General features: G+C 50.9%; 4 protein-coding genes, 1 long non-coding RNA gene and 1 other non-coding gene across 6 annotated transcripts; 4 read left to right on the top strand and 2 right to left on the bottom strand.

Annotated features, from left to right (window-relative positions):
- Window positions 1-2,596: 2,596 nt before the first annotated feature.
- rybpb (RING1 and YY1 binding protein b) lies at window positions 2,597-13,078 on the top strand. The gene is made up of 5 exons (XM_057030552.1): window positions 2,597-2,755; window positions 3,401-3,526; window positions 10,650-10,955; window positions 11,037-11,135; window positions 11,440-13,078. Exons 1-5 carry the CDS (start codon window positions 2,730-2,732, stop codon window positions 11,687-11,689), a joined length of 807 nt encoding a protein of 268 aa, XP_056886532.1. The 5' UTR covers window positions 2,597-2,729; the 3' UTR covers window positions 11,690-13,078.
- A 10,950-nt stretch (window positions 13,079-24,028) lies between these two features.
- prok2 (prokineticin 2) lies at window positions 24,029-29,206 on the top strand. The gene is made up of 3 exons (XM_057031225.1): window positions 24,029-28,453; window positions 28,816-28,941; window positions 29,012-29,206. The coding sequence occupies exons 1-3, from the start codon at window positions 28,382-28,384 to the stop codon at window positions 29,135-29,137; spliced, it is 324 nt and encodes a 107-aa protein (XP_056887205.1). The 5' UTR covers window positions 24,029-28,381; the 3' UTR covers window positions 29,138-29,206.
- A 654-nt stretch (window positions 29,207-29,860) lies between these two features.
- Window positions 29,861-33,283, bottom strand: gpr27 (G protein-coupled receptor 27). The gene has a single exon (XM_057028874.1). It carries the CDS (start codon window positions 31,565-31,567, stop codon window positions 30,452-30,454), a length of 1,116 nt encoding a protein of 371 aa, XP_056884854.1. The 5' UTR covers window positions 31,568-33,283; the 3' UTR covers window positions 29,861-30,451.
- On the top strand, window positions 33,212-33,284 carry trnaf-gaa (transfer RNA phenylalanine (anticodon GAA)). Its single transcript has one exon. It is a non-coding gene; the product is annotated as a tRNA-Phe (tRNA).
- A 220-nt stretch (window positions 33,285-33,504) lies between these two features.
- On the top strand, window positions 33,505-36,724 carry LOC130523559 (eukaryotic translation initiation factor 4E type 3-like). The gene is made up of 7 exons (XM_057028875.1): window positions 33,505-33,949; window positions 34,580-34,652; window positions 34,924-35,018; window positions 35,112-35,172; window positions 35,261-35,327; window positions 35,400-35,555; window positions 35,737-36,724. The coding sequence occupies exons 1-7, from the start codon at window positions 33,771-33,773 to the stop codon at window positions 35,781-35,783; spliced, it is 678 nt and encodes a 225-aa protein (XP_056884855.1). The 5' UTR covers window positions 33,505-33,770; the 3' UTR covers window positions 35,784-36,724.
- Window positions 36,725-37,112: 388 nt separating this feature from the next.
- LOC130523560 (uncharacterized) lies at window positions 37,113-39,897 on the bottom strand. Its single transcript, XR_008949911.1, has 2 exons — window positions 38,509-39,897; window positions 37,113-37,745 (listed from the first exon to the last, which is right to left on the bottom strand). It is a non-coding gene; the product is annotated as an uncharacterized LOC130523560 (long non-coding RNA).
- Between the last annotated feature and the right edge of the window lie 21,051 nt (window positions 39,898-60,948).

Raw genomic sequence — 60,948 nt, 5'->3', positions numbered from 1 at the left:
GTGGAGCACGGTCCCCGTTTGACCCGGGCGATTGTTTTTTAGACGTGGAAAATTGGCTTCGGCGTCCGTGGTGATGCACGGCAAAGCAGAAATATTGAGTCAGGAGCAGGGCGGCTCGAGCCAGGCTCAAATCATCCACCAAAACATCACTTCTGGGGCTTTGAAATAATCCCAAATGGCCTGAGGTGGCTTGGATTTAATCCCATACATCCACCTCATCAGTGTATCTGATTTATAACCTTTACATTCTCCTCCTGCCAAAAGGGGCGTATTGATTAGGAAGTTACAGTGGGGAAGGTGATTTATCATAAGCCTCTTTTCTCTTCCCCTCTGCACTGTGGCCTGATGAAAAACCGGATGTGTGCCACCCTGTCTGCAGCCAGTTCCTCACGCCAGCCGGCGTCTCTGCTTCTGTTTCGCTAGGAATGAATAAACCGAGTAAATTAGATGTTGAGAAACGGATGTTGAAATGACAGAGCTTCTGGTGAAATTGCAGAGGAGTTTTGAGCTTCGGGTCAAAGGTTTGCTCCCTGAGATAGAGGGGAGGTGGAGCCGTCTTGAAGTAATGAAATTAAACGAGGACAGGCTCACATTTCCCGTCTGCTAAAACCTGTTTTTTTTTTTTTTTGGTCATTTAAGCTGCTTGTCTCCAGTGTAGCTCAGCAAATTTTTTGTAAATGATTTTCATCATTTCGTCATGCACACAGGAAACCACAGTTTACACTGACGTTAACTCTAATTGGCTTCCTGTGAAACCCTGAATTACCACCAGCAACTCTGACTTTCGGTGCACAGATGTGCCCGCATGCACCTTTTCACGTTTCTCTATTTTCTTTCAAAAAAGATTCTCCAAAATAACGCGCACCGGTCACATTATGGTCGTACTGGGAGAGGCAACTTTAAGATCCATAACAGACAAGTACCAACGGCAGGTTGGTGACTGGATGACTCTCTGCTCCTCCAGTCATCCGCCTACCCTCTGCACCGGTCGGGTGCACATGGGCTTCACCAGAACTGCCATCAGAGGGTTGAAAATCACCAGATTTTTCCACAAATGCATGTAAGATTCCAGCTTAAAGCCCGACGCACCAGGCGGGCAACAGTCAGTACAACCTTGATATTTGGGCGTCGAGCTGCCGCGTGCTCTGGAACGGCCACTCACGCCGAAGGTTCTAGAAGGTTCTGGGATGCCATTTTAAAAATCTGAGACGACCTGTTTTCATTTGAAATGACTTGAGAGTTTCACCCACTGATTTGTTTCATCAAGCTCCGTGTCACGCTGTTCAAACGCGGCTGCTAACCCGACATAAATAATGAATGAGCGCAAACTGTTTGTCTTGTGAAATCGTCTGCGAGAAATGTAAGCGCCTTGCTCAAGGGTGTTGTTGATGGGGGGGGGTTCTGCTCCTCCAGTGCGCCTGTCTCACCTTTAGGCCAGCTGTTCTCATAACTGTTTATTCAGCCTCATTTTATCAATGAAATAAGCAGTCTGCACACATACTGCAGCCCTTCTAAAAGGGAACATATGTAGCTGCGAGGACTCGTCCTACCTGTGAATACAAATGAGCTCCTCTCGCTTCACTCAGAGCATGTTCTGCATGACTTGCAAGTTAAAACCGCACAAAAAAGGCCGTTTTCCCAGGGACTCATTATGGAACCAGCGAGGCAGAGCTTAATGTTGTTTTGACTGAACCGTAGTTATCAGTAGGCCACCGTGATGAAGCTCAATTAGAGCAGCATGCTATGAGCTAAGCAGAAGTAATCACTGGGCGGCGAGCGGAGCTATGTGGAGGCACAGATATTCATGCTGAACAAAAAAAAGGAGGGATTCACAATAGGACCGGGAGCTGCAGAGGGCAGCTAATAAGCCTACGTGATTCATCCGTGGTCTCCCCCACCAGAAACCTTGTTGTGGGCAGACTGGAGGTGTTCTTTTCTCTTGTGCACTCCATGGCAGGAAGGGACCTTAAGCAAGTGCAGGAGTTCATTTCTTCTGTTTCTTTAAACTGTCTGGGGTGGAGGAGGGCCTTGTGTGCACCAAGGTGTCCTGCACCTGATCTTAGGAAATGGGAAGTCCGGTTCCAGTGCAAATAATCAGGCCATCAGTCAACAGCGGTCTCGGAAAGGCAAATTTAAACCAGAAAGACACTGTCCGAATATTGGCAAATTACGAAACCAAAGTGTCAGGTTAAAAAGTGGAAATCCAATTAAGACGACGGGGGGGGAGTTGTTGACTGCATAATTGGACTAATAATATCGTGGCATGGTTCCAGTAAACACCATTCGTTTCCGTCCTGCCACGATTCGCTTTTACAGGTCATTTCTATCTTTCGTTCTTCCTCTCGCGAAAGTTTCTGAAAGTTGGCTTTTAGTCACCGCGACGCCTCTCCGTGCACCCCGCGCGCGCTGACACCGCGCCGGGGGTGCACGGGCGCGTGCCTCCGCGGCCGGGGGGACGTCCGGGCCGCCGCCGCTCGCGCTGCGCTCCGGCCCTAATTAAAACAGCGTCTCCGAACCCAGCCAGACTTTTAAACCGAGCCGCGCTCTGATTGGCTGCGCCGGCGTCACGTGGTCCAGCGCAGTCGGTCGCCGTGCCGTGCCTCGAGCCAGCGCTGAGTGGAGCCTGTCTGCCAACAGCTTCAGCAGCGGCTCTATCCACAGCCCACTATACTCACTGACAATTAAAGGAGGCCCGTTTTTCTTCTCCTTTCCGAGGATTACTCTTCAGCATGGGCGACAAGAAGAGCCCTACCAGGTAAAGCGAGCGATTTTGAGGTGTTTTCCGCGTTCGGGGCTCGAGATTTGGATGCGTCTTCCCCCCACGGAGGGATCGTTTCTCCCCTTTTCACTTGGTATGCCAGAGCTAGCTAGAATAGTGCAGTCACTATGGCGGCTTCTCGCTCCCTATAACCCAGTCACTTAACCAGACAAAGGGATTTTTTTTTCCGGAGGATACGCCTGGCATTCCCAGAAAAGCTCCTCCGCCCGGCTGAAGCCTTTTGGGAAGTCGTTGTCGAAATGTACATTGTTCGATATCGGTTTTGTTAGCCGACATGCTAAAGCTTTCGATGCCGAAATTTTTAGCAGCGCTCGCCTGCTCGCTAGCCGCGCGTTAGCAGGCGTCGCGATCGGGCGATGTGGAGCTCCGCCACCGTGAGGATTTATTGATCAAGGCGCTCTCCTCGCCGGGATTCGAACCCGATATTAATGACAACACCACCACCGTTCGCCTTCTAGCGAAACTAAGTCGCTTATCTTATTGCGCGGCGTGCTCGCTCGGTGACAGCCGTCTTTTATTCTCAAATTTGCGCAATACGATGGTGGCATTTGAAAACAAACTTGACCTTAACATTGTTTTTTTTTTGGTGTTTTTTTTTTTTTTGTGTCTCCAATTTCTAAGGCCAAAAAGACACGCCAAGCAGACCGCGGATGAAGGCTACTGGGACTGTAGCGTGTGCACCTTCAGGAACACCGCCGAGGCTTTCAAATGCAGCATCTGCGATGTGAGGAAGGGCACATCCACAAGGTAATGTGGCTCCTCTCTCTCCCTCCCGTCTCGGCGGCTCGTTCTTCCCCCCCCCCCCCCCCCCCCCCCCCCCCCTTGCTCGCCCGGCTGCAGCGGCGTTGCATCGCAATTTATGGGAATGACAACTTTGATCGGCAGCCTATTTGTCTGCAAACTGCGAGGAGACTTGTTGATGGACGGAGCCGCGGACGTCGGGCATCTCTCCAGTTTCTCATTTTCTGCCACCAACATTGGGTGGCTTCCTTTTTTTCTGATGCATTCATCTAGGTGGGCTGGAGCCTCCATTCGCTGGAAGCGGGGGGGTGGGGAAGATGGACCAGAATTGGGGATGTTGTTTTTTTTTGTACAGTGCATCAGTGGTGAAAGGGGCTGTGGTGGAACCAGTCGCCGTGCACTCCGCCTACCTGTAGCATCCCAGAGCTTCTGTCTCCATCTTAAAAGCGTGACATTTTATCCGCGGGGTCGGATTTTAACCTGGCGTGCGCGTCGCAGCGGTTTTCCCCCTCAGATGAACCCAAAACCTTTAGATGGTCTCTTATGGGAAACGCCACCATGCAACTTACTGATAGCGCTGAGGGATTCCCTCGCTGGTGCGGTCGCACCTCCTCTGAGGAATCATCTTGATGAGAAGTTCAGTGTGTCACTGTTGTTTACATGTGTCATCAGTTGCGTAATGAGACGGAGATGAATCATCTGTGGGTTCGCCCACGCGTTCCCCGGCACCCGACCGAGTCTTCGGGCGCGCTCTCGCCACCCCCGGAGAGTCGCGCGCAGGTTCGCTCTGGAATCCCGACCGTCGGGCTCTGCTCTTAATCGTCTGGTCTCCCCTCCCCCACCAGCGCCGCTGGAGACCACCGCTGATGATGCGAGCGCTGCAGGAAGCCGAGAGGAGCGTGTCGCAGCCGTCCTGCCACGTGTTCTGGCAACGGCCCAGTTGCCTTTTCTTTGGTTGACGGCGGCCCGCGACATCAGAGGAGTGATTACGACGCGTTCCTGCTGGATCTGAATAGTTAACCTTTGATTAATGCAGTTGTGTAGCTGTTGCCTGCCCCTTATTCTAATGAGCACCAATTAGCGGCCTTTTCTTCTCCGTTTGATGTGTTGTAGCCGAGCTTTGTCTGAAGCAAGAGTGAATCGCGCTTCGGGCTGTTTGTGTCGCCGCTTTTATTCCGAGGCTCTTCTGTTTGTGGGGGGGGGCGTTAATTAGAGCTCCCTCCTTGCTCAACTTTGAAATTAGAGCCTGGATTGGCGATCTGTGCGCGGCGAGATCGATATTGATCACAGACAATAGTTCATTGATGTAATTAGTGCACGTAGAGGACCCGCTGTGCCGGCTCGATATAGCCGCGCTTCGTAACCAGCGGCGACCAGCTGGCGTTTCCACAGGTGTCGGTAAAGAGCGCAGCCGTGACGGTCACGCGCGTGCTTGCTAACGGGCCGACTGCCCGCGCAGGGCGCCGGCATCAGTGTGCAGAGAGGGGCCCAGTCTTCCCGTGCCACCGCGCTCTAACGAACCTGTTGACCCGGTCCGGCTCCGTGACGCAACCCGACACCCGGGCGGGCTAAATCTAGCCTCTGTCCCCCGTAACTTTTAAACAAGAGAGCTCTCAGCGTTAGCACCTGACCTCAGAACTAATCTACAAGTCCAAGTAGCCGCGCCGGGCGGCGGAACGTCTCACTCTGGCCTCTCTGGTAAGTGGAGAAGGGCCGGCCCGAGCGTTCCCTGATATGGGATTTGCATGCTGGCGTCTGAACACGATCGCTGTGCGAACGCCTCGCTCTGCTGCCGTACGTCTGCTGGCGTTGCAGCAGTGTTTGGTATGCACCTGTGTCAGCCGCGGGGCCCCGGGAGGAACCATTAAAAGCCTTCTGAGGTTGATTGATGGTGGGATCACAGGAAGTCTGGCTGGGAAAAAAAAAAACAACCCAAGAAATTGGTGTCTGACGATGCAGAGTCCTAACGGGATGAAATAAACTGGCATAGCTTATTTATCTGGAACAAGCCAAACTCAGCTTAGACGTGCAGGGAGAGGACACAGCGGACGTCAAAATGCATGTTGTACGTGCACGCTCGTATCCCGGAATGTGATGGAAGCTTTTATCTTTGAATTGCCTGGTTGTTCCTCCCACTGCTCAGCAGCAGATTACCACAGTTATGTGTAGATTACAGCAGGCACCGCGCGGAGTTTATGGTCTTAGTTAAGCATTTACGTGCACAGAAGAAAGCGCGGCCGAGAATGAAGCCAGGTGTGCACGTGATGCAGGTTAGCGTTGGTGTGACGGTAAAAAGCGGCGGGAACGGGCCGTTTCTGATGTGGATTCCAGGGAACGGGAGGAAGCCCCGACTCTTTCTGTCAGGAATTGCAAAAGCGTCGGCCTATTTACAGATGGTGATGTCATTTCCAGAAGAAACGTCTTTCTGCCTTTACTTCGTTTAAAATGAGCACATATGGAATAGATATCAAAAACACTGGGATCAGCTTTAACCAGTGTAGAGCTGGAGAAGCGCCCCGCTCTGGTTAAATAAATGTTTACCGTTGGTGACCAAATCAAACTGGTTCGGTTCCCCTTCCCCGTTACTGTACTGGGCCGTCTGGAGGCATTCTAAACCATGAATTCCTCCACTGTCACATTAAGTCCATTTGTCTGAGGTAATGGAATTACATAAGGACATGCTTGTGCTCAGTTTTCTGTCTTCTGCCCCCCCCCAGCAGCCCCCCACTCGGGGCAAATGCTTCTGCTTATCCAGCATTATCAGCATCTGCACTAAAACCCCGAGCACGAACACTAAGCTTTACATGTTAATTGCCGGATTTAAAAGTTCTTAATTGCTTCATGGGATTTGCCAGAGTGTGAATGATTAAGCGCCGCGGCCAGTTTGGCGATCTGACAGGGCGCCGCGCCGCTGCGAGCCTGGGAAAGGGCGAGGCGGGGCGGGGCGGGGCGGACGGACGTGACGGCGAGGAGAAGAATAAACACGCCGGCATACGAGGACACGCAGGGGTGGAGAGAGAGTGCAGAGTCACGGCTAACGGCAGCGCGAGGAAGGAGAGGAAAAGGGCAGCGGAGGACGAGAGGAGCCACGGCGGCGTAGGGACGGAGGACTGTGGCGTGGGGGGGGGGGCGTGAGCGGCTCTGAGGGGGAGGGGGGGCGTGAGCGGCTCTGAGGGGGATGTGCTCACTCAACCAAGGGTCTCCTGGGGCTGAAACAGAGCGAGACGCATCATTATCAAGTGAAGGGGGCGGTGGAGCGGACAGGCTCTTCTGTTTCCACCAGCACCACCGTTTAGGCACCGCGGCAGAGGAGCCCAAACTCCTCCGTCCGGGCTCCTCACCGAGGCTTCGACGCTGTCGGGCGACTCGCGGAGCAGCTGCAGGCGGAGGGCGGAGCGGGGGGGGAGGGGGGAAGAACCCGACTGGCGTTTTGTGTTCGGTCGATTTAGAAATGCACGCCGGTGTTTCCCGGCGTTGCGTAACTGGGGGATCAAAGGTGCGGGCGAATCAAAGCTTCCTGACATAAAAGAGACGCGTGTCGCGGCTATAAGATGAGAGGGGAGTGGGGAAGGTGGCGGCGGTTATCGGGGGTTGGGTGGTGTGTGCGCGGAGTCGCTTCCGGTCACTTTTCCAGACCTTTTGGTTGCTCCAGCGTCGAGGCTTTAACGGGTTTCCCATGAAGTGAAACTCGCCCCCTTTCCGCCCGCGTTGCCTTCACCATCTGGCTGCTTTCGCAGGAAAAAACACCTTTCTGGAGATCTTCTCAGGATCTTTTAGTCCAGGATTGTCTGTCCTGTTAACTGTTGCGCGTAGAGGGAGGACGTGCACGTTATTGATGCACAGATGTGGCACGAGTGGTCCACAGGTGTCCACGTGTCCTGGAGGTCCAGACTGAGGCTTGTGAAGGGATGAATGCCTAAAGTCGCAGTGGGGAGGTGCCTTTATGGACGCTATAAACCCCAGGCTGATCTTCTGATCTTCAAAATGCACGCGCACGTACGCACGCACGTACGCAGGTTATTTACACCACAGTAGATTGAAAGTGACAACCCTCCTCCAGTTTCCTCAAGGAGAGCAACAGCACAGCTGTGTCCGTTTTTATAACGCTGCCAAACAAAGCAAAGGTACTTTATCGTTATTTCTATTAATGTGAAGGTTTTGTTAAAATAATTGCATCGTCTGTAGACGTTTGTGTTTTATTGGGGTTCGAAAATTCAATTTTTTCTATTCATTGTGCGATATTTACGACATCGCAGCGCCGTCCTGGACGCACTGGCAGTGAGAGCGGCGCTGCCGCCCACGCCGGGACACGTCCGTCCTCCTGGGACACGAGCAGGTCAACGTGGGTCCAAAGGAACCGTCAAATCAAATCAATCTTTATTTATATAGCGTCTGTTACAATCAAAATAGTTTCAAGGCGCTTCCCAGAATCCCAGAGCCTGACCCCAGACAAGCAACAGTGGCAGGAAAAACTCCCCTTTAACAGGAAGAAACCTTGAGCAGGACCAGGCTCGTGTAGGGGGACCCTCCAGCTGATGGGGGGAGAAGGGGGAGGAGAGGTAGAAGGAGAGGAGGGGGAGAGAGGAGAGGCAGGAGGAGAAGGAGAGGGAGGAATAGAAGGAGAGGGAGAGGAGAAGGGGAGGGATGAGAGGGAGGAGGAGAGGAGGGGGGAGGAGAGGAGGGGGAGAGAGGAGAAGGAGGAGAGGGAGGAGGAGAGGGAGGAGGAGAGGGAGGAGAGGAGACTTATTAGGGGTCGTGCTGTGTCTCCGAGGTGTGAACATCGGCTCTGCTCCTCTTTTGGCCGTTCGGAGCGCTGCCGTCTGTCGATCTCTCTCTCTCTCCCCCTCTCTCTCTCTCCCCCTCTCTCTCTCTCTCCCCCCTCTCTCCTCTCCCCCTCTCTCTCCTCTCCCCCTCTCTCTCTCCCTCCCTCTCTCTCTCTCCCTCCCTCTCTCTCTCCCCCTCTCTCTCTCTCCTCTCCCCTCTCTCTCCTCTCTCTCTCCTCTCTCTCCTCTCTCCCCCTCTCTCCCCCTCTCTCTCTCTCCTCTCTCTCTCTCCCTCCCTCTCTCTCTCCCCCTCTCTCTCCCCCCTCTCCCTCTCTCCTCTCCCCCCTCTCCCTCTCTCCCCCTCTCCCTCTCCTCTCTCCCCCTCTCTCTCTCTCTCTCTCTCCTCCCCCCCTCTCTCTCCCCCTCTCTCTCTCTCCCCCCTCTCTCTCTCCTCTCTCTCTCCTCTCTCTCTCCCTCTCTCCCCCTCTCCCTCTCCTCTCTCTCCCTCTCCTCTCTCTCTTCCCCCTCTCTCTCTCCCCCTCTCTCTCCCCCTCTCCCTCTCTCTCTCTCCCCCCTCTCTCCCTCTCCTCTCTCTCTCCCCTCTCCCCCCTCTCTCCTCTCCCCCCTCTCTCGCCCGTGCGTTCAGCTGTACGCCGCTGCGTTCACGCTCACGCTGGCAGGAAATAATTGCTTGTCCTCCACAAGGCACTTCAAATAAAGAGCCGTGTTAATGAGGGCTTTCCTGCGCGTTTCTCTCCCTCTATCGTGCTCTCCATCACTCGCTCGCTCTCTTCATTATTCCGCCTCTCCGTGAAGTGCTCCGGCTCATTGTCTTTGCCTCCCCCAGCCAGAGTTTCCCTCTCTTCAGCCGTTGCTCCTGGCGTTGAGCTGCGGCTGTTCCGTCTGAGCAGCGGCGCTGGCGTTGGTGGGATTGTCCGAACTGAATGGATCAGTCCACCGCCGGCGTCCGTCTGGCTGAATTAGGAGCGTTTCGGCATGACTGTGGTTATTCCAGGACCTCCTGCGGAGGGACCCTCCCCCTCTAAATGATGGGAATTAACGGCATGTCGAGGTGGAGCTGTCAATCACACCCTGTTGTTGGCAGACGTGGAGGTAATAGGCTGTGAGCCGTCGCCGTGGGAAATGATTCCGCGGCCAGCGTCACACCGGCAGCAGTGGGAGTTGGGAATTTGAACGTAAGTGGACGTTAGAATTCCCTCCTGCTGGGATCATTCCCAGCATGGCTGAAGAGCGTAGCTTACACGCTTTAGCCTTTCACGGGAGACCTGTTGTGTTGTTGTTTAAACGGTTCGTAAAACGTGGGCAGATCATCTCAGTTTGAGGCGTAGTTTAACCCGGAGCGGGGGGGGGGGGGGTGTTTATTGGAATAGTTACAGGACGGAGGAAGCAGAGCGTGGGAATCTCTGAGGAAGTTATGAGAATAACAAACTCAGGTTGAACCTGTTGTGATCAGAGCTGGTTCCAGTTCCTCCTCTCCTGGTTCCACAGAAGCTTCTGGGTTGATCTCATTCCCGCCACCGAGGCAAAACGGCGGTTTTCACCGAGGACGTCTTCATTTCCCAGCAGCGTTGATCTCAAACCGCCGCGTCTCTGCAGCTGCCGGGGCTGCGCGCTCCACCACGGGGCTGCGCGCTCCACCACGGGGCTGCGCGCTCCACCACGGGGCTGCGCGCTCCACCACGCGGGGGCGGGGGCGGGGGCGGCGGCACTGAGGGCAACGCTGCCCGGCTGCTCTGGGGAATTCACACACCTCCTTCCTGTTGAGCTCAGCGTTCACTAATGTGCCGCGCAGCCTCTGAGCCAGGCACGTGTGTGAGCGTTGTGGTCTACGTCCTACCACGGCTGCCCATCCCTGGCCTGCGCTCATCCCCCCCCCCAGCTGGTGATTCTGAGGCGGAGGGCCTGGATGGCTTTAGGTTTTAGGGTTTTTCCTTAAATGCTTTGGCGCCGTTCATCTGGAACGCCGCGGAATGATGGGATCGTTCAGACTTCTGGCTCGTGCTGCGGTTCCAGTTGCTGCGCATCAGTGATGAGTCTCTGAGAGTGTGTGTGTGTGTGTGTGTGTGGGTGTGTGTATGCCCTCATATATGGGGAGGGAAGCTGGCTGTGCAGTTACTGCTGAGCCAGCAATAATCTGGTTAGAGGGCCTAAGTGATGTCCTGCACGCGCCCCATCTTCTGATCCTCCACATTCATTCAGCAAATGAGATCAGCTCCCAAAACAGGGCTTCTGCATCTGGAAGGACGGGAGCAGCAGCCGGGTCCAGCAGAACCTGTCTGTCCGGGTCGGCGTTCCTCTGTCGGCTGCAGAATAATGCATGTCCGTGCCTTGGATCTCCTCCACAGGAAACCCCGGATCAATTCCCAGCTGGTGGCCCAGCAGGTGGCTCAGCAGTACCCGATGCCGCCGCCGCCCAAGAAGGAGCGGCGGGAGAGGAGCGAGCGCACCGACAAGGACCGCGCGGACGGCGAGGGAGAGCGCGCCAACGGGGAGGCGCGCCCAGAGGTGGAGCGCCCGGAGAGAGTGAGGCCAGAAGGAGACGCCCCCGAGAAGGAAAAGAGCGACAAGGAGCAGCCCATCCAGGACAAGCACGGCACGGAGAAGGACATCAGCCCGGCCATCACGAAGAAGCCCGGCAGCAAAAAGGCCAGGTGAGCCACGGCGGCGCCGCGTCCGCCCCCGCTGGGACGGACCAGGCGCCGTCCTCACACGCCGTCTCTTCCCCCCCGCAGACCCAAATCGGACCCCCACCAGAGCCCCCCCAGCGACAAACACAGCATACAGTCTGGCAAGTCGGCGACCAAGACCAACAAGAACTCTCACATTTCCAGGTGCGTGTGTCACCGTCTCGAGCGTCGCGTCGCACTTTCGTTCCGCCAAAATCGAAACTCGTGTCAGCCGAGGGTTAGTGGGAAGCAGGTGATTCACAGATGATCTTTTACTCTAAACACCCACTCTCACTTCCTGTTCCTGTTCTGACTGGATCCTGACTGTTGCTGCGTCATCGCGCGAGTGGGGCGGCCCGCCCCGGCGACCCGTCCCGGCGACCCGTCCCGGCGACCCGTCCCGGCGGCCCCCCCCACAGCGCCGCTCTGACCTTCTGCCCGCTCACGTGTTCTTTTCTGACGCCCCCAGGCCCAAACTGAAGAACGTGGACCGGAGCACCGCGCAGCAGCTGGCCATCACTGTCGGGAACGTGACGGTGATCATCACAGACTTTAAGGAGAAGACCCGCTCCTCGTCCACGTCCTCGTCCACCATCACGTCCAGCCTGGGCTCCGAACAGCAGCACCAGAGCTCCGGCTCCGAGAGCATGGACAAGGGCTCGTCGCGCGCCTCCACACCTAAAGGGGACCTCTCTGTGGGGCACGACGAGTCCTTCTGAAGCCCCTCCCCCCGCCCCATCCACGCCATGCCCCCCCCACCCACCGTCTCCCCCCCCCACCACCACCCTTCTTGACACTAAGGATCCCACGAGGGAGAGATTTCGCCTTTCCCATCGCTGCCCCGCCTCCATTCCACGGCCGCCCCCTGGATGTTGGGAGCGGAGACACAAACATGAGGAAAACGTCCTTCGCGGTTGGAGTGCTGCCCCCCCCCCCCCCCCCCCACCCCCCCACGCTCCCCCTGCGGTAGCATCCAGACACTTGTATGTATTGTTTTATATTTGTACGTGGATGTGAGGCCAACTCAAGCGTTTCTGTTTGTTTTTTTGTAAAGAACAGTTCTCCGCTGGGCACCGTAATCGCCATGGTTTCCATAACTGACTCTTCCGACCCTTATTTATTACCTGTTGCACCTGTAAACATTGATGTTCTCCTTTTTTTTTTATGTTGAAGCTTGGCTGTGTAGCTACGACCGATCATTCCTTCAGTGTTTTATTACAGTTTGGATCTGACGGGACGACACACACACACACTCTCTCTCACACACACTCACACACACTGGTGCTAGAAACACTGTGAAGAGGGTTTGCAGATCTGGGACCCCCCCCCCCCCCATCCCATTCACTTCCGAGCGCTGCCGGGACCTTCTGCCGGGCCCGGCGTCCCCCTCTGTCCAGCTCTCAGGAGGTTCCCACGCCGGGCTGGTTCCACCTGATCACCGTGCGCTCCCGCGGCGCCCTCCTCCAGTACCTTCGGTCCTCAGCTGTACAGTGTCGGCTGTTGTTTAAAACACTAAGAACTCTATTTTCTGCATTCCGCGCCGCTCCGTTGAGTTTTCCGCCCCTCCTGTTGAGGGCGAAGGATGAGAAACGCGGTTCCGACCGGTTTAACCACGCCGGGCCTGTTGCGTCAAGCTGTTGTGAATCCATTTCTTTTTCTTTTTCCTTTCCTCTGTCGCGCTCCTGAACTCTGAGAGCTTCGTTCTCTCGGCCCGGAAACGACGACCAAGATGTGAAGGCGTTCCAGCCGTCGACAGATGTTCCTTCCTTTAAAAAAAATCTTTTCCTTAATTTAAGACTCCTGTCGTTGAAGGCTAAAAACACTGCAGCAGTTACCATGACACCACCGCGCTTCAATTTTTAGGACAGCAAGGGTTATTTAAGGGTTTTAATTCACCTTCACCTTAGCTGATATTAGACCAACATAAGTTCCTTTTTAACTGTATGAAATTGTATAAAGAATAAATGTGTATATGATATCTTAGTTTTATTTATTGAAGGACCAAAGGAATTTCATATTGACATGATTAATAGATAAATAACAATTTGAAATGCAACTATCTAATGTGTGAGATGAATAACAGTTTAAATAAAGACTAATATAATCCATGTAAATGGTGTTCTTCTTGTCCACTTGTCTGCCAAACTGGGGCAGAACCTGGGGCCCAGTAGAGGACCGGTCCGGGCTCCAGCCGAGCTGGATCCGACCTCTGTGCAGGCGATGACGGGCAGGGCGAGAACGGGGGGCACGAACGCTCCTTCCCACGTTGGGATCGGCGTTCCACCTTGCCCCCCCACCCCCCCACCCCATCCCCCATGGTTCCTGGGTAATTCTGGATATTTAATTGCACCCAGATGTGTGTCAGTGTTCAAAGCCAGGAGGAGACGTAAAGAAACGGAGCTGTTGGGTCAGAGGAACTTTATTTGTCCGGGTGTTCTGGGGATCGACCTGCTTTGTAACCCGATCTGTCCGACTCTAAGCCATCCTTTCACTTGCCTTATCTGCAACCACGTCCACTTGCCCGAGAACTCCAACAGAAGGAACTCATTGTTAAATTATTGGTAAATGGCCATTTGCTAACTATATGAGTTATGTATAGAGTTTTAAAGAGGTGCAGAAGCGACCACTATGACTCATGGCATTGATGCTGATGTCTTTTGTTTCCTGTTTCCTTTCCGCGCAAGCAATTCTGTTCTTGTGTGCGACCAGTAACCTTAATTTACTGTGTAAAGATGGTTACATTTTTTAGCTTTGTTTGTCAGAGACCCAAATATAGAAGGCTTGTTTACTGACTGTATAACCTTAATCGTGAATTTCCAATTAAGTGTAATATTCAAACCCATTTCTTCCTATAACGATGTCTCGTACGATGCTTTTAGACTTATTGCTCGGTTTAAAAAGGAAAAAGGAAAAAAAAGTTTTAGGGACGGAACAATAATCCATTCTTTGTTTATTCCAGTTTTCGTTTTCGGTCTTTATTTAACTTATAGCTGATGTGTCATTGTTTCCCCTGGTGAAATGGTCACATTCTGTTCCTGGTGTGGAAATGTATGAAGCATTTTCAGCAGATCACGGCTCCTTGTCTAGCTTATAATGTTAAAATAATACATGTTTCTGGCATGTGCACGACTTTGCGCTTATAGGCTAACCCGATCATTTCCCTCTGCTTCAAATAGAAATGTCTATTTATGAATTTTGCTTGTAGTTTTTCACAAATAAAATTGTTAACCATGTTGCGGCTGCGCGCTGGTGTCTTTCCTCTGAGATCCGGGAGCCGAGGTGTGTCGGGTGACAAGCTCCGCCCACAGCAGGCGTGAGGGCTCGTGCACGGTTAGATTAGACACGCCTCACATGAAGTGTATCGTTGACCGCTTTTTTTTGGGGGGGGGGGTGTTTTAATTCGCTTGTGCACCAGTCTGATCGCAGATTGGTTCCGGATTGGTTAAAAACTAAAAAAAAAAAGTGCTAAATCTTCTCCCAGGGGAGCGTGTGCGTGCACGCCGGCGGGGTCAAAGGTCCACCCGGGTTACACGAGGCAAGTCGGTCGGCCGCAGGTTTGGTTCTAACCCGATAATGATCAGAGTTGCTTCAGAAACAGGTTTGATGGCTGCTGACGGGCTGGTGGGGGGGACGCCAGGCCTCAGGCTCCTCGCCGAGCCTGTGCAGCTGTGAACGCCGCCCGGTGTTCACGTGGAGCCGCCGCCGCCGCCGCGCACGCATCAATTCCGCTTTATTTCAGAGACAGATGTCTGGCCGCGCAACGCTGCCTTTATCTCCGCTGATATGATCATGATAAAGGAGATAAAGACTTCTCCATGGGGCCGCTGCAGCCCGCAGGAGCCGAGGCGTCAGCTGTGGGGGCTCAAAGGTCTCCGACACCATTACTCAGCATGAGCGAGCGCCTCCCCGCCGCCTCCGCCGCCGCCGGCATCGCACCGACATCAACAATGCAGGACGCAGAATGCACCCTTGTGCACGAGGGCCCGGGCGGATTTTTAAGGCTGCCCCCATCTGCCTGCAGAGATCAGATCTCCTAATAAAAACACAGCGATAAAGGATTTATTGAGCGGCGGCCTCGGCGCTCATAAAGCGCAGCAGTAAATCCCAGCTGAGGAACGTCTCTTTCACAGCCTGTCTGCAGGACTTTCTTCTTTTACAATTGCAGCTCTCCTCCAACGACTTCCATATGAAAATCTGACATCCAGCCCCCCCCTCCCTTCGCGAATAGACGTGATTATTGTCTCTATCTGCATCAGTGTGATCCAGGATAACGAGCGTCGTTCCCACATCCTCTCACATCCACTTACGGATGGTGCTAACGCCATCGGCGGCGTGAATCATTGATGAGCCCCGGAGCTCTGTGGAGCTTTTGAAGCAGCTTCACCTGCGGGTCGGACTCCGAACGGGCCCGGGAGGCGGCGCGGCCCACCTCCGGGGCCGCTCCTGACACCGGTCCCACATCAAAACGTGACTGTTTCATTTGGATTTGGCGTGTAAGGCCTCAGAGATCAGAAGACATATGCAAATCAGCCTGAACACACGCAGAGCAGCCTAAATTATGCAGCCCCCGTGCAAATAAATACATGATCTGCCCCGCTGCCTGTGTTGTTGTGGCTAATCGGCAAATTGAGTCTCCTCTGTCATTTCTCCGTCTTAATGGGGGGTCCATTACTTTATCATTTAGGCTAATTGCTGCAGAATAAATGGCTCCTTGCTGCCTGTCAGCCAGCAGCGTGTAATCATTCTTGACCTACTGGCTGAACTCTGTGTTTTAAGTATGTGAACTGTATAATATTTGCTCTGCTTAATTATTAATAGGGCAGAATCGCAGCTCCACCGTCCATTTAATCTGCGCTCCTAATAGCTGCCCCTGCACGGATCTAGAGAGAGAGGATCCATGAAACTGTCTGATGCAAACCTCTGTGTGATAGCGTGTGGGAGAACGGGATTTCCAGAGGAAAATAAAGCTCAGCCGGGTCCAAACAAGAGCTCATTTCTCCGCTGATTCCGGTCAGAATCCTCAAAAGCCGCGTGGCCTAAATGGGCCTAAATGTCCCTCACTTCCTGCTTCCTGTGGAAAACTTTTTCCTCAACCATGTTGTTGATTATTGTGCTGCTCTTCGCTCATCCTGCGAGGTCACAAAAACCCGCCCAAACGAGCGTTCAGGCTCCACCACGATACTTTAGGCTTAGCAGGAATTTCATCCCGAGAGCAGGACGTCCACGCAGGAACGGGTGGAGAGAACGCTGCAACACCCTTGAGTTCCATCTCACCTGTATAAACTGTTACCTTATCGCCCCCAGATGATGTGAATCTCAGTGTTATTGCTCCAAACGAGCACAGGAGAACACGAAAATAAGAAGCTAACGAGGTTTAGCCAGAGAGAAAGATTCATCCCGGCTCGTCCGCTGCCACCAGCTTCGACACGTGTGGAGAATGTTGCAACGTTTTGGAGAACTGGCCATGAAAAGAGAATTATTCCTGGCTGCAGCCTTGCCTCCACATCCCTGCGCAGCCTTCCAGAGGAGAGTGTTGCTGGGAGAGGAATGGATTTTGTTTTTGGAGATTTGCCTGGAAGCGTCTCAGGAGAGTCCTCTAAGTGTGTCCAGCTGTCTCCGCACTGAACATAATGGGCTATATGTAACCAAGGCAGGATGGCTTCTGCTGCAGACATTTTGCTCGGGACCTTCCCGTCCGTGCGCACGCGTGCACGTGACAGAGGTCGGCCGTTGTCGGTACCAGCTTTAGCGTCATTTCACCATCTATGGAGCCCAGCAGGAGGGAATCGCCCCTTTATTCCAGATCCCGCTGCATCCTAAATCCCAAAGCCTCCAGATCTTAAATCACTGATCCCACGGATCAGCATCTCCATGTAAACATGAATTTAAAAGCAATTTATTAGATTCACCACGAGAACCCAGTTGAGATGAAGCTAATAAAAGCGTTATGCCAAGAGGATCATTTGGGTGGATGTTGGTTGGACCTGCTGAAGGGAGAAATGATCCGACAGGAGCTCTTGTTCAGCTGCCGCCGTGCGTCCGGCTGGAATGAGCGTTGGAGGAGTAACAAGCTGCTCTGAGTGATTCGTGCTTCGCTCGTCCGGACATCAACGTCGTTCCACCGACAGGCGTGCACGAGCTCTCTATCAAAGCCGCCCGCCATCACTCACGCTGCAAATCAGGCACGGGGCTGACAGCCTGGCACAGGTCCCAATGCGTGTTCCCAGTTGGGAACCTTCCAAACCAAACGGCGAGCGCTCAGCAGAGCTCATAATGAGCAATCCAGGGAGCTGGACGTGGGCTGACTTGAACTCGTTCACTCGGATATCTCAGCGCAGGAGGCGGAACCCTGTTTCCAACCGTCCATCTTTGAGAGGCTGGAGCTCCTTCTGACTGCCAGCATCAGAGGCTAATTGACGATTATCTGGAAGTTTGGGCTTTTAAGGACACGCGGGATCTCCAGAGACGTTCGGGCCTGACGCGCAGCGAGAGTCCCGATCAAACAGCTCCTATCAGGAGGCCCGTGCAGATAACAGATAACATAATCTGGAAGCAGCTTTGCTTGTCAGTTCCTGTGAAGTCGCTCATAACAGCCTGATGTTTATCTGGGCACAGGTTGAAGGGAGCAATTTAGAGGGTTCTGATCTTCCTGGATTCCACACGGTGCTCCACAGCTGCCGCTTATGCTACTGCAGCTGATAATGAGGAGGCTGCTGTGGGGGGGTGGGGGGGTGGAGGAGTCAAATCAGAGGGGAGGCAAAGCAAAGGTGCTTCTGCCGCAACATTTAATTTACAAGTGAGAGGCTGTTACGCGCCGCAGCGGCGGCCTGATTATTTTCCGAGGCGTATCGGTGGAGCGGGGAGCATAATGAGACGTTGAGGGGAGACAGAGCTCCGCGTGCACGGGGGCCCCCGCCGAGGACGCCCGTCTAGATCAGGGGAGTGGGTGGAGGAGCGGGGGGCAGATGGGACGTTCCCATCCTGCTGAAGATGTCAGCACCTACGAGCGCGGCGCGCCGTGCCAACCGACGGCGCCCCGCTGCCAGCTGGCACGACCGCCGCCGCGCGGCGAACGTCCCGCGGAGCCCCGCGGGCCCCCGGAGCCCCGCGGGCCCCCGGAGCCAGCGCTCCGCTGAGTCATTCCTGTTCACGCTTCATCCTGCCAACGCGCTTGTTTGACACACTTTCTGAGGCGCACCGGGAGATTCAGGGGTGAGACAAATATGTCAAACGCTGCGGATGGGCGGCGTTCGCGGCAGCGGCGTCTTCCAGCTACCTCACCCCCTGTTCGCTCTGATCCTGGAACAGGGGCTTTTATCAGCCCCCAACCCCCACCCCAACCTCCCAACCAGTCAAGACAATGTGGAATGAAGGGATGTTGTAAAGTGTCTGTGCTGCTCTCCTATATTCCAGCCGCGCGGAGGCTCGCCTCCATTCTGGAGAATTAATGGCGAGGATTTCCATGAATGTGAAAGCAGCCACGTTGCCACGGCAGCTTTGTGCTGCTGTGGCAACAGCGAGAGGCAATTACAGCAGACAGCGGCTCCAAAAGCCCCCCGTCATCCCGGCGGGGCCGCGCGACGCCTTCACATTTACGGCTCCTGTGATTCTGACACACATCAGCCGAAACATCTCCGCTGTTCTGCTGTGGAGCCGTCAATCCTGAGGTTTGAGGGGGGGGGGGGGGGTCACAGGAAGTCCTGTGGCCCCCTGCGATGCCGCATGGGGTCAGCTCCACACATGGCTCCATGAGATCGAACGTGCGCGTCGTGTCTAATAACATCCGTTTTCGTTCCGTCAGACGTCATCTCTGCTCCTCGGCTTATCTCCGTAACCATGGCGATTATCTGAACAAGCATTGTTTCGGTCCGTACAAGGGTCAGGTTCAAAGGGCAACTCACTGGTGGTCCTCTGAGAGGTATCAGCCCATCAGCGAGTCCTGGGTCTACCCTGGGGCCTAATCCTCCCCCCAGAGGTTTAGCCTTATATGGGGGGAGGGGGAGAAACCATTTAATCTCTTAAAGGGGGGCGGCTGCCAGCTGAGAACGCTGGATTTCTGTCTTCCTCTGTATTTTTCCGTTGTAGATTCACGTGAGAGATTGCGCTGATTACTGGGATGGTGTCCGGTCGTCGCTCTCCTGCCCGACCTTCACGCCTGAGGGCAGCTCCGCGCACTGGCGTCCGTGCACGGCTGCGGCAGGAGGAAGGAGGCGTGATCCTGCGGAGGATGCTGCTCAGCTGCGGGCTCCGTTCGGGTGCCGGCGGCGCTGCGGTGACGCCACGTCCGCGTGCGAGCGCGCACGCGCACGCTCCGCCGGGCCTGCTGACGTCACGGTGAACCGGAGGTGAAGCTGGTTAAATTGCACCATCGTGCGCTGCAGAATCGTTTGACCCCAGAGTGAATCCAGATCCGGAGCCCTCCCATGTCCAGAGCCAGATTCCTCCACCAGAACCATAAAACATATTGATGGAATCATCATTCCTTCATTATCTGATTAACTCCAGCGCTGACCTACTTTTCCTGCTTCGACTTCAGGAACCGGCTCTGCTGTTGCAACACAGCGTTCGAATCCGGCTCCAGTTTCGGTTGTGGGATTCGGGGGTGATGATAAACGGCTCGGCTCGGCTCGGCTCGGCTCGGCTTTACAGCAGCAGCAGGAGGCTTTCCTAAACAACCAAAGGTGTGAGCGGCTCTGCCTGTGTGTGTTCCGTCTGCTATTAAAGAGACACAAGTGTCCCCAGAGAGAGACCTGACAGATGGGACGTTCTCCTCGGATGGAAGCGTGCTGGCAGAGACGTGTCCATCAGGAAGACGCAGCTAGAAACACAACAGGCTCAAATATCTGCTTCCAGCCAGGGGAAGATCCAGACTTCATGGCCGCTCAGCGGGGGAGCTGGAAGCACGTTCACACAGCAACCAGAGCCAGACTGGGAGCCCGAGCTCCAGCGAGAGCTTCAGGAACATCAGGTCTGGATGGACCTGCGTGAAAATATGGGTTTCTGGAGCGTGACGCAACCCCACAATCTGTGCCCAGATACAGGTGTGTGTGTGTGAGTGTGTGTGTGTGTGTGTGTGAGAGAAACATCAACTCAAAAACAAAAGCAGAACATTCATTTTGCCTTCTCCTGACAATCATCTGATAGGACCACAACCTTTGAGGGCTCCTCATCGCCTCGGTCCCTGTTCCCGGGTCAACGGGTCAGAGTTCATCCGTAGTTTCCTCCTGATTATTGAGCCACTGCAACATTTTTCTGGTAGGTTTAAAAGCGCATTTGAAGCGATGTTCTAAAGATGAGGTGATGTCACCACAGCAGATGATATAAAATATAACTGAGCATCACAGAAAACAAGAGTTAAGGAAACATATGTTAGTAATTGAAAATCAATATTTTAATCTACAGAAATACAACGTGATATCCCAAACGTTGGCCAAACCTTCCAATAGTCGGTCACATTTGCGCTTTCTTTTGTTTTATGCGACTGTTAATTGGAGCAGATTAGCACAACTTATTGAATAAATGACGAGAATAAGTATTTAGTTGTACTATTGTGGAAGACTAAACAAAGACGGACCCCCTGCCGGGCCTCAAGGCCCAAACTTTAAACGGTCCAACTGCGCCACCTTGTGGCCAGGATTTGAACTCCAGGCTGCCGAGCTGTGCGCCTGATCTCAACCTCCGTCCTGGAACCTGTTGCGACAGCAGCCGCCGCTCTGCTCCGTTACACCTTTGATCGACTTGTCGGGACTGGAATGGGGGGGTTGATGTGATCGCTGGTGACGCCCAGTGGTAACGCTCCTGGCGCTCGCTGCTCCATCCAGCTCATTTAGCCCCCGTATCCCCCACCCCTCCACCTAATGGGATATGACAGCTTCTCCGAGCCCCTGCGTGCGACACAATCACAGGAAACCGGTCACTCCGTCACACCAGAGACCGTCTGTGCTCGGCGTCGGCCATCGGGGGGGACGTGTGATCCTTTGCTCATTTCCCGCTCTCCTCTTAATTGCAAACACAGTCTGATGTCAGGCTTGGAAGCGCAGCAGATGTCTAATTGGAGTGATAATTATCATCATGGGGCCCTCATGAGCCTGTCAGCAGCACCTCTGCTCACGAGCGACGCTGCTTTCAGATGGAGCTGCACCATCTCCTTTCAGATCTACGACTCATCATTAAAGTGGAATGAGCAACAGACGGTGAATATTCAGCAACTCCACGGATGGTAACGGCGCCGGAAGTGATTGTGATGCCGTATCGGCGCCCGCTGAAGTGGCACACTTCTCCACAGAGCCAGACTGATAATCTGCCTACTGGAGTCCGTTGGTTCTGGTTCGGCTTCATTATGTCAAACACTTTTTCTTCTTGCTCTGCAGATGTGAGGCCAGCGTTGTGTTCAGCATTTTGATGATGCGATGAAGGTCGTTGGGCCGTGCACGTTGGCTCCGAAGGCTGCGGCGCCGGAATAATCATATTTCAGCCCACATGTTCTTCGCATTCATCCCGTTTGCCTTTGAGTCACCGATGTCTCTCCTGTCTGAAAGGCAAAAATAACCCTCCATAATCACAGGAATTTGCATTCAAGGGGGAAAAAACGCTCATGTCGTGACATTGGTGCCACTGTGTGACTGTAGGAAAGTGGCAGAGGAACCATCCCTTCCTTCCATGGCCCATTAAATATGTTTTCATCGTGTTTTTAGAGCAGAACCCAGAACCTTCATCATCAGAATGACAAGATTGTCCCCATGTGTTGGGAGGAGGGAAGGGTTGTGGCCCAGATCCTCCTCTCAGGTGTCGCCACCTCTTCCTCCGTCTCTGACTTCAACATATGTGCACACCTGAATTCTGAACCCGCACGGGTCAGGACTCGATGTCATCTCAGCCTCTTTGGAGTCCACATAAAGTCCGTTCTTCCTAAAATACCTCTGAGGCAGCAGATTACCAGCCGTCACTTGTCCGGTTACTGTGGGGCTAAGTTTAGGGCGTCCAAATGAGGCTGGTGTCTCCTCCTTCCTCCAGGCTCGTATTTATAGAAGAGCCGCCTGAATAATTGATCTGGAAGTGGAAGTCCGCGACATTGAGAGGACACAAAGAGAAGCCTGCGAGCTGCCTGGATGCTTACTGGAGCAGAAGCCTCTGACAAAGACCAGGACTGAGTGCTGCACTCAGGGACCCTCTGATTATCCTCCAACATTTAAGGGATCACTGGTGTAACTGGTGCAGCATTTAACCACAATCTAGTGTAGAGCCTCGTATATTGCTAAGGAACAGCGCTCCTTCCTTCCCTGCTGGGTTTCCTTAACACACCGCCGGTCACCCCTCTTATTTAGCCACTAATAAGCCTCCTTTTATCTCTGATGAACAGGAGCATCCAGCTGCTCTAATGGGCGAACGTGGCATTGTTGTCGCCCGTGTCAGGAAAATAAAAGTGGGGAAAAATGCCACATGAATATTCAGATGGCTCCACGCTGCTGCAGATGGACCAGCCTCCTCCTCCTCATCTTCATCCTTCCACACCATCCTGATTATGAGGACACGTAAATGTCCTCACTGTCTGTTGCCTGGATTCGGAATCCTCTTTCCCTCTTCTCCCCAAGGCGGCACTGGCTCCCCACACGCAGGGACCCACCTTAAAAACCAGGAATATGTGCAGGAAGACCACAAGTGTGGGCCGCTCGGGATGCTGGGGGCCACCAGCGCAGCGTCCTGGAGGGGTGCTGGCATGACGGCAGCACCTCCAGACTAACACAGCTGATCAGGAGAGTCTTCCCGATCAGACGTGAGGTCGGTTAACTTCGTCCCTCCAAACTTTCCAGCTTGTTCAGAGCAGATTGGGTGAGTTCCTTTGTTCCTCAGGCCTTGAACAGCCTCAGACTTTCATCCGTGAATCAAACACGTCGACGAGCCCCACACGCCCCTCCGAGGAGAGCAGCTGAGGCAGCCGGGAAGGACTCTGGTTCACTGCTCCACACGTGACGGCCAAGAAATATTGGAAAAACGTGGGAGAGAACTTTGAAAATGTGAGCTGACGTTGTGGAGAGTTCAGTCTTCAGGTGACGGTGACGCTGGGGTGCAGTTTAATACAATAACGGTTCATTATTGAATATGCAGTGTCATTCTCATCTTTTACTGAGGTCAGCAGATTCCGATATAAGTTCCCTCCAGCTGTTGGGAGGACTTCCCAGGAGATCCTGGTCTACAACCATGAAGGCAACAGTGGTGGCAGATTAGCAGGCTTTTACTGATTAATGGGGGAAAATGCAAATGATAATCTTGGTTAACAAAAAGCTTAAGAGGTCTCATCTGATGAGCAGAGAGCAGGAAAACTGACAGCAGATGCACGCCAGCGTCCCCGCTGAGCTCTTTATCAGCAGCAGATGCCTTCTGCTTTCAGCCCGATCCCAGTTTTAGGCACGGCGCCAGCAGAGGAACGCCGAGCAAGAACGCCGCTCCACCGCGGGGGAGGCGACGCGTCGCCGGGAACAATGGGAATGTTGACTGTAGGCTGGTTCAACAGCCAGAATAATCACACACACGGAGAGTTTTAAAGCAATTCCTCTGTGGTCGACGCCAGCTTCAGATGTGAGCTCAGTCTATGAATTAATCTCACCACAGAGAAGAACTGGAGACACGGTCGTAACGCGGAGGAAAATCCAACAGGAGAGCAGCTTCGGAGGGTCGGAGCCTCCTCCTGCCCTGCACGGACGCCGCAGGTGCCCTGGTTCAATCATTCAAGCACATTTTTGGGAACTAACTCAGGTTTTTTTGGGGGGTGAAACAATAGAATCTGCTCCTGAGCCTGTTGCATAATGAGAAATTAATTATTCATAAACAAGAAGCAGTTGGAGCCCCTTTTAAATGCCTAATTCTTATATTTCTAACCTCCGTTTAACCACCTGCTGTTTCCCTGAGCGGCTCCCAGCTGGACATGTGACACCTTCTGTCCTGACCCATAATGTTACATCTAGAATCTTTCCTTTCACGGCTCCTGTGTCATCTTCTCCCAGGGCTCATCGTCGGTGCGGTCACCTCCCTGAGCCCCCCCCCCCCCATGATGAACAGCCATGACTGAGGCTGCAGCCTCGCGGCCGTCATTAAGCATTCCTTTGGTTCGCCCTGAGTCAGAGGAGACGATCCCGCCTCTGCTCTCCTGCTTTATGGACTCTCATCTTTGGCAGGAAATTGAAACCCTAAATTGCGTCGGACCTGCAGCCCAGAGGCGGTTCAGCTCGTTTTTCCTCAGCCCGACATATCTTCTTCCGTGATCTCCTGTGCGCATCACCGCTCTGCTGGGCCTTCAGAGGAATTTCTCCTTCCTGTGAAAGCCCCCTTTCCCCGCCCGTGCCACATCCCCCAGAGCTCTCAGCTGTGTGCCCTATTTTTAGAGCAGCGCTCCGGCAATTTAACTGAACAATGTGCTTAAGTGGCATCTCTGCTTCTGTGTGATCTCCACGCATTCGCCCTCACACGTGCGTATTCCTGTAGTTTCACGTCATCTTCTTCCCTTTAAGGCCGGATCTTTAACATATGAAAGCCCTCCATGGAGCCTCAATGAGCCACCAGCGTTCTCTCATTTGAATGTTTGGCCTTGACGGATCCGTAACAAAGGAAACAACTTCAGTTCTCCGCACTCTCCGCTCCCGTCTCTGTTTCTGTCTCTGACCTGTCGGGATACAGTGAAGTTGTTGGTTGAATATTTGGCTTCATCCTCAGGACTGAGGAGACGGGTGCGTGAGCCGGAGCGTTGAGATGGGTGAGGAGGTTCCTCTGTGGCTGGGAGGAAAGCGGATAAATGGAATCAGACATTCAAAAATAAAAACCACGAGGAGGTGGGGAAGGGTGGTGGAGCGTGTTTAATCACCTGAGCATGTGAGGCTCTAGGAGGGGGGTGCAAACTGGAGTCACAAACATAGTCAGGACCACCTCTGCTCATTGACCCTCAGAATCAGCTCTATTTTCTGTCAGATATTCAGCTTCTGACAGCAGATTTCCAATGCAACCACTTTCAGTTTGGGTGGATCGTTGATTCAAAATGTTTGATTTAATTTGAATAGTCCAAACTAAGAAAACGGCCCAATTTAGATGCGGAGGAGAGTCAAAAATAAGCTGAAAAAGGCGACTTTCTTTGATCGACTTTGTAGAAGCGGATAAAATCGGCGCGATTATGAATCCGCTGTTGTTTGATGTTCGTGGATGGACGGAGGGATGATGGATGATGGACGGATGTTGCTGAATGAGAGCGTGCGTGCGGGTTTGCACACATCTGTCAGGGACGATGTCGTGTCGCTGCGATTGATCCCAGTTTAAACCCAGTCGCTGCAGAGCAGAAATATGGATGAGTGTCACAACTGGTCTGGTTCATCTGTCGGCTTTCATGTTCCTTATTGTCAGACCGGCACAGCTGCAACACAGAGGCTGCAGCATCGTCGGAGGGAACCAGGACAGAGCTGTCAGCTGTTCCCCGTGGACACACACACACACACACACACACACACACACACTTATTACACACACACACTTATTACACACATTGTGACACTATTTTCTTCAGTTCCACATCTTTATTGTTCCAAAACTCTCCATCACGTTTTTTTGTGCAGCTCAAAGTTTTTTGTTTCTTTTCCCTCTTTAGTTTTTAATCCGTTTCTCTTCTGAGGCTGAATCTCTGTCTGTTCCTTCATCTTCATCAGCTCTTCTTCTCTTGGGTCTTTGGGGTTTGATTTTTTTAGTCTTCCTACTTAGTCGGAGGAACTATTTTGAGGAATAAAGAAGAACTCTGGAGAATTTGAAGTGTTCCCAGAAATTTCTGGAATCTGGAATTAAAATCTTCCACAAAAAAATGTATCACTGATAGTCACCATGGCAACAGTAGATGGAAAATGTCCTGACTATCCCGCCCTACCCTACCTCATCCTACGCTTGCCGCCATCGGCTGTAAACTTTAAGGAGGTTGTTAAAATAGGTTGTTTTGTTCCTTCCATTGACGTTCCTCGAGCAGTCGAGTGATTTGATCCCCGCACGAGCGCGGACGCGGACCTAAACTGCTGTAATCCTGCATATGAAGAGCAGCTCTCATTAGCATCCGCTGCAGCTATCTGTGCAGCAGCCTGCATATTTATGCACAGTAAGAGCTCTGCTAATACTCCCCAGGAAGCTGTGTTTACTCCCTCGGGTGGTTTGACATGACAAACAATGTCGAGGAACAGTCAGGCGTGGCGTCCGTAATCCCCGCTCAAACAACGCTTTGGTTTGAGCGGATTACCAGACATGACAGCAATACAAAAACGACACGCTCCCTCATATTTAGGCGAGAGATGAAAGCAGAAGCCACAGGAGAGTCAAAGACCCCGCCAGCCTGCAGGGCAGCGAGTTTTCCTCCACGTTCAAGGTTTTCCAGGTCTTTTCCTCAAAAATAAGGCACTTTTCTCTTCTTCGTACAGGGAAAAGGCAGAAATATTTGGAGGTGTCGTGCTGAACCGTTAACGTGGTCTCAAACAGGAGGAGGAAGCTACGTTAGAGCTCTTCCCAGCAAATGTTCAGTAATTACAGAATAAGGTCACGAACCCGTTGGGCACAATTAGGCCTCATTAGTAACGGGCAGGTCGGCCGTGACATCATCCACATATAGAGTTCAGATCCCTACATCTGCATTGGATTAATCATGCGCCAGGACACCTCATGTAGACAAGATGTGGAGCCGTTAAAAGACTTCACGCAGTAATGAGAGCAGCCTGTGTGACCACCTTTATGCATATTCATTATAAGGTTTCAGAAATCAACCCCATAATGCAGCGATGACACGTGCATGTAAAATGGCTGTGTGCCACTGTGTGGCCCCGTAGAGCCCTGGCCCCTGCTCCCAGGAGCCCTCTCCATGTTTGCCTCATGGAAATCCTCCTACAGACCAGACTTTGGATCCTGGATCACGTTTCCACATCCAGAATAGAAAGTGAGAGGCGTTCTCCTGCACCCGCTTGTTTGATGGGATGGAATCAGGTGCTTCTAATGTAAAGGATGGAGCCGTGGAAATGACTCTCGCGTGTCGAGTGTTGATGGAAGACGGCCGTGAGAGGAGCCTTTTGTGGGAGGCATGAAAGCGAAGAAAAGACTCACCTGAGAATGGATTTGTCTGACCTTGTTGGGAGTTTGGAGACAGCGGTGTTCCTTTTCAAATAGGGGGGGGGGGGCGAATAAAAAGCATCTGAATATCCATATGGGCTGATAACATTAACAGTTGTTCTGCAGCACCAGACCCCCGGTTACCCCCCCGCGTCTGAACGTCCTACAGGTTTGGTCCTGGCGCCGCCCAGATGCTAACGAGGCTAACGAGGACGACCTGCTGGGTCACGGTCCACACGAGGCCTGACGGATCCCTGGTTGATCCCTGAAACGCGGACTTTCCCTCCCTAAATTCATGTCAGGTTCCTGAGCTGAAGGTTGATAAACAAGGTTGTTTTGGGATGTGATGCAGCCGCGTTGGGAGCCGCTGGAGGACCAGAGGCTCCGCCCTTTATGACCTCTGTGTTTTGATTTGGAGAAGCCGTGATCCCCCCCATCGCCCCAGGGATGTAAGCACTTTGTCGCTGCGTCATTACCATTAGTGTGATAACATGGGCTGCCAAGAGTTGTGGGTGGGGGGGGCTTCCTGGGAGTCAGTAATCCATGTTGACACATGGAGGCGCAGAAGATGTCAAGCCTGTCTGTCAGGCTGCCAGAACCCTTGAAACTGGTGTGTGGAGACGTGACAGAGGGGCCGAGGAGGCTGGTTCTTCACCACTAATCTGTCATTAGAGTCGGTTTAAATCGGCGACTCTTGGCCGACAAACGTCGATATTCGTAAGCTGAAGCTGCGGAACATTAATTCCTGTTGCGATGAAGCGCCTGATTGACGCGGCCTCTAATTTGCTGAACTGTAGCCACTTTAGTCGTTGACCTGTTTGTCTCAAGAGTTGAATAAACAGCAACATGAGCTCTGTGTCGCTCTGATTGGTGGAGGAGCCGCCGTGAGTCAGGATGAAAAGATCCTTTCAGCCGGCGGCCTTGGGCTCATGGAGAAGGTGAGATGTTGAGAGGAGACTGAATGTGCCTCTTCTCCTCCTGATTGGCTTTGTTATTGTCACCAGCAACAATGGAGGTTGATGGTCTCGAGACAGGGCCTCCGTCAGAGGACGGACAGACGTACGCGGCGCCATTTGACGTTCACCTTGGTCTTTTTGTAGCAGCGAGGTTGCTGCGAATGAGTCACGATGTTGTTTTTTTTGAGTGGCGGCTGCCTTTATAAGCGCCCGCCAACCCTGAACGTGTGAGTTTGGCGGCCGTCTGTCTCAGTGGACGGTGGGGGCATACGTGCAGCGAGGTCCCACAGCTTCAGCATCCGGACTCTGGGGGCCACGGGAGCACGACGACAGCTCTTCATCATGAGGTCCTTCTTCCCGCTCCTCTTCTCACTGCTGCTGGTGTCCCGCAGCTCGTCGGCGGTCATCACGGGGGTAAGTGGGGGCTTCTTCAGAATATTGTCACTTTTACTCACTATAATCCTTTTTACTCACTGTAAAAATTGCAAAAGTGTAAATTCAAACATTCAAAAAAAACTTACCAGGGGCAAATTTCCATGTTTTTTCCTATTTGAGCAGCAAATTCAATGAAAAAAGCAAGATTATATAGCAACATTATATAATATAGATATATATCTCAAGCATCAATTAACCTTGGAGATTATTTCAAGCTCCAGTGGTCAACCAGCGCCACCAGTCCGTCGTACTGGTCTGCTGGCCAACAGCTGCGATGTGACTTTCCTTTGAATGTGCAAATGAAAGAACAAGCATTTTTAAATGTGTGTGCACGTGCCCAGGCCTGCGAGAAGGACTCTCAGTGTGGAGGGGGGATGTGTTGCGCGGTGAGCTTGTGGATCCGGAGCCTGAGAATGTGCACGCCGATGGGACGGGAAGGAGACGACTGCCACCCGATGAGCCACACGGTGAGGGTCCATGCTTGTGCTCCTGCTAATGAAGCCTTCCATCACTTCAACATCTCCTTCCCAACTTCAGGCTCCTTTCTTTGGGAAGCGGCTGCACCACACTTGTCCCTGCCTGCCAAACCTGTCCTGCATCCTGATGGACGAGGGGAGGTCCAAATGTCTGTCCACCTACAAGTACCCAGACTACTACCTCTGAGGACACTGACTCTTGCTCATTGACCTTTTTTTTCTATTTCTTTTGAATAAAGGCCTGTTTAATAAAGCATTTTACTTGAGTGGTCAGTTTTGTTTCTTGTATGCACAGAAACACAGCAGCTCTTGATTCTTTTTTTTTTTTTTACAGATTTGCTCTTTTGGATTGTTTTTAAGTGCACGTTTGTCAAATAAGGTTGCTCAAGCTGTTGTTTGCATGTAGATGCTCAGCATTTAAAGTTTATTCTCTCTGGGTGTTTCGCAGAAAGGGTAGCACCAGCTGCACACTCTGTTGAAGTCTTTTGTGGCGTTGTTCTGTTTCCATGGTAACCGGGAATGCCAAACAAACCTGCACAGCGAGATGGGCAGCACCAAGGTCCATGATGCACCATGGTCAAAGATGTCGCTGACTCATGATATACGGCTTAGAACCAAATTACCGACTCATCACAGAAGCCTTTGTGACCTGCGTCTGCGAGGCACGAGAACACGTGCACGGACCGCCGTGCTGAGCTGGGGCTCACCGGCAGCTCCACACCCAGAGCTCCGGTGCTGGAGCACGGCCAGCTGGCAGCAGTCCGGCCGTGTGATGATGCTGATGGTTCTGGATGTTCTGAGGACAGACAGCCTGGCGGAGTGGGAGCGGAGCACAGGAGCAACACTAAAGCACGTGAACACGCCCAAAAAAGGGACCTCGACCAGCACAAAGCCTGGCTCAAACAGAAAGTACGGCAAAATGTATCATTTTATTTATTTACTAAGAAATACAAACAATGCAAACGTCCTTTACAAAGCACCAAATCTTCAGCGTTTTCATCTCCTGATGTTCTCGACTATTAAAAATGAAACTACAAATGCAAATCAAGCCGTTTCTCAACACCACTGACCTGTAAGAAGCACTGACAGACAATCGCTGAACCCCTTTTTCAACACAAAGAAGGGAAATATACAGTGATTTTTAAAAGCCGCCGAGGGGAAAAAGAGCTTCGGAGTATTTACAAATCATCGCCGTCTTTAAAAATATACTGAGATTTGTGTTTCATTTCTGGTATCCAAACTATTAAAAACCAGAGTGTGGGGAGAAAGGAGAGATTTGGGTTAGAAGGAGCTCCTCCTGTAAAAATATACAAATAGTCAAAGTGACATTCAAAGAGAACATTGGAGTCGATCAAACTATAGCATGATAAAAGGGCAGCAGACTGATTTCAAACTGTGACAAAGTCTCCTTTAACCTGCCAACAGGCTTCACAATGAGTTCAAAATGGAATTTACAACAAAGGCAAAACGGAACTCGGTGTGGAGAAACATCGGGGTACATTCAGATGACGCAGTAGGGCTCCATGGGCGTCTGGGTCCCCAGGCAGCAGGGGAAGCAGGCTCGGAGCCGCAGCCGGAGCTCCTTGTTGAACAGAAAACTGATGATGGGGTTGGCACCGGCCTGGGCGAAGCTCATCCACACCGCGGCCGTCAGGTAGAGCTGCGCCACCGAGGCTCCGCGCACGAATATCCTCAGGAAGCAGGCGCTTAAGTACGGGGCCCACATGATGAGGAAGGTCAGGGTGATCATGTAGTACATCTTGCCGATACGCTTCTCCATCTTGAACTCGTCCAGCACCAGCAGCCTTCTGTTGCTGAGGTGCGCCGCTTGTCTGATGCCCACCAGCGTGGGCGGGGTGGGTCCGCGGCCGAAGCCGGCGATCCAGTTGGCGGCCGCCTGCCCGGTGGCTCCGGGGCCGTGAAAGGTCCAGTTCTGGCTGATGGCCGGGACCAGCTGAGCCGGCTTCATCTTGCGGTGGTCGTAAACGAAGCAGAACATCTTTATGTAGACCACATGCGTCATGAAGACGATGACGGCGAGCATCAGCATGAAGCCCATCGTGTCGTTCGCCTTCACGTAGCGGTGCTCGAAGATGCACTGCTCCTCCTCTCGGATGAACTTGTAGGTGCCCACGTCAAACACCGGGGGGAAAGCCATGGCCACAGAGAGGGTCCACACCATGCAGATGACCGCCGCGCACGTACACAGGTTCATTCGCTTGTAGTAAAACCTGTGGTGGGCGATCGCCATGTACCGGGTGACGCTGACGCAGAAGAGCAGAAAGGCGACGTGGAAGCAGAAGAGCACCGACATGAAGGCGACCAGCTTGCAGCTGAGCGCGCCGTATGGCCAGGAGGAGCCGCCGCCTATCGATGCCATCACGAAGGGGAAACACACCGCCGAGCGCAACACGTCCGCCAGGCACAGGTCCAGCAGGAAATAGTACGGAGCTTTGTGCAGCGAGCTGTCCTTCAGCAGCAGCAGCGACAGCGCCGCGTTGCCCAGCAGGCTGATGCCCAGGATCAGACCCAGGGAGGCCAGCTTGAGCGCACAGGCCGTGGACGCGTAGTTGTGGAAGGACGGGCTGCTCCCACCGAACTCGCTTGCGTTCGCCATCTGCGCGGCCGAGTCCGTGCGTGGCCCCGCATCAATTCGCGGAGGAGCGGGAGGATCCTGCCAGCCCGGACGCAAAGCCGCCGCTCATCCTCCCCGACGCGCTGCGATCCTCTCACAAACCCAAAGGAATCATCTTGCATTTCTTCTTTCTCTTCTTGTCCTTCATCTCAAACGCGGCCAGGGTTAGAAACGCCGTTCCGAGACCTCTGACGATGAGAAGCAGCTCGATTTGCTCTCAGGAGACATCGGCTCCGCGGGAACATCGGCTCAGAAAACACAGTTTGCGCCGATGGCGGAAGTCTCCCGTCTTGAGGAATAAAAAAAAAGAAAAAACAGACGGTGCGCAGCTGCGCATCTGCGGCCTCATCAGCCACAATTAAAACTCCCCCCTATCAGAGAGCGCGCAGGGGGGCTCAGGAGAGCCCAGGAGCTTGGAGGAAAAGCTGGGCGCAGATCGGAGGCTCGCAGAGGTGGGAGAACCAGAGCGGCTCACGTCCGCTGGAGTCTGGTCTGGTTCTGGACTCATGGAGTCGTGTTTGGAGAGGAGAGGGAACGTTGACAACGTCGAGAAATCAAACCGACGAGTAACAATCCCCAGTAACACTAAAAACGCTCCAAAAATAAAATAAGACATAACAAAAAGACCCAAGAAATAAATGGAATGTTGTCTAGTTTTTTTGGGGGGGTGGAGCTGGAGAGGGGATGCTATTCAGGGCAAACTGAGGGTTCAGATGAGGTAAATAGTTGCATAAGAAAGCAGTGTGTACGCGTGCGTGTTTGCGTGTACGCGCAGTGACTTGAGCACTCCAAAGATGGAGGCTGGAGAAAAATAATGGCTTTGCAGAGCAAATGGTGATGCCGAGGGAGGAAGCTCCCCAAATATTGACATTGCACCGAATCTCTCCAGATTTCGTGTACTTTAAGCTACTGTTTCCGTCACGTGACCGACCCCCGACGCTGCGACGGTTCACCAGCGCCCCCTGCAGGCGGCTCTGAAGCCGGACAAACGCTCTGATGCTGCAGGATTCACAAAACCATCGTGCAGCTGATCTCGAAGTTTAGTCATGGCCCAAATTCATCGAACTGGTAAGAAAAGAGGCCGCATATGTTCATATTGCAAATCGAAAACTGAATCTAACACAGAAATCTAGCATTTGTGGCAGACCTTCGAGATATTTTAGTTCTTCAAATGGAAATACCACCTTTTATCTGTTGTGTGGTTGATGTGGTTGCGAGGCGGCATCTTTGTGGTAAAAAGCGAAAAGGATTTTGATAGTTTTGTGCTTCAAGGACCTGCCGCTAAGAACAACACCGACAGGCTGAACTGAACTAGTAAAAACCACCACTATCCTTCGCTGGCTGGGCGCTCTTCCCAGTTAAAGGTCAAACCGGAGAGATCTGCCCAGTGATGCTCTCTAAACTGGACCGCGACGCTTTCATGGCGCGTTCATGTCGAAGATGGTGAAGATAGTTTGATGAGACGATGCATCACTACAGAAATGCCTCCAAATCCCATCTCTGAGACGCAGTGTTCCGCCACTATGGTGTGTAGTTACTCCAGCAGAATGTGAAGCATTTCCTACCTGAATTATTATATCTAGTCTGATGTCCAGTCTGTTGTGTCACATGATTTGTGCCTAACAAGCTGGAATAGCTCAGTTGGGAGAGCGTTAGACTGAAGATCTAAAGGTCCCTGGTTCAATCCCGGGTTCCAGCATTGTTAGGTTTTCTAACTTCCTATTCAATAAAATAAAACTCTCCAATTACTTCATTAGAATAACCAGACAGCTGTGAGTCAAAATTGTAGTTCTTTATACAAGAATTTTGGCCATGTTTGTGTTTATATGCTGCTTATTCACATATACACAGTGGATACATCAAAAGTATGGGCGTGAAAACAGCATTACAGTCGACATCTGATGACAGTTGGACGCACTCGGAAGACTGGGAAACCATTTCCGGTTACTGAGTCCGTCAGATTGTGGTGCCTAAGAAACTGCAGGAGTGAGACGTCTTCGTTTCGATCATCTCTCTGAGAAGCACCGACCGCGACGTACCTGCCCGCGCCTCCGACGCGCTGACGTCACCAGTCGGGAGGCGGAAACGCGGCGGTGATTCCGTATGAAGCGATAAAGCAAAACCGGCTGTTTTTATCCAGGACATTCACACAAGAGTCGCAGAAACCAGAGCCCGGTCTCCCGAAATGGCGGTTCCTTTGGGCCAGGCGGACCCCCAGATGGACAGGGCCGCCCTGAGCGGACCGACGGGTTCCGACATTGACATCGACGAGCAGGAGTTGGAAAACATCACAAAGAAGCACCGAGACGACGGAGCGGGCCAGACGCTGCCTCTGCACTCGCCCTGGACCTTCTGGCTGGACAGGTAACGTCTCTAGTTCCCGTCGAACCTCCGCGGACGCGGGACAGTTTAAGAACCCAACAGAAGCGGCCGCCGTCCGCACAGGCCTTAAAACGCTGTGCGTGAGAGTGCGTGAGAGTGCGTGACCGTCTCCCGTAAACACGGGTTTTATGGTTCGATCTCAGCGTTGATGTTGATCTGAGCAGATCCGTGCAGATCTGTGACCGTGGAGGATCCCCCCAGCAGGGATCCACGGGGCTGGAACCCGGGTCTCTTCCAGGCTTTGGAAAGTTCTCCGGGCCAGTTTACGAGCTCGGACTTGTGTCCCTCCGCACGGAATCTTTGCAGCGCCCCCGTTAGTCCACACCACGTCTGCACGTTCCCTTTATTAGTTGTGTTCTGGAGCCGCGGTTCCAAAACCCGTGGATGACGTCACCCGCGACGTCACCGCCCCCCCGACTCCTGACCCGAGGGTCCGGTTCTTCTCAGGAGGCCCTGGAGCCTTTTTAATCAGTGTCCGCTCGGGATTACCCGCAGATCGGAGTCCTTGTTGGGAAATGTTCCGTTTGCACGTCTGTTTCCTGGTTTAGGCCGCAGATGGTTGAATCTGACCCACGACGGCGCCGACCTCAACCGGATCTCTTGTCCTTCCAGGTCGTTGCCGGGCACGACGGCAGCACAATGTGAGTCCAATCTGAAGAAGATCTACACCGTGCAGAGCGTTCAGGTTGGATTTGCTTCCATCTTAAAAAGCTTCATCATCTTAAGAGCAGAGAGATCGAGCGGAGGAGCTGGCAGGAAGTCCCGGCGGCCCAATAAAGAGCGGCCCGGACGAGGGAGAATAACCGTGAATAAGTGTGTTAGACGGAACCCTCAGGACTCCGCCGGGCCTCGCCGCCGCTCCTTATCGCCACGCTCTGCCATCTTGTACGTGTTCGAGCCCCAGCAGCTCTCCGAAGGCCTCAGAACTAAGACGGGGCCCGGTTGTTGCTTTGCAGATGTTCTGGAGCGTGTACAACAACATCCCCCTGGTCACGGCTCTGCCCCTGAGATGCAGCTACCACCTGATGCGGGGGGAGCGCCGGCCTCTCTGGTAAGTGCCGCCGGGCCGTGAGTATCGCGGCGTGTTCGGACCGGACCGAGGAGAACGCCCCGCCCGCTGCCTCTGACTCTTCTGCCCCAACAGGGAGGAAGACGGCAACGCCAGAGGAGGCGTGTGGAAGATGAAAGTCCCCAAAGACGGCACAGTAGGTGGCGTTTCCTGCTTCACGACGCGGCGGCGGCGGCGGCGGCGCCAAACCGCCGACCTCTAATCGCTGTCTGTCCTTCTGTCAGTCAGACGTGTGGAAGGAGCTCCTGCTGGCGACCATCGGCGAGCAGTTTGCTGATTACTGCGCCCCAGGTGAGCCACGCCACAGCTGCCCATGCGTGTGTGTGTGTGTGTTGACCGTCTCCCCTGGCTCCGCCCCCCCAGACGATGAGGTCGTGGGCGTCAGCGTCAGCGTGCGTGACCGGGAGGATGTGGTTCAGATCTGGAACAGAGACGCGTCTGTGGCCGGCGAGGCCAACGTCCTGGGGAAGGTCCACGAGCTGCTCCCCTTCGTATCTTTCCGAGCCGTCTTTTATAAGCGTAAGTGTGACGGCGTCTCTCTTCCCCTTCGGAATTCCCTCGGGAAATTGGCCTTGAACGTTGATCTGTTGAGTGACAGGACTAAGTGTCTTCATACCTGCTTGGATCTGGGTCTTGTTCCTACTTGTTCCACATTAATTCCTGAGGTCTCCGGCTTAAAGTGCCTCTTTTTCCCCCCCAGCCCACATGGACCATCACGCCTTTGAAGGAGGACGCTCGAGACATTAGCCCGTGAACAGCTGTCCCCGGGTTGACCTCTGCCCCCGCCGCCACCTCCTCGTGGATCTTTTAAGCTCGAGCAAGGAAACGTTATCCATATATTTTTATAACTTTGAAGAACAGATGCCTTGTTTCCGTCGATGTGAGTCCGGTTGATAGAATGTAGGTCCAGCACGAGTCTCCCAGGGAGGTTCTGACCTCCTCCTGCACTGACCCGCCCCGGTTCTCTGCTCTCTGGACCTCACGGCTGATTTGTAGCAGCTCCGTCAAGCAGAATAGTTTCAAGGTTTGTTAGAGAAAAGTCAGCTTTGTGCCAAAGCCTTTTTTTTTTCTGCTTCTATTTAAATCGGGCGAAGAGAAAGTTTCTGCTTCATCACTGAGCGTCAAACCTAAAACCAGGGAAACTCTTGGAAATATTGCATATTTTAATATATTCCAGCGACGGCCTCCCTCCACTGGCTGTAAAAACGCAGCTTTATTTAAAAGACGTTGTCCAGGTTTCCCTCCTCGCCCTTGCTGCCCCCCCCCCCGCCCCCCGACTGGTGTTGACCCTGCAGGTTTGTGCTCAGCCACAGGCCCCTGGAAGTGCTTCTCTTCTTATTTCCCCCTCAAACTGACGTGTTCTTTAAACCGCAGCATTATTTCATTGGGAGAATGGAGCGTTTGGACTTTTCGTCCACATTCTGCACCATTTGTAGGAGCAGTACTTCCTGTTGGATAGTTACTGACTACTGTCTGTACTGATAAAATCACCAAAGTTTGTAGAGAATCTGAGAATTTATTTTTTTATCAGCTCATTTTCCACGTTCTCTCGGTCAGTGAACTCCTCGAGCATTATCACTCTCATAGGCCAACTGTGGACTGGACGATTATGGTCAGAAGTGGACAATATTACCTTTTTAAACATGAATTTTGCAGTGACGTGAACAAAATAAACAAAAGATCTATGATTGTTGTCATCAGTTTCTGTCCTTTTATGTACCTTTGGAACTCTAATATGGCTCATATATTACCAACAGGTGCCAGTTATTAGTTCAAGGATAATCCCGGACACTTTCAAAGTTTCTGGATTTGACTCAAAATGCGCGTTGATGCAGTACCACCCCGTGGACACCAGGTGGCAGCGTTTCACCGTTACTGTCGAATTTTAAAGGAGCTGATGAAGCGTCATCAGAGAAATCAGGTTTAATCCTATTTAATGTTTAAAAAAAATCATAGGAATCTGTTCAAGACGGTCTAAGGTGGTTCTATACATTAGACCTACTGTCAGAGGACATTGTTGGTTCTTTATCAACTCTGGAGATGACAGAAGAGAAGAATGAATACACACATCAAATATAGGATATGTTATATCTGGAGAGCACAGGGTGTTTATTTAAATATTAAACAATCAAGGGGTTTCCAGCCAATTATAGTTTGATAGAAGTGTTTGACACGTGTGTGCGTGGGTGTGTTAGAGTTCAATAATGAGGAATGCATCGTTTAAAATTAATGGCATTTTCACAAATGTGCAATGTCATGTGTCAGTGTAGAAAGGCCCTCCGACCCCTCTGGGAATAAAGAGCAGCCCCTATTCATTTGTGTAATTACCTAATTAACAGGGTGCTAATTACTGTCGGTGTGTGTGTGTGTGTGAGAGAGATAGAGAGAGAGAGAGAGAGAGAGAGAGATCCTCTTATGTAACCGACAGTGATCCTCATTTAATTTGTAAGCAACCAACAGACCAGAGAACAGATTCAGATGCCAGTTCACAGGTCCAGTAGCACCACAGAAGAAGAGGAAGATGATAAAGAACAGTCAAACCACAGATGCTCAGATTCTCTATTCCTGCACATCCTTGATGAGGGTGTTCACAACTCTCAGTGAAGAAAAGCGGCCGTATCTGATAACCAAACCTCATGTTGGTTTTTGTTGAATTCTTCTTCTCTCTGTCGGAGTGTGTGCAGCAGCAGGTTGTGGTTAAAGCAGAACCTGAGAGGGAACACACACATGCAAACCTTCAGATTATTGACTCACACACACCTCAGCTGCTCTAATGCAGCTGTGGGGCCACTGAAAAGAAAATCAAATGTACATGAGAACAACAAAAACACACAGTCCTTAAGTAATTTAGAATCTTTTAAAAGAATTCCTCTTTCTCAGTGTGAGAGCTCTCTCTCTCTCTCTCTCTCTCACACACACACACACACGCACACACGCACGCACACACACACACACACACACACACACACACACACACACACACACACACACACACACACACACACAGGCACAGGCACAGGAGGAGTAATTGAACAGCAATAACCGTGAATGGTTTGTAAGTGTAATTCCTAACTAGTAACTGAATTTTAAATCTTGTTTATCTTAACTAATATTTAAGATACGATATTACTAATATTTAAGTATGAGCAACTTGAAAAATGCAGATGAAAAAAGTTCTGTTAGCAGTAGTAGTGACATTTTATACACTTTTATATGGCCTCTTAAAATCAGATATTGAAAATAAAATTTAATTATTTTTTTTACAAAGAAAACCTTTATAAATAAAGCCAAAAATCTCCCTCATGACTGATGCTGTTGTGAAAGATCAGCAATGTAGCAACAGCTCTCTAAATAAAATCAACCTTAATAGTCTCTGCATATAATATATCAATAAATGCGTATAATACTAATACTACTACTACTACTAATAATAATTATAATAATAATAGAGAAAACAACGATAAAGCCTCACCTTCACTGCTGCTATGGCGGGCCGTGACCAGGCGGTGGCGCTGTGTATCCATAAACAGCAGACCTGCAGCAAAAATAAGCCTCTTGTAGCTCGATGGAGGAGAGAAAAAACATGTTTTCTTGGAGTTGAATTAACGGTTTTTCAGTAAGTATTAACGGGCCCGTGACGGTTCTCCTCCCAGGGGTAAGATACAAGACGTTTGCCCTCCTGTGCGAGGAAAAGCTGCTAAAGTTGGTAAAAACTTCCCCCCAAAGCAGCAACAAACAAGGTGCGCTGTTTCTGAGAGGCTTCAGATGTTCACGGGTGTCAAAAAAGGATACAACCAGAAGTATTTAAGTATATATACAGTATACAAACACATCAGAGCAGAGGTGAGGGCCTATTCACAGCAAAAACGACGGCTGGTGAATAGATTTCTAGAGTTTTATTGAGGTTTTGGCGCGGGGCCATTTGAAAAAGAATTTTCAGAAGTAATAAGTTAATTATGGCTGGGCTGTAATTAGCCAGCTAAGACATTTTCGGCACCCCCACCCCTCTCTGCAGCCCCACTGTCGGCTAAAACTAACGCATATCGTTACATTTGTGCGGGGAAGTCGCCATCTAAGTGCCACAGAATCATATTTGTGGCGTTTCTGCGAAGGAGCCGCGATGTAATGACCCCACTGCAGGTGGATGTGACGTCACTGACCTGGAACACCAAAACAACAACATCCAAATCCGCGATTCGATTTTTTTTAACACCCTCTTTTTTTCTTGGCTTGTTAAAAATCCAATTAGAACTTTTTTTTTTTCTCCTCTTTTTTTTATATAAAGGATCGCGTTTTTTTTGTCGCGAGGCAGACTGGGAGGCAACCGGAGTCAAACTCAACATTCTTGTCTTTTTTGTGTGTCTCTCCTCGACGCCATCGGTAAGATGATCTCTTCTTGGCTGTAGTTAACTTAGTTCTCCGGTTAGTTGCTCGGCTGGTCAGTTAGTTAGTCCCCCCTCCCTCCCGCGCGCCACCCTCGCCGAGGCGGAGTAATATTGTTTACTGTGCGATTTGTTGTTGCTGCACGCGTCCTCGGTACACGGGCTCGCGTGCGCGACGTCATCATCCCGTCCTCGCGAATCGGTACTGTCCGCGTGCGCCTGTTAGCCGCCGTAAAAAGCGTGTTTTGGTTCGGGTAAGTTTCACCATCACCGCACTGTTAACGTTAGCTTTGTTCTGTCCTTTCTACCTGCCGCTGCTGCTGTCGCTGCACACACACACGCACGCACGCACGCACACGCGCGCACACACTTATTGTCGCCTCTTTCTCGGCACTTTTTCTCGGCGTCCGGGAGTGAAACCCAAACGCCGCACACCTGTGCCGCTAGCATGTCGCTCGCCTTGCGGGGCGTCGATGTCTGCAAATAACGGTCGTTAATGTTGCGGGTCGTGGAAGTGCTGCGGCTCAATCCTCCACTTTTTTTTTTTTTTTTTTTTGCGGGGTTGTTGCTGTAAAAAAAAAGTTGTGTGTGTAACGCGCCGGCCGTGCGCTCCGTGGTTGCAGTTTTGTCCGTGTAATTGTGATCAAGTGCCGGGGTCGGAGGCTGTGGAAATGGAAGTTTGAGCCGTGATTTGTCGCTCGGGAAGCGGCTCTCCCCTCCACGTGTTAGCGGTCCCCCGAACGACCGGAGGAATGCGGCACAAGTTGCCCGAACTGGGTTCGAACCCGGTTTTAACGCGGCTGCCCATCATCCAGCCACGGCAGGTTCGGCGTGGAAGTTTCAGACAAGTGAACCCCGCTAAAATCACGCACATTATTCTCGTTCAGTCCTCTCACGCTGTGCGTGCGTGGCTTTAACTCACAAGTGTGATCCATAAGTCCGTTTTTGTTCACTTGCGGAGAAGTTAAAAATCACACAAATATTTAATTTCACTTAAATTAATTGCCAAGAATAATTCCCGTAACTGGCGTTTGTTTGCAGTCGGTTATTTTCCTCAAGTTGCTGCAATTAAAGTCAAACGATTTTACTTTTACTGTCTGTCTTTAATGCATAAACGAACTGTTGCGGATCCGTTATGACACTGAAGCACATGTCAGAATTTGTGTAGAATTCAGCACAGCAAAAGTTCAGTTGAAAGTGAGCTGGGTCGTAAAAGCAACGCTCCCCTGATATTTCCTACAGGAGGTTTGCAGCTGGCAACAGCTGGGCTAAAACCAGTGGATTTTCTAAAAGGGAAACTGCCGCTTTAACAACTATTGCTGGCAGTGCCTCCTCCTCCTTGGTCTTTGGATTAGTCATTGTCTGAGGGGGGAAAAAAACACTTTTTTGTAGAAGAAGTAAAGTAAACAGCCTCCAACAAGCGAACCTTGACAACCCAGATTAAGGAAAACACTGGAGATCAAACAGTGCTGCTGCTGGGCTGTTGTCATGAGCGGCCTGTGAGGGACTATTTGAACAGGCACCCGCGTTTGTGTGCTCACTTATGCAGAAATGGACCTTCGCGAACGCTGACCCCCCGGGTTTGAAAACCTGGGGGTGAACTTTCCCCCCCGCGACTTTTCCAGGCCCGGCGTTCCAGGTGACTGTTGCGATCCATCAGGCGTGATGGGAAGAGCCCAACGCCACTCACAAGACGGCTTTGCTTTCTCTGCCCCGTACAAGTGAATAAATGGGGTTGGCAGGCGGTGTGTGTGTGTGTGTGTGTGTGTGTGGTGGGGGGGGGCTTGAAACTTGAGGAAGAGCAGCTGTGCGCATTGTAATAAGGTTAGCTCCTTAACGCAATAATCTGTGATTTTTGGTGTTATTTGGGAAAAGCCGGGCTCCTGCGCTGGCCCCCTCCAGACTGGGCCTCAGGCTCTTGTGTTCAGAGTTGAGATTGAACTGGTAAGAAAGTGATCAGTCACTCGTGCGTTCGATGGTGGGTTCGATGGTGGGGACCCCCGTCGCCGGGTGCAGCGGCGCTTCCTCTCATCCGACGGCTGATAAGGGGAGTTATTTTCACCCCAGTGTGGGAATAAGGTCCTGCCTGGCTGTATTGTTCCGTTTTGGGCTTTTCTTTATTTTTTTTGCCGCTTCACCCTTCATTGGATCTCAGATGCGAGACGCCGCCGAGGCAGTTGCCTGCGACGTTGTTGCACAAAGCCAGACGAGTGACGGATGAATAAAGGGAATTTTCTGGTAAATGAATTTGGTGGTGTAATCTTTGCATATTTGATTCACGCGACACAAAGAGGGAGGGGGGTGGGGGGGGGGGGGGCACCACGAGCGCTCATTAGTCCTGTACTACATGCGCAGGAGTGCTAACAAAGGAAAGCAGAACAATATTTGCAGGGTAAAGGTTAGTGTGTCCCGGCCCCCGTGGCGTGCCCCGACAGACGGTCGCCCGTGCCAGGGAGGGCGGATGGTCGGGGAGCGGGCAGCTTCAGGTGCGCTCCGCTCAGCTCTCCGGTCTCTATGGAGACGGCAGGGATATTCAGGGTGACCATTAACTCATTAATTACTGTCTTCAACTGTCACCTGTCCTTAACGAAGGACAAAGGGAAGAGCCGCGCGTCCGCGGAGGCGGAGGCGGAGGCGGCGGCTACAGTCGGAAGGGAGAGCAGGTTTCTGACTGTCGTCGCGTTGCAGGAATTCAGCATCAGGTTGTGGTGCCGAATCTCTCGTGGTGGAGAATCTGGGTTTTTGGAGGTGCTGATAGGCCAGACGAGTCATTTAATTTCACTTGATTTAATAAGCCTCTCGTAAAAGCTGTAGTTGGCTGTGCGGAGCCTGTGAGATGCGTTGCTAGCTTCTTTTTTTGTTGTTGACTTAATGTGTTAATGTTTAGACGTCTGTGTGTTGTTGGTGATGCTGAGAGATCAGCTGTTGGGTAAAACACCCTCAGCATCTGTTTCTATCAGCTGCTCTGCCTGCCTGTCTGTCTGTCTGTCTGCCTGCCTGCCTGCCTGTCTGTCTGCCTGTCTGTCTGCCTGCCTGTCTGTCTGCCTGTCTGTCTGCTGCCTGTCTGTCTGTCTGCCTGTCTGCCTGCCTGTCTGTCTGTCTGTCTATGATTTGAACAGGGCTTCTCCTGCTGGTGCCTTCTGAGACGTATATTTTTAGAGAATTGCTCCAGAGACAACTATGCGATCCCGAGCAGACGTCCTACGTGCGCCGTACGTGCACGGACCTCGGGGCCGACGCACGGTCAAGTGCAACGGTCTCCTCTCGCCCCGCGCGGCCTGGAAGCGATGGTTGCATTTTTGAAATGACAAATCTGCCCACAGGTTCCTCTTTTCATCAGCGCTCAACAGTTGCTGCACGGAAATTTGTGACACGGATCGCGACGCTAATAAATAGAAACGTACAAACTCGCACAGCTGAAATGCATGCTGGGTACGGCTAGCTAGCCGGGTAGCTTCAGTCTCCGGATAGGAGACTTTGATAGTAAGATAGTAGCGAGGAGGTTATGCATAAAAAAGGTCAACAGGAATCACAGTTTAAGAATAAACAAGTTTCATTTCTGGCCATGAGGCAGAAGTTTCTGTCTGATGCAAAGTCGGATAGTTTTTACTGTGTGTCTGCTCTCGTTCCCTCATTTGTCATCTGAATACCGAGACCATTTAGTGCTGATTCAGACACCCTATAAAGTCTACCGTTTGCTTTTTTGGAAGTTTTAGACACGTGTGACTGTAAATTAGCTCACGTCTTTGCCTCCCTCATCGGTGTCAGTTATTCACTTCGATTCAAAGGGGAAGGAAAAGCAGGAAAGCGGTAAAAAAAGGTTGTTTTTTTTAACCTTTGTACAGTAGAAATTCATGAAATCGCCCGTGCTGACGCTCCTCCTCCAGCTGCGAGGGCTGTTAATCATCTCACCGGTTTCTCTGTTTATGTCAACAGTCCCAAACACCTGCTGGTGGAAATTTTATAGAACCATCCACAACCGGGTGTTTACAACAGCTGCCCATGCAAAGCTCCCCTAATCCGGCAAAAAAGACGTCATCACGCAACATTAAGGAGGAGACGAGCGCCGCCGCGCCGACAGTCGCTAGTGTGAAACTGCTCCTGGCTTAAACCCCGTTGGCAGGGTTGGGGTTAGCGTCGAGCTAGGCTGAGGGAGCGCGTCTTCCCGGGCCTCATCCCTGACTCCTTGGCAGTGGCAGCCTAATAAGAGACGTAACATGGCAGCGCCCGCTCCTCCGTCGGCGTCGCCGGGGCGGAACGTCGGTGCGCTTTGATCACGTCTTCCGGGCGCATCACTCCGGCTTAGCCCGCCGCTCGCTACGTGACGAGCCATCAGAGTTTCTCAGATCTAAGCCGGCAGCTCCTCGGGTTGGAGGAGAGGCGGGAGGGAGTCGCGGAGACGAGCGGAGGGCGGCGATGCAAATTTTGTTGACGGACCGTTGCCGCAGCTGTTCTCGCTGCCGTCGAGTTCAGCGTTTGGCGTCCGGAGAAGAAAAGGTCGCGTTTGTTCTCCGTGGAACGCCGCCGGTCCCGTGTTGTGCATCCGGCCTTCCTGGCAATTAAACCACCTGTAATTAGACTTGCATTTTAATCGCCTCCATCTCACTTGATTTATTTCTCCTACAAACTGGCGGCTCCGGTTGGACTTTTAGCGGCCGTTAAGCTTTGAAGTGGAACGCGTTGCCTTTCATAAGGCATCGTTCTGAGCCCCCCCCCGTTATAAAAGGATGCTCCTAATTGACGGGTTGTTGCTTGTTTATTTGATATATATTTACCAGCTGGGTGGTAATTGGGAAGCAGTAATTACCCAAGATGCAACGCGGCGCTTCGGCGGAGGTGCCGGCGTGCTGAAGAGATGAAAGTGTGCAGGTTTGTTTAAGGCGCGGAGTGAGGACGGCTAATTGGGCCTGTTTCCCTGTACGGTCTCATTGTTTACTGCGATGATTTACAGAGTGGGATTGGAGTTGTGCTACTTTTATCTCTTTATTTGTCCTCTCTGGTTACAGTTGTTAGCGGCGTATCTGAGCAGTTAATAGCAACAATAAAAAGAGCGGGACATGTGAGGGCCTCGTGGATCGGGAGCCGCTCCTGATGATGTCGTTCCCCGGCTGATAATGGCCTTGTTAACTGAGATTCATTACCTCTTCATTCGGAGTCCCTGGATATTAAGGGAGCGCCTCCTGCAGCCGCTCAGTGACGTCACGCTGCTGCCGTTTGGTGACGGTGTCCTGATGATCCAGGTGACCTGAGGCTGAGGTAGTGGCGACGACGGCGGTGGTGGTGGTATTTGACCTTTTGTGGCCCCAGCTCTGCCTCCCTGTCTGTCTGTCTGTCTGTCTGTCCTGCCTGCCTGCCTGCCTGCCTGCCTGCCTGCCTGCCTGCCTGTCTGTCTGTCTGTCTGTCTGTCTGTCTGTCTGTCTGCCTGCCTGCCTGCCTGCCTGCCTGCCTGCCTGCCTGCCTGCCTGCCTGTCTGTCTGTCTGTCTGTCTGTCTGTCTGTCTGCTGCCTGCCTGCCTGCTGCCTGTCTGCTGCCTGCCTGCCTGCCTGTCTGTCTGTCTGTCTGTCTGCCTGCCTGCCTGCCTGTCTGCCTGCCTGCCTGCCTGCCTGCCTCCCTGCCTCTCTGTCTGTCTCCCTGCCTGTCTGCCTGCCTCCCTGCTGTCTGCCTGCCTGCCTGCCTGTCTGCCTGCCTCCCTGCCTGTCTGCCTGCCTCCCTGCTCCCTGCCTGTCTGCCTGCCTGCCTGCCTGCCTGTCTGCCTGTCTGCCTGCCTGCTGCTGCCTGCCTGCCTGCCTGCCTCCCTGCTGCCTGCCTGCCTCCCTGCCTGTCTGCCTGCCTGTCTGCCTGTCTGCCTGCCTCCTGCCTGCCTCCCTGCCTCCCTGCCTGCCTCCCTGCCTCCCTGCCTGCCTGCCTGCCTGTCTGCCTGCCTGCCTGTCTGTCTGCCTGCCTGGTGCTCGTGGGCCTCCTCCCAGTGGGTCCTTGTTGTTGTTTGGCTGTGTTGGTTGTGTGTGACTTGCATTTACGCCAGTTCCTCAGAGGGAGTTTGTTTTTGTTCTCAGGGTTGTAAACAGGGTGGGGTTCCAATCCCAAACCACCCAGTGGCAGAAGGTTATTTTCTCTCTGCTTATTGTCTTGTTTATCATTCTACTTGGTTGGATTAACCACTTTAATGGATGGGTGGGCCAGATAAACAATGTTTTTACTTGCAGGATGCTTATTCAGTATTATAATTTATCCCCGTGTGCTAATATTCTGTCTTCATACAGACTTTTTGGTGCCAAAATGGTCACAAATGCAACTTGTGAAATTACATTTTCACTAAAAAATAAAAATCCAGAAATCTTTAACGAGATGCACGACTTGTTGTTCAGATTATCTGAGGCAGGTGATGCTGGACAGAATTGTGAGGAGATTGTTGCAAGACTTCTTTTTTTAAACCGTATATCCGACATTCTTAATTATTTTCACGACCATATTAGGTCATTTAACCTTAAGTCAGGGCAGCAATTTACACAAGTGATGCATCCAACTGAATAAAAACATCTTTACATGTAAAAATCTATTTTTCAGACTTCACCTGTCTTCAGTAATCGTGCACAAACACCAGTAATCATGTGACCGAGCCGTAGTCCGTAACGACAAGTGTTTACGGAGGTGAAGGCAACAGCAACACACATGATCCCGATGGTGGTTTCACACCAGTGCACAAACATGTTTGCATGGAAAGCTCAGTTTTAATGTTATTCTGGCCCACAAAGTTTTTAGCCGGTCTAAAAACACTAATTATGCTTCTCCTTGGAAAAAAAAACCCCAAAAACGTATCACACAAAAGCTTTGAAACTGGTGGAAAATGTGGCGCGAATGGTTAAATTCAAATGCCGCCTTGTGGAAATCTGGTGCTTCGTAAACAATTTCAATGAGCTGATGCTTCACGTGAACCCAAAAGCAGAGTTTGTTCTGCAGAAAGGAAGCCAGAACGGAGGGAGAGCGAGATCAGAACGTCCTCTGACATGTGTTCCGCGCCTCCCTCGTTAATCATTCACTATTTACTGTTTACACTGTTTTTTACACCACCGGTTGTAAATCCTGAAAACCTGCCGCGGCGGGCAGCCTCCCCCCTAAAAGCCTTTTCAGGGTGTATATATGGAGTCTATATGATGTACAAGCTTTTAATGTGTTGACCAATCAATTCATCTCAATCCAAACGGCTCGTTGTTGGAAATGAGTTAATCAATCCGCCGCCATGCTGATGGCGGCCTGGCCGCCGCTTCCACAGCATTTCTGTGTGTTTTACACCGGATCGCACGCATGATTGAAGGGCTAATTCAAAGAATTTTAATCATTCCGGCCGACCCTCTTGCAGTGTCATCTTTTTTTGCAAATTCCCCATAAAAAGAACGGATGAGCAGTCTCTTTTTAGAGCGTAATGGCTGCATTAGAATATGAGATGGATAGCAGATGAGAATCCCGTATCCTTCACTGCACTCTTCCTCCATCACTCAGTGACTCGGGCCTCTTCCATCAGCGGTGGGCCCGTGTTAAAGATCCTGCAGGCTGCACTGAAGTGTCCATTTGAACTCCGCACTGACACGGCAGTGGAACATGCAGAGGTGAGAGCCATTTTAGCAGCAGATCGCAGTGTCTGGCAGAGCTCTCGGAGCCAGATCAAGTGAGGCATGATTTCATCCTGCAAAAGCAATAATAGCTTTATTTTGTTTGTTTAAATCTAAATATTTATTGCTATGGATGCTGCCCCCTTTCCCCGGGTTTCCAGTGACAGCTCTTTTTCCAAAAAGTGAGATCATATGATAAATACATCTGACCACTTATTGTGCAAACAAAGGCAGACAGTTTGTCCTTGCTGAAATTAGAGTAATGAATCATGGGAGAAATGTCCTCTTTCACTGTTCACTGCACTCATTGTCGACTAGATTTGACTATTTTTAGTCATACTGGTCATTGTCTTTGCATCTAAAAGGCCTCTCCTCATGATTAAGCTGCAGTTTATTCTGTTATGTGACCTTAAATATGACATTTGTTATTGATTGAAACCTTTTAAAAATCAGCAGTCATTATATATGACATAATGGCTGAATTGATGTTCTGAAAAGCATTCTGTTGTTATGTATTATTATTTTGCAGATGTATAGTAGCTACTAATTTCATCGCGCTAGCTGGCGGCCAACAGCTTATAGGTGCTATACCACCCCCCGCCGCTAGGGGCAACCAGCAATCTCAGATTTCAAACGTCAATGCATTGATTATTATGGTAAATATCAGAATACTCATTACAGTTTTTATGTTTTTCTTTATGTTTTACAAGAGCTTTTCATATCAAGGCTGATGAGTACTGAATTAGATATGCATTTGCCACAATAGTTATTTATACTTATAAATGGTCCCCGGCTCCTCTGCTCGACACCTCAAAATGGTCAAGAATGATGAAGAGGGTGATGAAGGTCCACCTGATGCTTTTGGGCTGTTTGCAACATGCCTAAGTGTCAGTTATCAGATTTTCCATAATAGCCATCCATGAGGACTGAAGTGTAATTTGTGGTCGGATTTCTGAAAGTTGTTTGTCATAAAACGACATAAAACTTCCCAACTTGGATAAAAACGCTCCGTTTTCCAGCCCAACGACCGGCACCTTCTCTCGTTTCTGAGGCGACCCCTTAGACGCGTGTCCCTAATAAGATAAAAGATTCTCCTGGAGTTTGTCCCTGCTGGTCCAGGCTGTTTGGACGGTTTGGAACCGTGCCAGCTGAATTTTCTGCCTTCCGGAAGGCTCGGAGAAATGGGAATATGGCTCTCATCGGGCCCGAGGCTCCATCTCCTCCTCTCACCTCACTCGTGACAATGAGTGAGTCCGACCATCCCCAACTGACGCACGTAATTAAAGAGTTGGCATCGTAATTACAGTATGTTTATTGTCTGTTTGTGGGTTTTGTGCTCCGGGGCCCCGCTTTGGTGTGAACGGATTGGGGGCTCTTAATATACTTGGAGGTAAATGCGATTTCACGCCGTTAACATTTCAAAATCTTCTTTATCAGCCCTTTGACAGTCGCTCCGCCAGTTACAGACAATGCTGTTGGACTGACAATGGAACCTGGCAACCAGAGCAACCAAATTATTTAGTCATGGGCTTTTAACGGGCACCACGTTAAATGCATGTTAAGTAAATGATGCAATTTATTCCCGTCTCTTGGTTGCCAGGCTGGCTGCCACGGGACCGCTGCCAGCTTTAAATAAGTGGTATCCAGATGGTATTCGCGTGATGCCCACTTGGTTACAAAACGGCCCCGGGAAGTAAAGCCAGAACAACCTTGGGGTCCGGCGTGAACCGTCGCTTCTCCCCTCAGCACGTGCGGTTATTTCTCAGGGAAGGAAGGAGCTTTGTTAATGAGGAGGGCCGGGCGAATGGACCCGGGACAGAACCTGTGCTCGAGTTTCCTTTAGCTGTGCCGGAGCGCCGAGGCTGCCGTCTGGAGCGGCGTGTTGTCAGACCGTCTGCAAAGTGATTTCTCCACCTGCTTATCTTTGAAAAGGCACATTGGCTTCTCCTCTGTCTCGCCTCAGGTTTGCCCCCCCCCGCCCCTCAGCCGTGCTTCTCTTCAGGGTTCGGGGTCGGCCACCTCCTGCAGAAGTCCTCTCAGCCGAAGGGCTGCAGATCAAGCGGCGACGCAGCTGCGTTTCCATCACGGAGAAATAAATAAACAAAGCACATGGGAGGGGGGGGGGCAAAACATTACCACAAACAACACACGGCTTATGCAAATGTTAGGGAAATGTGTTGGCATATCGATAAGCCACATTTGTGTGCGGAGAGACTGCGCAGCGATCAGAGATGTGCATTACTAAGTTTGCTGCTTTATCTGCAGCGGCTACCTCCAAACATCTGTTTACTCTTCCTCCGCCGCTCGCGTTAATCCCACATGCAACGCCGCAGCGCTCGCAGTATTCGGCGTTCGGTCGGGCCGGTGTTGCCGAATGTTTGAGGCAAAAGTTTGAGTCGTCGTGACGGGAGATGGGGTCAAAATGCCAGCGGGTCAAAGGTGGAAAAGCACGAAAACGCGCAGTTAATTAGAGATGAGAGCTTCGTCCGGGGATTTATGTCACTGTCCAGCTCTCTCACGTTGTTTTGAAAGTTTTGGATCAAAGTCCGGAGGATGACGCAGCACTTTCCCGAGTCGATTCCGTGAATGAGGAATGAAATGATTGAGGCTGTTTGGCTTCTTCTCCCAGTCACCTTGTAATTGTTTCTGTGTCATAAGCAGCTATTAGTATTGCTAGAAAATGGTAATGCATTGAGAAGCTCATCCCTCCCACAGAACGGCTCTCTATCACACTCTCACATTCTTTTAAAAGAGAAAAGGAAGATGAATTTTGCCCATAAAGGCTGTATCACAAGGGCTTTTTATCCTAAATGGCTCTGGGGATTGTTATCTGTGGGAAGTGTGTCCTGCCTCCGTCGTGTTCAATCAAGTGTCCACTTAGCTGTGACTGGGAGTAATTGTTCCCAAGTGGGCCACACACTGACCCGTTAATGTCTGCGTTGACCCTGTAACCTTGTCAGCACGTCTAGGGGAGGAGTTTAAATCATGTGGATCTGCTCACGTCTTTACGCTACCGGGTCAAGTGGGCGTTGGCTCTGAAAGACCAATCTCTTGTAATTGTCCTGAGCGTTATGGGTCATCCACGGGTGTTCCCAAAGACCGGCTCTTATTAGACGCGGGACTGGAAGTGTCGCGGCCTAATGGGTCAAGGCATCGATCCGATATGACGGCGGGGTCCCTCGGCGCGGCCGTGGTCCCCGTAAGCCTGCTGCAAACTTTTAAGAGATTAAAACGTGAGAGTGCACGTTACAAACTCAACGGGAAGAGTTTACACACGTGCACGTTAGGAATGACTATCAAGAGTCACTCTTACGCGCATGTCTGTAAATACGGAGCGTCTTTAGTTGCTTTTAAGTGCTAAATGTGACGACAGGCCTGTGGTTGGTCCATCACTTCACATTTCAGGAGTTTCCACCCACCTCGACCAGGACAGACAGCTTTAAATACCAAATTTGCCTTGAAACGAGTGGCAATTAATGCACGTGTTGCAGAGTGTCTGGATGTGGACTTCAAGCAGAAACTGACAGTTTCTAATTTGGGTGTGAAGGTACGATTGCAACCACGTGTCCACAGAGAGCGAGTGCGGAGCAGCTGGCATGCAAAAGGTCCACAAAGGGAGAGCGGTTTACAATTAGAGGTACGGTTTATGTCTCCGTCTGAGAGCGCAGAACACTACATCTCACTGTTAGGGCTTTTTATGGACAAGTTGTACAATAAAGTGTGGCCACTTTATAAAATCTAGTGCTTGTTAATATGCAATAAAGCCCCCAAAATTCAGAGCTTGTTCTATGGACTCGCAGCTATTTCAGTGTTCTTTTATGAGACACCGTATAAATGCTAATTCTTTAAATCTCTGTGTGTGGAAACGTGGCTACTGGTTCTTTTTTTTAAAAATCTCTTGGGCTGCCTTGCTGTCCCTCCACGGGCCGGCGGGTGTCTATTGGGATCGGCGTATTTTATCGGTGATGGCAATAATGGTTTTATAATCAAAGGGGTCTAATCTGGGGCTGCAGTGGGCACTAAGACGTGGAAGGGCTGTGCAAGTAGCGGCCGCGTTGATGACTGAATTAGATTAATTATGAGGAGCGGTGCGGTTTGTTGCTTCTGCTTGGAGAACTGCACGGTTGCGTGTAGTAACGCGGTCGCAGATTTGGTTTTTGACACGCGCTCTCAGACAACAGGGCAATTAAATGGGAGCCGGATTGTTTTTCTTGCTGCCAGAGACGGGGCCACATTAAACAGCAAATTGGTACACACATCTGTCACAGAGCAACAAGCCACATATGCTGCCGCCACGCCGGTGACAGGGACAAAACCAGAGGCCATTCATTCCATTGGCTTATTTGCATGATCTGAGCCATATCTGGAAGTCATTAGCATCTTTCCACTTGTTTATCTGGCTGCAGATGAATGCTTTTGAGCCGAATGCCAGGTTTTTGAATAAACAAAATGTCCAGCTCGGTTCAGATGTTTTTGCTGTGGTACAAGTCATGCATCATTTAAGTAAGAAAAACATGCAAAATTACAGATTCTTCTCTTTTTGTGTGTGTGTGTTGAGGCAGAGCCCACTGTGGGTTTTGTAGGTCACTGTTTTAAATCTATAAAGTCTGCTTCAACAGGCTTTTCATGCTAACTGTGTTATTGTGTTTATGTTGTATACGATTTATTTAATTTCATTCAGGGAAGACACCAAAGTTGTCTGTTATTTGCTGTCACCTTTTTTGATTCAACTCAGCCAAAGGTTAAGCTAACGTATTTACATGTAAAAATGAGAAATGGAACCACAGAAACCAGCGACTTTGATTCACTTTTGCCGATTTACATTACTAACCAGCGTGTTCGGACGTGATCAAACATCATTTGATATGTATGTAGGGCAGGAGATGCCAACCACAAGGAATCAGTGTGTCATAACAGATCAAACACTTGTGGCTAACGATGATCACTTTTGTTTTTGCCGTCCTCGTGTCATATCTGTAACTTTGGGTTCCATGGGCCAGGCAGGGGCTCTCCCCACTCCACTTCCTGTTTGTAAATGTATCTTTCCGCTGACTTCCTTCTCTCTCTTTCCCTCTGCTTGTTTCAGTGTCCTCCGTGAAACCCCTGTGGTTCTTCCCTCAAGACTGCCAGCTGAGTTTTAAAAGAGGTGATGGCGTCCCGGCCTGTCCTGCAGCACTGATCGGGGTACGTTCACAATATTTCACATTAACATGTAAAATGCTGCTGTCCGGTCATTATGCACCGCGACCTTTCCTGAGTGTGTTTAGCCTTGATTGAAATCTAAAATCTGAAAGAGGTTTTAGGAGCCGAGCGATTTTTATCCAGCGATCGTCCATCTCGTCTCTCTCTGTCGCCTCTGTCACTCATCTGCGATCCTCTTTCAGTTTGCATCCCACCGCTCGTCCTCCCCATAATGATGTAATGCAGCTAATTTCTCTCCCGAAATCAATTAAACCTTTAACATCTGCAGCCCGTCGCCCTTCGCCTGAAATGTGCCGTGTCAGCAGCTTTGTGTTCTCAGCTCTTTGTTTTAATATCTTCGGCGTACTGTGCACCTTCCTTCCCTCCCCGCACCTCGGCCTGCTCGGGCAGCTCTGATTGGCTGAGGGCTTTCTGCACTATTGCCTGGCAGTTTGCCATCCTGCCTGCCAGTGGCTGCTGTGCCCCCTGATCAGAAGAGAATGTGACATTTGTGCAGAGGTAATGGAATCTGCATGCAATTAAATCTCTGACTGTGAAGAAGAGTCTATCTCCTCTCCGCTCCCTCTGTATCCTGCCATTGCCAGCAGCAGGGGGGGTCAAGCGTGATGATGAAACCTTCCCAGCAGGCCTCTCGCCTCGCTCGCTCTCCCAATCTCTCTGTCAGGTTGGGTTTTTTTAACTTTGCTGTGCTGCCTCAGCCGCGATCTGGCAATTAATGCGAGAACGTAGCCGTTATGAAACCTCTGTAACTATTACTTAAATATGAAGTATCTTCTTCATTCAGCTCCATCTGCCCCACATCTGCATCCTCTTCTCTTATTCTCTTAATCTCCAGAACATCTAGCATCTAGCACCTCTGATATACTCTTTGTCTTGGGCCTCTCTCTCTTCATCTCTGTGACCTGCAGCTCTGCTTTCTGTCTTCTCCTCAGTGTTTTTGACCCGTAAGAACTTAAAATCCCTCCTTCCTGTAAGCAAGCAAGCGTGGGACAGGTCCAAGGGACAAGCTTAGCGGCTGCATTAGTTACAAAGGCAAATCACTTAAAGCGCATTGATGGGGTCTTCTTAATGAGGACCATTTAAATTTGTTTTTGCTTTAAAGTCCTGATTTTATAGAAATAGGAATATAGAAATTCCAGAGATACACGAGCAGCCAGCCTAACTTAAACTACGTGTTTAATCACCTGGGCTGAGAACGTGTTACTGAGTGAAGACAGACACAAGAGGCATGTAACACACACACACGCACGCACGCGCACGCACGTGTCTCTGGCCCAGGACTCTTAAAATCTTTTATCTGGGGATACATAAAAATATCAGATTTACAGTAGAGTAACTTAGGCTTCCCCTGAGCCGAGGGAAATGTGTGTATTTTGATGTTTGTATCAGATCCCACCGACAGTTTTAATTTGCTCCTGTGCCGCCGACACGAAAACTCTTCCCGCTGTTGTATCTTTGTGCTGTTGTTGTGCGACGGCCTTGTGTTTTGATTGTGTCTTTCGGTCGGTGTTATGTGGCGCGACTGTGAGAGAAAAGAGCAGCAGAAGGCAGATTCATGCATGGATGAGCGCAGGGTCATATCTCACTGCCCCTCTTTCTCTGCTGCCCTGCCACTATACTTAACGCCTCATTTGTGGGCTTTGTGGCCAGTAGTTTGAGTCTGTGATCCATTGCCTTAAAAGGGAGGTTTTCCCTCTCTGCTGATGGGGCACTTGCTTGTGAGTTAATGCCAGACCCCCCCTCTAAAGGCTGACTCATATCTAATGGATGTGTGTATCCCCATCAGGACAGCTAATCAACATAAAACTGCTGCCATTGTGCTTGGATGAGCTGCTTTGGAAAGGACACAGCCAGTCTGTGCACGCATTTCCCTTGAACTTAAGGAGGAGTGGTTCCAGTCTGTGCTTCTTGTCCACCCTGGGTGGACGGACATGCAGGATATCCAAGTTAACTTTTGGCTAAATCCTTCCTGTGTTGTCACACCCAGCAGAGGTCTTGCATGACCCACTGAGGCTCCCTTTCGCTCTAAATGATAGAATGCAGCCATAAAAATATAGAATGTAAAGGAGCCGATCACCTGAACAGCTTTAGCGCGGCTTTCCTGTCACATCCATTCTTCCTCCCACCCATCTCGTCGTGTGTTTTGTCATGATGAATTATTAATGTGCTTTAAAGGAGTGTTGTCCCAGGGAAAGAAAAAAGGCTCTCATTGTTGCGTCGTTCCTCCATCACTCAAGGGTTAATTTGAGCCGGCGATTAAACGGGCCCCCCTGTTTCCGTACTGCTCTACGGGTCGTTGTGAAAACTGCTGGGTCTCGACTTTATTCACGAACATCCTGCTGAACAAATACAACACGATTCCTCTTGGCTCCGTGTGTTTTCCTCTGCTGCAGATGGCTCCATGCATTGTGTGACAGAGAGGAAAAGGTTTCGCTTGAGGAAGGAGGAACGGACAGAGGCCGCCTCCATTAGTGTCATTCGAATGAATGAGATCAGTCTGACAGATAGATGTGGAAAATTGTTTTAATTGTATAATTATCTGTGGTTAGCCACTTGTGCTCCAGAGTGCTGTGATGTGGGTGGAGGCTGGGGGACAGCACATTTTGGCCTTTAGGTGCTTATTTTGCCTCTACAGGAAGTGAACAACAATCGGGGGTTGTGAGGATTAAACCTAAACACACCCAAACTCGCAGACACTCGCGCTTCCCCTGAGGCAGGTTGTGACACGCTCGATGAGACGCTATTCTCTAAAGTAACGCGTCTGGACAGTGAGCCCGCTCCTCGTGCAAAAAGGAGGGATTTGTTAGCGCCTGACGAAGATGGCACAGTTTAACACACATATGACTCTTTGTGTTAAATCCTTATCCTGTATTTGTGCTTCTTTTTCTATAAAAACTCTAAATGTTTGCAACTGAAGTGTCAGTTTGTTTGGATTATTGCTAGTAGCTGTTATCCTTCTTTAATGCAGACATATCTCGGGCTTTGTTGTACACGGAATAATCAACTGTGTGACTAATTTGGCTCAGATTTACTTTGTTCTTCCTCCGTCCTCAGATGTTTACGCGGATTTGAACAGCGGCAGTGTGGCGTTGCATCCTTTGCACTTAGTATGTCATCACTGCTTAGAATAAAACAGACTTAAGCAATTTTCCATGTGGATGCAGCAGTTTGCAGCCCTGACGTCCGCTGGTTGAGCCTAATGGCAGTCAAATATTGGATTGATTTGGCATTGGGATCAAATATTGTCCCCATCCAGGTTGTGCTATTGCAGAAAAGTACACGTTTTACATAAAGCTGGTCACTGCAGTGACATCACCAGATGCGGAAAGGCTGCACGTTGGCAGCAGCTGAGTGCAATTGTCAGCTCAACTCACCCAAGTGTAAAAACATCGCAAGAAATGCTGGAGTTTTGGTTTTTGTAGAAGAGTTGGGAAATAAAACGGATGTAAACGAGAGCCGAAACCAGAAAGCATGTCTTCATTGAGTGAGTGCTTCTCTTTGTATGTAGATGGGGGAGTTTTGTCATCTAATACGCCGGTTTTGTCAGCACAACGACAAGCTTTTAATGCTTAATCAAATAAAAAGCCTTGTGTTGTGACGACTGTCTGTCTGCAGGCAGCTTTACGGTGCGACCCAAAGCAATTTCCAGATGCAGAACTTGTCAGGTCTCGGTCGCTCCGTCTGTCATGCTTTGTTGTTCAGCTGTATCTCCTGTGATAATGCACAGGGGATTAGCAGGTAACAAGGCAGCAGCGCTCCTTTGAGGATGCTGCACGTGGCTTTGAATAGTGCTTCATAAACGGGGAGGGAGCACCTTCAAACGGTGGTTTCCCGGCTGCACAGGGAGCCGCCTGGCTGGATAATGTGCTAATCAAAGGTGACAGGAAGGACTCAGGGTCTGCAACCAAGCCGGGGCAGCTGGTCAGAGCAGGAGAATAGGAAGCGTCTTGCACCCGGGCTAAAGTGCATCGAGAAGCAAATTAAAGCTCATATCTGCCATCTCCCTCGCCTCCCTGCACTTTCCTGTTTGGACTTGAAGGTGATTGGGAGCCAAGGCGGTGACAGTTGACGGAAGTTGCGTGGAAGAGAGAGTATTTATTTACAGCAAAATGCAGCAGTGCTTCTTCAGGATGCGGTTTCATGCAGGATGTAACCCCCCCAACACACACACAGGCACGCACAGACCTCCTCCCATCTTTCTCATCTCCACCCTCACACTACAATCCCCAGGTTTGATCAAGGATGGGAAGTGTGTTATTGGGGAGGGGGGGGGGGGTTTGGGCCAGGCGAGCTGCATTGTGCAAGAGCTTGGGTCTGGATACGGCCAGCAGGGAGCTCTCACAGCATGCCTTCCTGCCTGGCCCGGCCCAGCCCGGCCCGGCCCAGCCCACAAATGGTATCAAAGTCAACACAGGTCACCGAGCTAAAGAAGTGTGAGACGTTACGGTTGCATCATGTGGCCAAAAACGCATTTAGCTGTGGTAAGAATTGAGCATGTGGCAGAGAGAGAGGAAGGGGGGGTGTAGAGGGAGAGAGGAGAGAGAGAGAGAGAGAGAATGGGAGGTAGAGGGAGAGAGAGGAGGAGAGAGAGAGAGGTGAGCGAAAGAGGGAGAGAAAGACTGGGGGTAGAGGGAGAGAGGGGAGAGAGAGAGAGAATGGGAGGTAGAGGGAGAGAGAGGAGAGAGAGAGAGGCTAGAGAAAGAGGGAGAGAGAGAGTGGGGAGTAGAGGTAGAGAGAGGAGAGAGAGGAGAGAGAGAGAGAGTGGGAGGTAGATGGAGAGAGAGGAGAGGAGAGGAGAGAGAGAGGTGAGAGAAAGAGGGAGAGAAAGACTGGGGGTAGAGGGAGCGAAGGGAGAGAGAGAGAGAGAATGGGAGGTAGAGGGAGAGAGAGGCGAGAGAAAGAGGGAGAGAGAGAGAGTGGGGAGTAGAGGTAGAGAGAGAGTGGGGAGTAGAGGTGGAGAGAGGTGAGAGAGTGGGAGGTAGATGGAGAGAGAGGAGAGAGGAGAGAGAGAGAAGAGGGGAGAGAGAGAGAGAGGGAGAGAGAGAGAGAGAATGGGAGGTAGAGGGAGAGAGAGAGAGAGAGAGTGGGAGGTAGAGGGAGAGAGAGGGGAGAGAGGAGAGAGAGAGGGGAGAGAGGAGAGAGGAGAGAGGAGAGAGGTGAGAGAAAGAGGGAGAGAGAGAGAGAGAGAGAGGGGAGAGAGGAGAGAGAGAGAAGAGGGGAGAGAGAGAGGGGGGAGAGAGTGGGGTTAAAGGTAGAGAGAGAGTGGGGGGTAGAGAGAGAGAGAGAGACTGACAGGAATTTCACCTTTTAAAAGATGGGAGTTAAAGATTTAGAACGCCCCGTAATTACACAGCCCCGTTGCCTCTGTCATCAGGGTGTAATGCAGCATTGACACCACGATAATACACACTCAGCGTGCGCACGGTGTCATTTCACCACCCGCCACTGAAGAACCGGGACTCCGTTAGCCGGGCCTAAAGGTGGAGAAGGTGCAGATTTCCACCTCTCATCTCGTGGTAAACACGTAGTTTTTCTGAAAAGGTGAGTGCTCAAGTCTGTCAAGTCATCGTGAACGTGCGCGACCTTTCAAAGGCAGCTTTTATGACCCGACTCACGGCGTCATCTGCGTGGACGGCGGCGTCTCGACGCGGGACAACCTGACACATAAAACGCACATCTGGTGAAGCGCTCGTTGCACAACAGCCCCCGTATCCAGACGGCGTGGAGGTAATGACACGCTGGAACGTAGACCGGAGCTCCTTGCAGCACATTTCCATCTTTTAATCAAGTATTTTTTTATTTGCGTATTATATTTACGCATTCTAAACACACACACACACACACACACACACACACACACATGCACGCAGGGTTAGAGAGGGACATAAATTACCATCGAGACATCTAAAATTCACAGGTGATGACAGCTGAAATAAAGGGAGGCTGAGCTCTAAATAAAGAAATTTAACCACACAGGTTAGTGGCTTTATTCTGAGTGACAGAATGACAATGATGTCATTGTCAATAAAAGTAAATCTAAGGTCTAATCTAGGCGGGGGGGTCGGCTCCAGTAGACGAGGCACTAGAAAGGTGTGAGTGATGCAGCCAGACGCACTTCACACACTGTTCCTGCTAAATCTCTTCCACCGGTAAAGATTTCCAATCATTGGCTCTTTGCGGCGGCCGTTGATCCGTCTCTTCCCCCGAAGCGTCGCTCACCTGCACACGGCCAAACAAAAACCTACAGCACCCCCGGGGTGGGTGGGGGCAGAGATGACACACAAAACAACATAAATCTCAGGGCTGATTTGAGGTTTGTTCAAAGCATCCGACAAATAACCCGAGGGAGCGGCGCCGTGCAGTTGCCGACTTGTTGCACTAACGGTTTGTTTTGCAAGTGAAAGCAGAGTTGAAAGGTTTTTGAAGAATTGCGCGACTGTTACCGCACGCTAATTAAGACTGCAGCCACGGCGGCGAGATTCTGTCGATTGTTGTGTTTAATTGAGCCGTGATTACGGAATATTGATGCCATGTTGTTTAAAGCTGCAGCTCTGGGGACACTAATGCATGTTTTACACCACGCCGCTGCCGTCTCACAATCAAAGTGACATTTCACTGTTTTCTAAGCGTCTTTTAACAATTTCTTGTGTGGCGTGACACTAAATGTTGATGTTGATGTGACAACGCGGTTTTGTTTTGTACCAGTTGGTTAAAAAAAACTCACGTTTTTGGGTGATAGCGGAGGCTCTTTTATTTGACTGCTAGCTGTGTTTTAGCCTAATTGATGTTTTGGAAGATGAGCTCGATTGGAGGAGACATTAGGCTTATTACCAGAGCTTTAATAAATGTCCTGCCTGAAAACGGGGGGAAAAATTGGCGAATGCCTGCTTAGAATCACACGGGGTTTCGATTGGTAAAAAGGAAAATAATATATGTGAGAGATTGATCAGTGAGAAGTGACCCCATTATCTGCTGAGATGTTAATTACACTGTGCTCAGCGTGCATGTCAAAAGGCAGATAATTGAAGAAGGTAAAAGATGTGCCACATTTTATTTATGCTCCCGTTTGGAGCTGCTAAGAGCTGCTTTATTCTGCTTTTTTTTGTCTACTGTAGCCATAATGCTGCCTGTTACACTGGCTGAATTGTTAAGTTTGCAAATTTATCGTTTTCACTTATTAGTGATGTCAGTCCGTGTGTGTGTGTGTGTGTGTGTGTGTGTTGTGTGTGTGTGTGTGTGTGTGTGTGTGTGTGTGTGTGTGTTGGCGACCTGCATGAATCCAGATTTAAATTTAGATTAAGTTCTTTCATTTTTCTTTTAAATGTCATCTTAAACAGATTTTCAGAAGCCTGCCTTCGTGCGGTTTCAGATCCGCGGAGGCACGTCGGAGCCTTCTTCCTAATTTAGCCCGCTCTCTGAAGCTGACACCCCCGAAGCTTCCTTGGATGTAAACACACAACGGCCCGCTGTCTTATAGGACACGCGTCTCATTTTTTTCCCGGTTAAATTGGCAGATTGTAATGCAATCGCCGATCATGCTTTTAGTGCAATAACAAAGGAAGATGGCAAACAAAAGCAAGAGAACGGGAGCATGTGGAGAGTTTTAGCCCTGCGTTCCAGGGCTAAAATCCCAGTATCATTCAGAGTGCTCATCTAAAAACACACAGAGGTGAGAGGGCGCAAAAAGCAGCAGAACCTTTAAAAAGCTTTTTTCTGTTATTAGCATTGTTTCTGCTTTGAGTGCAGTTCCCCCACTCGATTAGCAGGGTGTCTGTAAACTTCCTATTGACAGCGTCAAAGCCAAAGGGGACATAATGTACTAAAAAAAAAAAATCTTGTTTGCCATTTCACGTGTTTATAGAGATAGCGTCAAAACTCTGCTTCCTGTGGTTTCCTGTGGTGTCTCTGTGTGCTGCAATTTGTGTGCACGTGAATGTCTGCAGTTTCAAAAGCACACGTGCACGTGCACACACACTGACACAGGCACACGCGGCGAATGTCGGTCCTCCGCGTTGCAGCGGGGGCGGAGCTTGTGCTGTGGTCATTACATCTCCGATTGACGGACAGATTGCAGCTGATTTAGTGCATCACCTTGTGGATGCTGATGAGAATTAGCGTAGCATGTAGCGCGTAGCATGAACCAGGGGCACCCTGGGAGATGAGGCATGGTGACTTGTGTGAAAGGCCTTCCTTTCAACTTTCACTAGTGTGTTTTTGATCTTGTTTTTCCCCCCCTCAGACGCGCGTTAAGGACAACACGCAGTAATTGTCATTTACGGCAAGATAAATGGGAACTTTATGATCCGCGGGTGTTTCGGGGCAGCAACTGTTCGTCCTTATTCAGATCATGCATGTGTCACCTGCACATGCACCTTTTAAGTCATTCCAAGAGAACAAAAGGCCCCATAAAGCAGGCAGTCAACCCAGTTGTATTTAAAGTTAATATACTACAGAGTTATGTTTTTTTTATGTGTTTCAGCCATTTTCTGTTGCTCAGAAAAGCCCTCTGCCCCCAGATTCCAGCCACAGTTGCTTTGCTGCTCTTGAGGTCTGCACTTTAATGCGCTTTATTGATCTAAACAACATCGGGGGTATTAAGGCGGAGATAACTTCTTTGTAATTCCACTTCCACTATATATTAGCCTTTTATTGGTCTAAATAACTTTGCCGTTTCGACATTAATGCGCCAGTGCGTCACAGTAACTCTCCGTGTCTCAATAA

Source organism: Takifugu flavidus, chromosome 4 (genome assembly GCF_003711565.1).
Source record: "Takifugu flavidus isolate HTHZ2018 chromosome 4, ASM371156v2, whole genome shotgun sequence".
Taxonomy (NCBI): domain Eukaryota; kingdom Metazoa; phylum Chordata; class Actinopteri; order Tetraodontiformes; family Tetraodontidae; genus Takifugu; species Takifugu flavidus.
Note: the sequence above shows the minus strand (reverse complement) of the source record. Positions and strands in the feature narration are given on the sequence as shown.

What these genes read in the sequence shown, in the direction of transcription:
- prok2 (XM_057031225.1), top strand. Translation starts at nt 28,382, where the DNA reads ATGAGGTCCTTCTTCCCGCTCCTCTTCTCACTGCTGCTGGTGTCCCGC. An exon ending in CGTCGGCGGTCATCACGGGG is followed by an intron (nt 28,454 to 28,815) that starts GTAAGTGGGGGC and finishes GCACGTGCCCAG; the next exon opens with GCCTGCGAGAAGGACTCTCA. An exon ending in GCCACCCGATGAGCCACACG is followed by an intron (nt 28,942 to 29,011) that starts GTGAGGGTCCAT and finishes TCCCAACTTCAG; the next exon opens with GCTCCTTTCTTTGGGAAGCG.
- gpr27 (XM_057028874.1), bottom strand. Translation starts at nt 31,567, where the DNA reads ATGGCGAACGCAAGCGAGTTCGGTGGGAGCAGCCCGTCCTTCCACAAC.
- LOC130523559 (XM_057028875.1), top strand. Translation starts at nt 33,771, where the DNA reads ATGGCGGTTCCTTTGGGCCAGGCGGACCCCCAGATGGACAGGGCCGCC. An exon ending in TGGACCTTCTGGCTGGACAG is followed by an intron (nt 33,950 to 34,579) that starts GTAACGTCTCTA and finishes TTGTCCTTCCAG; the next exon opens with GTCGTTGCCGGGCACGACGG. An exon ending in CCGAGCCGTCTTTTATAAGC is followed by an intron (nt 35,556 to 35,736) that starts GTAAGTGTGACG and finishes TTTCCCCCCCAG; the next exon opens with CCCACATGGACCATCACGCC.
- rybpb (XM_057030552.1), top strand. Translation starts at nt 2,730, where the DNA reads ATGGGCGACAAGAAGAGCCCTACCAG. An exon ending in AGGAAGGGCACATCCACAAG is followed by an intron (nt 3,527 to 10,649) that starts GTAATGTGGCTC and finishes TCTCCTCCACAG; the next exon opens with GAAACCCCGGATCAATTCCC. An exon ending in AAGAACTCTCACATTTCCAG is followed by an intron (nt 11,136 to 11,439) that starts GTGCGTGTGTCA and finishes TGACGCCCCCAG; the next exon opens with GCCCAAACTGAAGAACGTGG.